The sequence below is a fragment of the Vigna umbellata genome, chromosome 3 (genome assembly GCF_029865625.1).
Source record: "Vigna umbellata cultivar VRB3 chromosome 3, Vumbellata_1.0, whole genome shotgun sequence".
Taxonomy (NCBI): Eukaryota; Viridiplantae; Streptophyta; class Magnoliopsida; order Fabales; family Fabaceae; genus Vigna; species Vigna umbellata.
Window position 1 is genome coordinate 13,920,421 of NC_142167.1, and position 71,704 is coordinate 13,992,124.

General features: G+C 31.8%; 5 protein-coding genes, 1 long non-coding RNA gene and 1 pseudogene across 7 annotated transcripts; 2 read left to right on the forward strand and 5 right to left on the reverse strand.

The window, feature by feature from the left end:
* Positions 1 to 17,774: 17,774 nt before the first annotated feature.
* LOC124839718 (borneol dehydrogenase, mitochondrial-like) lies at positions 17,775 to 18,898 on the reverse strand. Its single transcript, XM_088108677.1, has 2 exons — positions 18,773 to 18,898; positions 17,775 to 18,673 (listed from the first exon to the last, which is right to left on the reverse strand). Exons 1-2 carry the CDS (start codon positions 18,811 to 18,813, stop codon positions 17,902 to 17,904), a joined length of 813 nt encoding a protein of 270 aa, XP_087964803.1. The 5' UTR covers positions 18,814 to 18,898; the 3' UTR covers positions 17,775 to 17,901.
* Positions 18,727 to 24,669, forward strand: LOC148201689 (uncharacterized). Its single transcript, XR_015784776.1, has 2 exons — positions 18,727 to 18,865; positions 24,190 to 24,669. It is a non-coding gene; the product is annotated as an uncharacterized LOC148201689 (long non-coding RNA).
* Positions 24,670 to 25,117: 448 nt separating this feature from the next.
* LOC124839711 (borneol dehydrogenase, mitochondrial-like) lies at positions 25,118 to 26,294 on the reverse strand. The gene is made up of 2 exons (XM_047315617.2): positions 26,207 to 26,294; positions 25,118 to 26,107 (listed from the first exon to the last, which is right to left on the reverse strand). The coding sequence occupies exons 1-2, from the start codon at positions 26,245 to 26,247 to the stop codon at positions 25,336 to 25,338; spliced, it is 813 nt and encodes a 270-aa protein (XP_047171573.2). The 5' UTR covers positions 26,248 to 26,294; the 3' UTR covers positions 25,118 to 25,335.
* A 6,490-nt stretch (positions 26,295 to 32,784) lies between these two features.
* LOC124839712 (borneol dehydrogenase, mitochondrial-like) lies at positions 32,785 to 33,766 on the reverse strand. Its single transcript, XM_047315618.2, has 2 exons — positions 33,656 to 33,766; positions 32,785 to 33,556 (listed from the first exon to the last, which is right to left on the reverse strand). The coding sequence occupies exons 1-2, from the start codon at positions 33,694 to 33,696 to the stop codon at positions 32,785 to 32,787; spliced, it is 813 nt and encodes a 270-aa protein (XP_047171574.1). The 5' UTR covers positions 33,697 to 33,766.
* Positions 33,767 to 36,841: 3,075 nt separating this feature from the next.
* LOC124839717 (BES1/BZR1 homolog protein 2 pseudogene) lies at positions 36,842 to 37,859 on the forward strand (annotated as a pseudogene).
* Positions 37,860 to 51,688: 13,829 nt separating this feature from the next.
* Positions 51,689 to 52,867, reverse strand: LOC124839710 (borneol dehydrogenase, mitochondrial-like). Of its 2 annotated transcripts, none has more exons than XM_047315615.2 (2): positions 52,724 to 52,867; positions 51,689 to 52,588 (listed from the first exon to the last, which is right to left on the reverse strand). In XM_047315615.2, the coding sequence occupies exons 1-2, from the start codon at positions 52,819 to 52,821 to the stop codon at positions 51,817 to 51,819; spliced, it is 870 nt and encodes a 289-aa protein (XP_047171571.1). In that variant the 5' UTR covers positions 52,822 to 52,867; the 3' UTR covers positions 51,689 to 51,816. The 2 variants fall into 2 exon arrangements, with proteins under 2 accessions (XP_047171571.1, XP_087964368.1); XM_088108242.1 differs by having other exon boundaries at positions 51,689 to 52,624; positions 52,724 to 52,822.
* Positions 52,868 to 63,819: 10,952 nt separating this feature from the next.
* On the reverse strand, positions 63,820 to 64,991 carry LOC124839716 (borneol dehydrogenase, mitochondrial-like). Its single transcript, XM_088109909.1, has 2 exons — positions 64,896 to 64,991; positions 63,820 to 64,761 (listed from the first exon to the last, which is right to left on the reverse strand). The coding sequence occupies exons 1-2, from the start codon at positions 64,931 to 64,933 to the stop codon at positions 63,996 to 63,998; spliced, it is 804 nt and encodes a 267-aa protein (XP_087966035.1). The 5' UTR covers positions 64,934 to 64,991; the 3' UTR covers positions 63,820 to 63,995.
* Between the last annotated feature and the right edge of the window lie 6,713 nt (positions 64,992 to 71,704).

The window sequence follows — 71,704 nt, forward strand, 5'->3', positions numbered from 1 at the left end:
CTGCTTACTTCTTTTGCATTTCATCCATCTACCTCCACATTCTTCACATCATTTCTCTCAAATCCATTTGATCCTTCAAAGCTTTCTTCAGCATAATGTTACTTGCTTTATTTCTAGTGGTTACCATGTGGATTTCAGAAATTTTTCTCAATCCTAGAGTGGATTCCAAAATATTTTAGGTGTAGAGTCGAATGTCTACTTGGAATAATTTCTTTATCGTATACTTTAATGCAACCCCTCCATGTTAGGATGATATGTTCACTAACTGATTGGGGTTTCTTTCCAAAGATGTTCGAATACTAATATCACTTAAGTTCGATCACTAAAATATGATATATATATATATATATATATATATATATATATATATATATATATATATATATATATATATATATAATCATAGTCTAAACAACAATATTTTTACTTGTATTTATAGTTTTATTTTAAATTTAATTATCTACATATTTTTAAACTAATTAAATTCGTGATCGATAATATTTTTTATACTTTGACAATCGGTCATGCTGTCGCTGTTGCTGTTGCAGTAGAAGAATTTGAAATAGTAATTTGATTACATACTTTTTCGCAAGAAAAAAAAACTAAGAATTAGGGGTTTGTTTCGAAAAATTAAAAGTTTTCTTATAATCATAAAAGTAACTTAACAAATTTAACTCTTTCAAAATAAACAAACATACAAAATATAAAAGAAAAAATACACTGTATTGTATGAGAACTTAAAATAAACCCTACAACATCTAGAAAAGCTTTAACAACTCACCAACCAATCTATTTTTAAGATTGTGGTGTTACAGAACATTCCAAACAAAACAAAACAAAAAAAATAGTGAACAGTGAAGTGATGAGTATGTATACTGCACCAATTTCCATTATTTAGAAGAAGGAGTTGTATTTTATGTGTCCCACTAAGGACAAAGTGCACAGTTAGACGTAAAAGATATGATTGTGGAAGAGCAGAATGCAGGACCATTCTCAGCTTTAAACAGGACACTGAACACCTGCTAAATACAGTTTTATCATTAATAGCAATAACAGAACCTGTCCTTCACTACCTCTTCAGATTCAAAATAAATTATATGAACTTAATTTTAAATTTAATTCAATTTTACAAAAATCCATTTACACTTTTTACTTATATTTCATATTTTAAATTGATCGTATTTTAATTAATAATAAACTTATTCTAACTAAAATTTGTGTGAATATTATAAATTAAATTAGACCTTTTATGTTGTTCATGAAATTTTAGCTTGTAAGAAACTAATTTGAACATAAAATAATTTTAGCTTGAGATCTGATTTTTGCCATATTCTTTTTTTGAATTTGTCTTCTAAACATTTTATCCTTTTTTATTCATTTTTTTAAAAGTTGAAAAACCTAATTAGAATTAGACAATCGAATTCCTGGTGGGTGTATGCTGTTCGGCGGCATTATTCAAGTTGAAAATTTGGTTTTCTGAGAATTATTTGGTATGTGGCAGTATTTTTTATAGTTGAGAATTTATTGTTGAATGTTGAATTTTAACTGATTTTTTAGTCTTAGTATTTTGTTTCACATTTTAAATCTTAATTTTTTGTTTAGATTAATGAGAGGTGAAGAAAAGTAAGAATAAAAGAATTAAGAGTAAATTTCTTTAAATTGAGAGAAAACACGAGAGAAAAATTTAAAATAAATTTGATTGATGGGAAAAAAAAATTAATTTTATATTAATATATTTAAAAAGTACATTTTTAAATATTTTAAAAAAATAATTTGATGTAAAAAAATATATTTTCAAAAATATAAATTAAAGTTAAAATCAAATTCAAATTAAGAATCTCAATTGTTACAAAATTTCAATGAATAGAAAGTTATATTTCATAATAAAAATGTACTGAAATAAATGATAAAAGTTAAAGTAAATTTATTATTTTAATTATTTAATTATTTTAATATAAAACATATATTAACGTATCAATTTAGGTTTCTTTCCATAATTAATTATGGATTTGGTGATAAAATAGTTTTCAAAACATTTTTAATATAGAATTTAAAGAACAGTGTTTATTTCAGTTTCGTACATTTTAGCTAGGGGTTTAATGTTTCGGTAGGTTTTTTTTTCGTCTAGAATGTCTCGTACTTATTTGGTATCTCAATTGGATCCTTATTTTTGTAAAATTGAAACAAATAGAGATTTGAGATTTGCTGGTCTAACACGGTTTAGGAGGTCCTGACATGACATGCTGACAGTATACTTTTAATTGACGTGGCAGTAAAGGTATGTGTCGGAACAATCGGAACCGTTATAGAGTCGCGCAGTGGAATAAAATATAGATAGCGGAAAGCGTGTAACGATCACAACACAAGTTAAAATAGTTGGTTTCAAAAATTGATTTTCTTAGCGAACTTTTATCGAACAGTTGATGAGCTAAGAGTTTAGGGATCAAGAAAATCAACACAGAATTTTTATCCTGGTTCGAATAAAAAAATTCTACATCCAGTCGTTAATCACTATGAATAGTGATTAACTTTTTTTTTACTAAAATATGGTTTGCAGATTACAATCAGATAATCAAAATAAGCAAAGAATAGAAAACACCTTCCTTCCACAAACGAACGGAAGAACCTGCTCAGCCAACTTGAAGAGAACCACTCCAACCTTTGACACACAAAACACGAGCTTCTCCTATTCACAAGACCAGGCAAGAGCACTCTATCACTTTGAGAACTTCCTTAGACAAACTGTATTCTCAAAATGACATAGATCCTTTTCACTCACAGAGAGCTTCCCTTAGGCACAAAGCTCTAATACTCTCAATTGAAAAGTTTTTTCTAAGAGCTGTGAAGACCTCTATTTATAAGCCTAGTTTCGTGCATGGTCAAAAACTGAAAAGACATCTCCCAACTGCCACTGATAGTCGATTATCATAAGTTATAATCGATTATTTGTGTCCGTTATGGGGTTTTCAAAATGGTGATAATCGATTATCCTGAGCAATAATCGATTATTCTAGAGACTTGGACAGAATTAAATGAAACAGTGATAATCAATTATTCTGTGTAATAATCGATTATTTGCGCAAGCAACTCTCTTCTAAACTGGCTCGTGATAATCGATTATCCCTCTTGATAATCGATTATTTGTGCAATGACGCACTACATATGAAAACTTCTAAGAGTTTTTACATCATTACATTTTATCATATACATTTGTTTCTACAAAATGCGTTTAACAAAGATGCATTTAGAGTCTTCAATTCTTCAGATTTTATCATCATCAAAACTTTACAGTAGCTTTCAAGATACCAATGCTCCTCATTGGTAACAGTATGGTGGGTGGTCGGCCTGGTGTTGACCACTAAGTCTGGTGGTCGGTCGGCCTGGTGGGTGGTCGGCCTGGTGGTACGCTTGAACGAATGTCAGTGTTTGTGTTTTATTGACTTCGTTTCTGAATACCGTACTGTCTCTTAACACCACCAGGTCGACCATCCAGTAGGCTGACTGACCACCAGACCGTGTGGCCGACCACCGGGCTGACAATCTTGTCGACCACCCACCAGGCCGACAACCTTGCCGACCACTCTCCAGAACGACCATCCACCAGGCCGACCACCAAGCCAACTGACCATCAAGTTTTATTGTCACGTCAATTAAAAGTATACTGTCAATATGCCATGTAAGAGTCTCCTAAACAATATTGATCCAATTTAATAACAAGCCTATTTATTTTAATTTAAAAAATAAGATTTATTTTAATTTAAAAAATAAGAACTCAACTGAAAAGTATAGTTCGATTCTGGATGGTGAAACATTAAAGTTTAGGATATTTGAATTTTCTCCGCTTTTGTTACCAGCCCTGTATGAAAAAAAAAGGGTTAAATATGTTTTTAGTCCCTAAACTATTGGTCGTTTCTGGTTTTCGTCCCTCTTTCAAAGTAAGGTACAATTTGGTCCTCATTCTTTTCGAAACGTTCGTTTTAGTCCTCGAAAACTAAACACCGTTTAAAAATTTGGTCATCATTTAGCAACAAATGAGGACTAAAACCAAAATTCCGAGGACTAAAACGAACGTTTTGAAAAGAATGAGGACCAAATTGTACCTTACTTTGAAAGAGGGACAAAAACCAGAAACAACCAATAGTTTAGGGACTAAAAACATATTTAAAAAAAAAAAACAGGGCTTAAAAGTGAATTCTCAGCATGAACATTAAATATGTCTGTCTAGATAAATAATGAAGAGTTTTCGAGATGGGTTTATAGGCGAAACAGATTGAAATTATTCGCAAAATCTTTGGAAATTTTGTTTTTAATCACTCTCTCAGCTCCGTATGATAGATGGATCAGATGAAAAATTCTTTGTTGAAACACAGTACTGTGAGTCGAAGTCCTAGGTTTCATAAAACAAGTTAATAAAATGTTTTAAGTTGAGTGTACCACTAATATTGAAAGATATTTTGCATAGAAAAAAAAAATTAATAGAAAGCATTAATTATGTGCTGTATTATTCTGCAGCTTAGCGAAAGCACTGGTGGGAGGCTAGTATCCTCTGCCAGTACTTTTGGCTTAACTCGTTATCATCACTGAATAGTTGATCCCTCCATTGCAGGTCTTCTGCCACTTCACGTGCCAACATCACTTTATACAAAATATTACAATTTTATTTTTATAACTAAAATTAATATATTATTATTACTATTATTTTTATTATTATTATTATTATTATTATTATTATTATTATTACTATTATTTTTATTATTATTATTATTATTATTATTATTATTATTATTATTAAACTTTATGACTCCGACTTTCTTAAAACTTTCGTATTTTTGCGATTTCATTTATCAATCTTCATTTTTCCATTTTCATCTTTCACCATTCTTATATCAACACAAACACAATACATAGATGTAATTTGGTAAAAATATTCACAGCTACGATAAATAACCTTTTACTAAATATCTTCTCTTTTATCCATCTCTCAAATAAATCCTTTAAGAGTGTTTATGAATGCATCTCTTTGTTTTTTTTTTCACCTCCAAAATTTCAAATCTATCATTTTCCATTAATAATCAACTTCTTAAAACTTTAATCGACTTTTAAGAATCAGGTTTCTTACCTTTTTTCTTTTTTAATTTTGATTTACTTTTTTTCATTTAATAATAATAATAACATATTTTATTATTACTATTGTTAAATAAAAAAAGTAAACTAAAATGAAAAATATTTTAAAAAAAACCTTTAACCGGTTAAGTTTTTTTAATTTAATTTTTAATTTAAGTTTTATTAATAATAATAATATTAATATTAATATTAATAATATTAATATTAATAATAATAATATTAATAATAATATTATTAAATAAAAAAAGTAAAATAAAATAAATAAAAAACCTTAGAAAATCGATTAAGAAATTTTTTAATTGATTTTCAAAATTCAATTAAAATTTCTAAAATTCTTATAATAAATTTTCGAAAACTTTGTTAATGAAAAATATAGAATTGAAATTTTACAGGTGTAGAAAGAAACCAAAGAGGTGCAAAAAGAAACATTCACTCTTTAAATATCCACACACGTGTTAAAGGGAACAAGTTAATCCATCGTCTTTACATTTCTCTTATCAGCAAATCCGTGGAAGGGAACAAAAGCCTAAAGTTATTTGTTCAGAAACATTGTCTAAGTAAAAAATCATATGCACCCAGTAAAATTTTGAATCAAGATTCAATTTAATGGTGAGCAGATAACTGCAATCGACTAAATAAAATTATCACGTTCAATCATTATAATTATCGATGATTATAGAAAAGAAAAACTCAAGAAAAATAACACATGGTAGACAATTTAAACAAAATGTATTTTCACGTGGAACAAAATGCACTGTTTGACTTATGTTAACTTAGAACAATAATAAATTAATCTTGAGTTGAATTATTTTATTATGTTTAAATTTTAATAATCGATATTTTTATTTGAATTAATATGAACAAAATATTGTTAGACGAGTGAAATTGTTCCAAGAAAAAAACAATGAATAAAATGAAGTTATGTATATTGGTCATTAACTAGAATATAATAGAAGTTACTTGATGCTTAAAGTTTCGTTTGAGTTTGGTTTTATATTTAAATTTACCAACATGTCTTAGATATTAAAATACTATATTTAATATTGCGTCTTTTAAGATTTTGTATTAAAGGAGATATCAGATATTTTGTAGGAACAATTAGAAGTGATAAAGTTTTATAGTTTATCTCATTTAAATTCTCAACAATTGTATAAAAGTTAGGTTTGTCTTGACGATCATATGGACGGTAAGTTTTCAAATTCTAAATTTGAACATGAACTTAAAATTCGTTTATGTTTTAAATTTTAAAACATTTTAATTCTTAAATTTAAATTCTAAATTTGAACACAGTTAAAACTAGTTTATGTTTCAAACTGTGAAATATTTTAATTTTAAACTTAAAAAATAATAAATATAATTATTTTAATTAAATGATCAACTTTTTTATGTGTAAAATGATGTTTTAGAATGACGTTTATATTGAAATGTGTTAAATAATGTAATAATAAAATTAAAATGTCATTTAACATGTAAAGAAATGGTATGTAGATAGATTATAACGACAAGAAAAATTGATATTAACAACGGTTGAAATCTGTATGCAATGGTTAAAATTTGTCGATAAATCAAAATGACCAACAATAAAAAAATCTATTGTGAAATTTTCATCGATAAATTTTTCTATGAAATTTCTATTTTTGTGATAATTATCAACGTATTGTAGTCCCCAAATAACTACCACTTCAACCAGTTTAAATTTCATCTCCCAAACCCAAAAAATAAAAAAAATGAAACGTATAGATATTGAACCCGACATATTCAACTTCATCTCCAATTACAAAAAAATCTAAAAATTTATTTCGGAGACAGAAATCACAAGGAACCATTACTCAAAGAGGAAGAAACTTCATGTTGAAGATGTTCGCAGCTTCGTTCTCAACATAACAACACAATGTTACAATATTTGTTTTCACGATTCTCAAATATGAGAGAGAAACAAGAAAGGAAGAAATGGTGTCGTCAATGCCTGTAATGATCGCAATTGTTGATGCTGTTAATTTAAAAATAATAAGAATAGACAAGGCAACAATAATATCAGAGAGATCGTGAGACATCTGCAACAGTGTGAGCAGGGGCTCTCTAGAAAACTTAAATGCGAATGCTACATAAGAAAAAGAAGGAGATCTAGTGATGTTGGTGACATGTCTAATCTCTGACATGGTGAGCTCGATCAATGGGAAGCAGCGATGAGGCCTTAGTTCCAGTTTTTTTTCTTCTTAACTTATTGCTACTAAAAACATGATTTACCTTAAGTAATAAATAAACAAATAATTATTTGTACTTCTTCTAACTTTTTAATATTTATTAGTTATTTGATGCAGTAAGTTAAAAAAGAAAAATCTTTCATTTGATACTTTACGCTGTGTTCACTTCAGTGGATAACATTGTTCAAGAGCAAAGGCGATGATTGATCTGCGAGCGAATTCGTGTTCGTTTCAGTGAATACAAGACGATGAAATTGGACGGATTTGTGGGATATGCACCTTTTTATTACCCCGTTAATATGCTCGGATTTGTAGTGATGTTGATTGAAATCTCAACTTTGTCCTCTATTATTTGTAAAATATCACGTAAAAATGCAAGCGTAAAATATCACGTAAAAATGCAAGTAATTTGATTCCAGAGGGTGAAAATGATGACCAAGAATGGAGGTTTGGTCTATAGTGATTCAAGGTTGATGGCTATTGCTGTATTAAAGATGAAGAGCCGTTGAAGATTAAGAAGGTGAATAATAGAGCTTGAAGAAGGAGTTGAAGAAAAGTTGTATTTGGTTTTGATGGTGTTTGTGCAAGTCAACCCTTACCGCAACTTCAACCAATCGGTCAATGAAGTGTTCACCCAAGTGAACCCTTGTCAATCAAACACTAAGACAATCAAGGAGAAGTTATGGAAATAACCCATGTCGTCTCACAAGTCGTCGATCAAGGAAAAGTCTGAAAAAGAACCACTATCAAAATACTCACCTTGAAAATGGTTGAAGTCCATCTAATCAATGTACAACATGGCACACGATTAATGGTTAAGGACGAGTTCCAACTAAGGAACCCCTCCTGAACAGCCAAACCCCTTTTCAAATCATTTAATGTTTGAACTTGGGGAGCTTTAATTTTCCATGCCCATCTGGTCAACCTTGGACAACCAACCATCAACCAAACTGTTTAACACGAAGATTGATCTCATCCTTGGCTAAGAACCGATGATCGACCACATTTGGATGACCCAAAAACCAATCACATCCCTGGTTGAACACCCATGGACGACTACATTTGACCGACTACTCTTGACCAATCACATTTGGTTGACTATTCTTGGCTAACCACATTTGATTGAGTTCTCTAGGCTGACCACACTTGATCGACCACTTTAGACTTAGCACCTATGGTCGTCCATTCTCACTAAAAAAAATGTTATTTTACAGAAATTATTTTCTAGAGATTATAAAAACAATCAACAAATTAATATTAATTAAATTAGTTAAAAAAAATAAGGGTTAAATATGTTTTTCGTCCCTTAAGTATCACACGATTTTGGTTTTAGTCCCTACTCGAAACTTTGATGGTTTTTAGTCCTCATAGTTTTGAAACTTTTACTATTAGTCCTTAAGATTGGACGCATTAACTTTTAGTAGATGTGGCTAACGACCAGTCCACATGTGATGCCACCTTCCCTGACTACTTTTAATTGACGTGACAGTAAAGGTGTGGTGGTCGGTCGGTCTGGTGGGTGATCGGTTACAATGTCTGGTGGTTGATTGGTCTGGTGGGTATTGGACAAAGACCGAACGATTATGGTGACGTGTGGAGTGGACTATGATACGCATACTGTAATTTTGAAGATGAAGACTTTACCATCAATCCAACACTTGGAGAATATGTTAAACAAAGTGGTAACAAAAGAAGACCTAATTTGCAGGAGAATAATGATTGGAAATATTCGATATATGTACAATTGATAATACATGTTGGTGGGAAGAGATGTTGTGGAACATTAATTACTTATAATCACAAATAATCATCTAAATGTTATTAGGAAGCAAGAGGTACCAGAATCTTATAAAGAGTTACTAACAAGTGATGAGTAAGTTGGTAGGATCTACTGGATAGGGTAAGGAATTGAGGGAAGTATAAGTACAATACAAATTTTGTGCTGCAAGGAAAATAAACCCAAAAACAGGGGAACTAACAAATGTGAGTTTGACAGTTTTAACTCATGCAAATTTGGACTACCATTTAACAATCCCGAAAAGTTAATACACTCAGATTAAAAAGTTATATTCATTCTTTTAAAGTTCAATGACCAAAATATATTCAAGTGAAGCATACAAAATTAATGTTTTAAACAAATTATATATTCATTCATTTTTAAAATTTAAACTCTTCAAGTTTTTGACATAAACAAATTCTAATTTCACTTCTAAGTTTAAAAACTATAAATATATTTAACTCTATAATAAATTATATTAAAGACAAAATATAATGATACACTAAAATAAAAAAGTCACATGTTTAAAAATAAAGAAAATAAAAGTTTGGTATCTTTTATATATATATATATATATATATATATATATATATATATATATATATATATATATATATATATATATATATATATATATATATAAATAAAATATATTACAATAATTTATTTTAATATTACAATAACATTTACCAGTACTTGAAGTTGAAAATAAAATAAAGTAGTTGACATTTATTGCATGAGGTTGTAATCAAAAGACAAATATATTAGGTTTAATTAGCGTTTCTTACATTTAAATATTTTGATTGATTTTGGTTTCTTTTTTATTAAGTTGTAATATTGGTTAAATAGAATTAATGTGATCCTCTTTTGAAGGGCTATTATCTATCAGTTTAATAAAAGATTTAATTAATAAGTTAGTTGTTCTGTTTAGGCCTATTATGAGTAATCCAAAAATCAATTTTTACATCAAGTATAGAACCGATGTAGATCTGAGTTATGTAATATGATTGAGATATTTTACACTGTTTATTAAATAACTGATTTAATATTTTGTTGATTTAAATAAACCGATAGGAACAATGGTCGTCGTGAGAAGAGAAATGGTGGTGTGACTTGGAGTTCACTACAACAAGTGGAAAACAAATGGAGATGCACGAGGGTCGCTTCTTGGAGCAATCAGGGATGTGCAACGGACACGGATGGTCTCTACTTGTAATCTGATTCGCATGAGATAACTATATCTATTATCCGCCCTGCTATTTGTTGAATATTCATATAAAAAATCTGCATATTTTTTTCAACAACAACACGCAGATATATTCGTTTTCAACCTACAAATATTTTAAAAAATTATTTTATAAATTTTTAAATAAAATCCAAATTACATTACAAAAAAATACAAACAATATTTAAAATATATATTCAAGTAAAGTTAATAGATAAGTAAATTCAAACTAATACAAATTAGTAGTCAAACATATATTCAAATACAAGTAATTTTAAAAATATTTTTTTTTTTAAAATAACACTCCAAGATTTATGTTTCTTTTTCTATATCTTCAGTTTGATCATTTAATTCTTGAAATAAAACAACTAACATCATCATAAATTATTTCTCTACAATATTATATTAAGCTTCATATTATCCACTTTCAATTTTAAAGAACCTGAAAAAGAAAAATAAATTCAATTGCCATAGTCAATCATTTGAATGGATATAAATATGTATGATGATGCCAAGATATAAGTGACTGATTCAAACATACATAAAGCACAATTAATGTTCCACCTTGTTTTTACCTCTAAGGTTTAATGAAAGAAATTAAATTATCCGTGGAGGACCAACTTAGAAAAATAAAATGCCATGCAACCAAGACCATTAAAAACACTGCTACAGAACAATCGAAAAATAAATTCTAGATAGACTCACATTCTCCTTTACATAAAAAACATACACCATAATCTTCCAGCTTCCAATTAGGAATATGCAGCAGATATAACCTATTGCAACATGTCTTCCAATCTTGGAATATTACCTATTGATGCATGCACGAACCAATTGAAATTTTGCCAAACAGAAGAAACAATTACACACCAAGCTTCAATCTATCTTCAAAATGAATTTTTAAAATCTTTGAAATACATATTGTAGAGCACCAAAGATCATTCCAAAAAATCATTTCATCACCCTTTCCCACTATCCAAAATGTGTATTCTAGCGCAACATCATAAAAGTCTTTTATTTCTAACCAGATTGAAGTGGATTGAAAATAAGTAATTTTTTCATATTTATGACTAAAAAACGACATACGCAAGTACTGTCCAAGTCTACTACTATAGACAAATTCACAAGCAAACCCAAGAAGATAAGACATTTTTGTTTTGTACATACTCTCTTTTGTCAATTGCATGCACTTCCTTTATTGTTTTCATTTCTCAAAAAAGTGTTAAAGTTTTTGCCCTTCCCTTCTTCTGTTCTGTCACTTAATCCTATTTATTTTTTCTCTTGTGTCCTTCCCTACTTCTGTTTTGTCACTCAATCCTATTTCACCTTGAAGCAATCATGGTCTGCCTAAACCCTAAAAAACCTGTTACCAAACATGCTCTAGGTCTATGTCGACAACCACAAGCCAAGTTTGTTAAATTTCCAAAAGCCATAATAGAACTCACTCTGATAAACTAATATCGTTAAGTGTCCAAGGCAAGAAGATATTAGAAAAAACAAATAGAGGTAATTGGAAGAGATTTAAAGTACTATTCTTGATCAGCAAAGTGTGTATCCGACATTGAACACCGATGAGACATCCTCTGGTTCGTAAATCCAACATCGATTGTGGCATAAAGCTCGTTCTAGTCATAAATCCAACATTGTCCGATGGTTGCACAAAGGGCATAACATGTGCATGACAAGGTTGTTGCATAGACGCATAAAGAAGCAAAGAAGCAAACCAATAAAACCTAATCTAAACCTAAGGACAAAAATGTAATTTCAACTTTTTTAGTGGATAATGGATACCGACGAATAAGGATAATGTAATACCCAAACTCGACCTGTTTATAAGCGGGTATTAAAATACCCGCTACCCGCAAATCACGGTTATTAAATACCCGCGGATACCAATTATCTGTCACAGATTTCATCCGCGGGTATCCGCGGGTCCAATCTTTTTATCTTTTCTAAGAGCAACATAGAGTGTAGTGACCAATTTATTGCGTCTATGGATGCATTTGCCTTAATATATGCACATTAACATGAATCATTTAGCGGAAAGGAAAGGGCAAAGCAGATTCATTTAGCCAAAACCTAACAAACACAGCAAACCAAAATCACATTCATTCAATTAAAATCCAAAATAAAATAAAAAACGCATAATTCTCAACTTAACCAAAGCGGATTAGGGTTCAGGTGGGATTTTGTTAAAACTCCGTTAGGCTTGAATAAAAATAGCATCAACAACCTAGGGTAGTGGGAAGGGGAACACGAGTGGTTCTACAACTATTACGAAGAGGGGAATGTGAGCTCCGATGTTGGAGGAAGTGCCACGAGCTCATTGTGCGGAGGAGATTAAAGTGTGCTTGGTTCAAAATCAGCATGGACAATAGGAAAAGTGAGAAAAAGGAGAAGAATATATGTGAGGAAAGGGTCGTTCAGGAGATTAAATTTATGTTTGTGGATTCTGTTAGAGGAGAAGGAAAGAAAAATTTTGCAGTTGGAAAGCTCTGAGAAGCGAAATGAATGAGAGCAGAAAAGATGAAGCGCTAGAGTGTGGGAAAATAGTTTTGGCAAGAAAAAAAGATATTACATTGATTCCTTGCACAACTAATGTAATATGGTATTCAAAAATGCCATCATGTTTTTCTTCGTATAAATTAGGTTTAAACCCTCCGTTGGTCATCATTTTTTTATGGTAATCTCAGTTACGTCCTCATGTTTTCAACTCTCTCAATTGGGTCATATTTTTTGTAAAATTGAGGCAATTTTGCCATAACCGTTAAATTGTAACAAACGGCGTTAGTTGGTGCTGACGTGTTGCATAATTAATACGTTGATGTTAAAATATTTTATTACGTGGAATTTTTATTTAATTTGAGAGATTATGACATGGCAACCTTTGATCGTTCTCTTCTTCTTCGTTTTGATCTTTTATCTTGTGAGTGAAAAACCTGTTTGCATAGGTGGAAAGCAATGGCTGGTATCTATGCCTTATCAGAAGCAAGCTCCTCCTCCCAAATGAATCAGGTGACCATCCAAGAAAGCCCCATCTCCCAATTAAGGGACAGCCCCAAAATGGGGATTTCAACGTAGGATTATTGTTAAGGTAGCCATGGATACGCTATCTTTTTAATTGATCTGGGAAAGGAAATTGATCTGCGATAAGGTTTCTTTTAGGAATTAACTTTATTAATTAAATTTGAAATCCTAATTGAATAATTAGGATGAAAACCTAAATTGAATTCCTAGTTAGAATCTTTCCCAACCTTGGTTTCCCTCCCCCTCTGCCTTCCCTAATGGAGTTCTGCACACTTCCAATTAGGGTTCTTTCTCTCGCTGACTGTCAATTTGAATTGGTTTCGAACCACGAGTTCACTACCTTGCAGATTTTGATTGGTTGCGAGTTTCCAATTCTCGTTTTTGGTGTGCTGAACTGTGAGCATTGTTTTTGAATTGGGGGATTTTCGTGTTTCGGTTGGGTTGGGTGTGCGGATGCATTATGCTACGTGTTTTGTAGATGGATTGTGTGGAATTTCGAAATGGTTGAGAGTTTCAGTTGTTCTATTGTAAATGGTGGAGTTTTTTTTTTCTGTTTGGGTGATTTTTCTTATGTGTATGCTTTCTTTATTAACTGCTGCAGGGGTTTCGAGATGTGTATCTGCAACTGAATCGAGAAGAATGACATTTTTTTGGTCTGTGATTGTGTTGTAGATGGTGGGTGGCGCCGGTGGAGCAACAATGGGGGAGGAAGCAGAGGGGGAGGGAGGAGAAGATCTGGTTCTAGTCAAAACATCACCACGTGGCCTTTCAAATCACCATTGTTTATTTAATTAAAACACTCCACGTAAATGATCAACACATTCTCTCTCCACCACGTGTCTTTAATTTAACGTCGTCTGAGACCAGTTAACGGTTAGGGTAAAATGTGTTTATTTTTACAAAAAATATGATCCAATTAAGACAGATGAAAAAATGATGACCAAACTGAGATTTTGATATAAAAATGAGGACAAAGGGAGGATTTAAACCTATAAATTATGCTCCAACTAATGTCATATATTATTGTTATATATACATTTTGTACTAATGATTATTTTTATTTTTATATTTTTTTTACTCTGATTAATATTTAAATAGAGATAATATGGTTCTTTTCTTAAAATCAATGTTAAAATAAGAGGTAAGCATGTGTGAGTTTAAACTTTTTTCTCTCTCTAACTCTTTCTTATTTGATGACTGAATTCTACTTAAACTATCTTTTTAATATACACTAATAAAAATGCAATATTTAGTGGTTATTTGGTAAAGCCTCTAACTCAATCACCATTACAGATGACAAAATTATTTGTATTTGTGAGTATCCACAAATAAAATTCGCAAATAGTTAGTATCTTGCTGATATTTATTACTCGCAGGTAGTTGATATTTTGATACCCACTTATAAATGAGCTGGGTACAAGTATTATACTATTTGTATCCATAGATATCTATTACTCACAAAAAATTAAAATTAAAATTAATTTATCTTTTATTAGGTTAAATTTAATTAAAATTAAATTTTAATTTACATTTTTTTTGTAATTTTATTTATATTTTATTTTAAAATTTTATAAAATATATTATTTTAAATATTCACGGATATCTATGGTACCTACGAGTTTTAAGTGGGTATTTTTTAAACGAGTATCTGACAGATAACAAGACGACTAACGAGTGTACTTTTTTTTGTTGTAGGTGAACATTATCCGTGTTTGATAAAACCTGTTGTCATCCATAATCACCATCTTCATAACAGGAGGCTCTCACTCGAATATATCTTCAGGTTGGCCTCATCCTTAGACACAGAGGCACCAACACCAAAAATAATTAACCACCCTTTTTATAAAGTAAAGTTATTTTATCTAAAATAATTCATGTTCTACTCTTAAATAGACAAGGGATATTGTTACAGTCAATTATCATGCATTCAAGATATTGTTTATTTTGGAATATGTATTTCATTATTGTTTTATCTTTAAAATGTGTATGAGAAGATAAAAGGAAGAAGAAATATTTAAAATATCTTAGGCCACTTGTGATAGGAATAGTTGATATGATTAATAAAAAATTATATTTTGTTTGAATTGCATAAATTGATTTTTAGTATTAGCTACCAAAATTTTAATTACTTAATATTATTGATATTAAATTAGTTTTTAATTTATTTTGATCTTTAAATCTTAGAACTTGAAGTAACTCTCTCGTGCGCCAAAGCTCTCTCTATTGCTGAGCGATGCGAATTTGCTCGTTTCCACATGCATGCGTCTTATGCCTTATTTATAGCCTTTTACCTTCCATTGTAAATAGAGATCTTTTTACATCTTTTTTCTTTGCATCCCTTTCTTTTCTATCTTCAATATATAAGAACCATTCTAGTTCATCATCTCTGTAAGTTTACTCTCTCCTACCTTTCTCCATTGAAGCAATTTGGTTTTCTGGAAACACGAAATCAAGATTTTTTTTCAAGAAGAATTGTTATGCATTTCAGATTTACAAACAGAAGCAACTAAATTGAAGCAAGGAGACTATAGTGTGAGTGAGTATGTCACCAAGCCTCGGACTATCTGGGAGGAATTGGAGAATTTTTTACCAAACATTGGATGTACCTGCGAAGTCAAATGCTCATGCAGAGCATCAGAGACTAATGTGCAGCAAAAATCAGAGGAAGCTATGCAGTTTTTAAGACGTCTAAATGAATCTTACAGCAATGTCAGGTCATATATGAAATTAAACATAATCTCATCTCAATATCAAACTTAATTACAGATTCCTCCTTGCAAATTATATTCTCTAATTTGGGGTGCTTTATTCAGGATTCAAAGACCAGGGAGATGACTGGTTCAATAAGACATCAAGTTGGTTTGTGCCTGTTTTCTGCTCATGATCATGTTGTTAATTATGTTGGAAATTTGTGGCACAAATGACTTGGCCATCTTTCTTATACGAGATTAGGAACTTTAATATCTAAACATAGTTTTATAGAGTTGAAAGACATGTACTGTGATGTTTGTCACATGCTAAACAAAAGAAGTTATCTTTTTCGAACAATGAATCTCGTGCTAATAAAATGTTCAAGCTTATTCATGTTGATATTTAGGAACCACCTCCCAACCCTTCTTTGCATGGACATAGATATTTAATGACAATTGTGGATGGGTATAGTAAGTATACAAGGATTTATCTTATGTCAAACAAGTCTGAAACCTAAAACCACATTATACGTTTTGCTTTATATGTTGAAACTGAGTTTGAAACTAAGTTACTAGAACTGTTAATGGGTGTGAATTTAACATGACTAGTTTCTTTAACTCTAAAGGCATAGTACATTAAACTACTTGTGTTGAGACCCTTGAAAAAAAAATGGGATAGCTAAAAGAAAGCATCAACATATTTTTGTCGTATATTTCAATTCATTTTTAAAATTTTAAAACTAAATTATATGAAAATTTAGAACATGAATAATCAAATTTAAAAAATAAAAATATATTTAAAATTAAAACAAATTAATAAAGAACCATCTCTAATTACATAGAAAAAGAAAGAGTTACCTAAATAAGAATTTCTTATATTTTATTTAACATATTTATATATTGTTAAGCTATAGGATTGATGTAGTCTAATTGATGTCTCCCGACAGTTCTTCTCCTGACATGGTTTTTACAAGGGGCTTTCATGAATCAAACACACATAATACATGCATCATAATAGCTAAAATCTTTTTTTTGTCATCCACTGATTTTAATATTAAAATACCTTTTGTATATATTATAATACATGTGAGACTCCTCAAACTAAACAACACTTGAATTTAGAAAAAATCGATTTCAAACCAACCAGTTAATGTAGAGACTGCTTGGAGTTTGACCAATTGACATGAATACCATTCCCGAAACAATATTCATAAAAGTTTTTAGAAAGAAACATTTTGAATATCCTCAGGTTATATATCAAGTTGGTCAAGTTGATTCCCCGAAGAGACAAGTCGCTTGCGTATTTTATACAATTAATTCCATTCATATACAGGGCCAATCACCACCGACATCTTAATCCAGTTTCCTTATTTCCAAGGAATGCGATCGCAATAAAAGAATTTGTGACATTATTTTTTGATAATGATATTTTAACTGAAAAGATTTTTATATTGGACATTATCTTTTATTATCTTTTCTTTCCCTACTTTCTTTTAGAAATGTAAAAAATCAATTTGGTTAACACATTTTACTCCTGTTAATATTAAAACATTATCATTTTCCCACTTTTCCTTTAGAAATATAAAAAACCATTTTTGATAGGTGCATTTCACTGTTATAAATTTCAAAATATTATTGACGGATGTCAAATAACTTTTTTTTATTGTTTTCTTTTCTATTGTAAAAGTGATTACCATGTGCTATATTAGTCAAAGGACACAAACATATTCATCATAAGAGGACAAAGCAGTTACCCTCAATCTCTTTCTGCACCATTACAACCACACGTTAACGAAGAAGGCTGGTGAATGTTATTCAACACAGTGATTCAAACAATCAAAACCACAAAAAGAGCTACACTTGTGACTCAAACGCACACATACCAGCATTCACCACAGTGAAGCCTCCATCCACAACGAGATCATGACCACTAACATACCTCGACTCATCACTCCCCAAGTAAACCACAGCTTCAGCCACATCTTCGGGTTTCAGAGTAACACCTTTCAGATTCGAATAAAGTGCAGCAATCCCCTCATCATCAGTGTTCAGAAACTTCCTACTCATCGGCGTTGGAACTGCGTAAGGAGACACACAATTCACGCGTATTCCCAAGGGTCCAAGCTCCACTGCAGCGTTTCGCACCAGCCCCAGAACGCCATGCTTCGAGCACGTGTAAGCGTGCGAAGCCATGCCACCTATGCTACCACACACGCTTGAGGTGGCGATTATGCTGCCACGTCGAGAAGGGGCCATTACCCTCGCCGCATGCTTCATTCCGAGGAAGACGCCGACCAAGTTGACGTTAATAACTTCCTGGAAATCGGACATTTTGTTGTGCATAATGCTGGGGTTCCACACTCCTATGATCCCTGCATTGTTGTGCATGATGTCTAGTTTCCCGAACCTAGAAACGGCAGTGTCCACGGCACGTTCCATGTGATCCTCTTTTGTGACGTCGCAGTGGACGTAGATGGAGGAGTCTATTTCCTTGGAAACAGAGTGACCTAATTCGTCTTGGATATCAGCGATGACTACTTTGGCTCCATGCTTCGCCATCAGTCTCGCCGTACACTCCCCTATGCCACTTGCTCCACCTGTGATCAACGCCACCTTCCCTTCTAATCTGTTTTCCAATCAAATCACAGTTACGATGGATATATGTTTTCACTATAACAAAAAGGAAAATGGTGAAGAGATGTTGGGATGGTTTGGGTTGAGATACCTTCTGGCAACTGCAGAGGAGACTAGTGAAAAACTTCCCATTATTCTCGCAGTTCTTTGCTTTTCAACCACACAGCTTCTTCAATGAGATGTGGTACGTTTTTCTTTCTTCCATTCATATTTATACAAAAGAGATTCATGATATTTAAATTATTTTGTAATCAAATTTTCATCACTTTTTAAATATTGTGTTGAAATAAAATAATTAAAATATTTTATTTTTCAATTTTTTAAATAAAGTAATTGAATTTGCCTCTTAAGATAATTTTCCATTTTAAAAATACGTATTTTGAAATTGAAGTTTACAAAATAATATTACTTATATTTAAATATTAAAATATTGAACAATTTAAGTTTCTCGTACAATGTGTCTAGAGAGTGAGTAGCTTAGACTTAGTCTAAGGAACGACTAGGTCCTCTCTACACACTAGTGCAGAACGGGCTATAGACGTCCGTTCTGTGGGCTTTTTGACGTCCGATCTTCAACGGACGTCTATGTGGGTGACGTCTATGTAAACGTCCGTTGTGTCAGGCCGGACGTTTATACAAACGTCCGTTGTGTCAGGCCGGACGTCTATATAAACGTCCGCTATGTCAGGCTGGACGTTTATATAGACGTCCGTTGTGTCAGGTCGGACGTATATATAGACATCCATATAGACGTCCGGCACCTCGACCCTTAACGTCTACTTGGCTGTATTGTTAGTGGTAGGGGCTGGGGGGTTGGAGGTCCGTTTGTGCACTGCCGGAACGGCCTAAGAATGTAGCCCAGAAACAGTCAAAGGGAGGGAAATTGAGGAGGGAACGACATAAAACGTAGCCCAAAAACAGTCAAAGAATCCGCCCAAGAACACGCAAGAGACTGCAAAAAAAGTACCGAAAACGATTTTTAATCGGTTCAAATCAAAGGTATTTCATCACAGAGCAATGTAATCGGATTGAAAGTTAATTTAAACGGTCCAAAAAAGAGAAAACGCACCTGGAAAATCAATGGAGCAGAGAGCGTTCGCGGGGAGAAGACGAGCGTAACTGCTCGCGGGTTCGCATTTAGAATATTAATACTGTTATAGACGTCCGCCCCCTCCCAAGACGGACGTCTATAATATTATAAACGTCCGCGCCCCCCTAGGACGGACGTTGAAGTGGCTGACACATGGAGAGTTGAAACGTTTAGTGTTCAGCCTAGTGAACGTCCGCGCCCTCCCAGGACGGACGTCTATAATATTATAAACGTCCGCGCCCCCCCAGGACGGACGTTCAAGTGGCTGACACATGGGGAGTTGAAACGTTCAGTGTTCAGCCTAGTGAACGTTCGCCCCCTCCCAGGACGGACGTCTATAATATTATAAACGTCCGCGTCCTCCCAAGACGGACGTTCAAATGGCTGACACATGGAGAGTTGAAACGTTCAGTGTTCAGCCTAATGAAAGTCCGCGCCCTCCCAGGACGGACGTCTATAATATTATAAACGTCCGCGCCCCCCCAGGACGGACGTTCAAGTGGCTGACACATTGGCAATTGAAACGTTCAGTGTTCAGCCTAGTGAACGTCCGTCCTGGGAGGACGGACGTCTATAATATTATAAACGTCCGCGCCCTCCTAGGACGGACGTTCAAGTGGCTGACACATGGGGAGTTGAAACGTTCAGTGTGCAGCCTAGTGAACTCCGCGCCCTCCCAGGACGGACGTCTATAATATTATAAACGTCCGTCTCGCCCCAGGACGGACGTTCTAACGGCTGACCATGGGGACTGAAACGTTCACTTGTTCAGCCTACTAGACGTCCTTCCCCCCAGACGGACGTTAATAATATTATAAACGTCTGTCTTGCCTCAGGATGGACGTTCTAAGGGCTGACCAGGGGGACTGAAACATTCACTTGTTCAGCCTACTAGACGTCCGTCCCCACCAGACGGACGTTCATAATATTATAAACGTCCGTCTCGCCCCCGGACGGACGTTCTAAGGGTTGACATGGGAGCCTAGTAGACGTCCGTCCCACTCCCACGGACGTTTATAATATTATAAACGTCCGGCTCGACCAAGGACGGACGTCTCGAGTTTTACTTATTTACGAATATGCCACCGGTCAATTATATACGTTGGGGCTTTTGTGGACGGACGTCTATGGGGGGACGTTAAAAGCCAATTCTGCACTAGTGACATGAATTAGAGAAAAAAAATATCCACAATGATTAAAACGCTCATAAAATAAAAGTCTTAACAACTTCCAAACGTAATAAAAGCACAAAAATAGTCAAGTTAATTCAAAAATTAAATTGAATCGACTCTGGACGAAAATTAAATTAAGATGACATAAGTTGATAATTTGGTCAAGTTGGTTCGGACGAAAATTGAATTAAGATTATATAAATTGATAATTTAGTTAAGTTGGTTTGGTTGAAGAATCGAGTCAACATATACTAGGAAGAAATTCCAATACAGTCAGCTTAATCCCAAATATGAGCTAAATTGTACAATATAAAGATTTAAATTCAATTAATGCAGGTTAAAGGTTGAGCCGATTCAGGTTAAAAGTTGAGCTGAATAATCCAAATTCATAGGTCAAGCAAAGTGGACCTGACTAAATGTCAAGTCGAGTTGGCCTGACCAAAGCTTCAACCAAGTTGTGATGGATGAGCCTAAGGTTGAACCAAACCGCAACAAGTTATAGGTTGAGCTTAAACAATACGAACCAAAGAGGTTGAAGGTTAAGCTGAGTTAGCCCGATTCAAAATTTAAGTATGTCAAAAGTTAAGTTGAGTCAACCCAACCAAAGGTCGAGTCGGTCTAAACTGAAGCATGACCTAAATTAGTCCGGCCAAAGAATTGAGTCAATTTGGCTTGACCTAAATGTTGACTTGAGTTAGTATGAACAAAGGTCGATCCAAAAGATCAACTCGAGTTAGTTTGATCGAAAAGTTGAGAAGAGTTGGTCCGAGTAAAATGTCGAACCGAGTTGATCCAAGTCAGACAGATCAAGCCAAAGGTCGCGACTATTTATGAAATTGACACTTCTAATATAGAGAAAGTGAATTATTTTTGTTGTAACGTGGCTGAACGAGTGTGGCATATGCGACGGGTGGATGTAAGAGTAATACATCATAACCAAGCAAAAGGATCATTTTCAACAATTATAACTTAATATCAAAGGAAATAGAAACTTAATATCAATTTTGTCTATCCTTAATTTGGAGACCGACATAGTAGGTAGAGACATCATGGTAAGGTTCGGAAGCTGTAAATTGAAATAATGAAGTGATTATAATCCTGAAAGGTTCTGCAAACTGTAAAATGAAATGAAACTGGTAGTTGTGATGGACCTAGATTTGGAACGTGGTGTAGGCACACGGGAATATTCCTAGTGTTCTACCTATCACTGTCATTCTCAACTACACCTAATCTTGGTAAAATTGGGTAAAATCTTTGTACCAGAAACAACAACAATGGATATAAGACATGTTGGTGAGAAGAGATGTTGTGGAACATTATTTACTTATAATCACAAATAACCATCCAAATGTTATTAGGAAGCAAGAGGTACCAGAATCATATCAAGAGTTACTAATAAGATGAGTAAGTTGGCAGGATCTACTGGATAGGGTAAGGAATAAACCCAAAAGCAGGGGAACTAGCAAAATGAAAACTAAAAAGTAGAATAAATAAAATCACATGAATGTCTAATTGGAGCGTTTGAAAAAAAAATGGTGTGACTGGTGAATGTTTGTTATTTGTTTTATTCTATTATAAAATGTTTGCTATTTGGTATTCTAGTGCACCTTTAATTATTTAATCACCATTTTAATTCTGTATTTTATATAATTGTATATTCATATATAGTTCCCAATCACCACCAACCCTTAATCCAGATTCGTTAAACTTTTGTATTAATGGATTCATTTATATTTTTTTACTCAAATCAGTTTGATTAATATTTAAATAAAGATAATATGATTCCTTTATTGAAATCAATGTTAACATATCTAAGAAGTAAGCATATGAGTCCAAACTCTCTACTCCCTTTCTATCTCTTCTTTTATGATTCAATTCCGCTGAAACAGTCCCTTTCAGATACAATAATAAAAATCATATCTAGTACGAATGACAATGCATTTTCGATATGCGGATATTTATTAGATTAAATTTAATTAAAATTATATTTTAATTTATATTTTATTTTGTAATTTAGTTATATTTTATTTTAAAATTTTATAAATCTATATTTTTTTAAATATTTGTGAATATTTCTTGATATCCGTGAACTTTAAAATATTTTTGAGTATTTTTTAAATGGATATCTAACGAGTAAAAATAAGTAACAAGAGTAAAAATAAGTAACAAGTAAATTTTTTGGTTGTGTTAGACATTATTCGTACCTAATCCAACACTCCAAAGTCTCTTCAAGTTGGCCCTATCTTTCGTGAAAGAGACACCCACTCCAAAAATGATTGAACACTTTTTTATAAGTTAAAGTTACTTTTATCTAAAACAGTTCATGTTCCACTCACAAAAATAGATGAGTGATATTGTTTCGGTAGATTAGCATGCATCCAAAATATTGTTTACTTTGAAACATGTCTTCTATGTGTTCTGTTACAATTTTATCTTTAAAATGCGTATGAAAGAATGGAAGAAAAAACAAATATTTAAAGTGCCTTGGTCACTTAATGCTAGGAATAGTTTATACGATTAATAAGAAATTATATTTTGTTTGAATTGTCTAAATTAACTTTTAGTATTAGTTACCAAAATATTACCTACTTAATATTATTGATTTTAAATTAGTTTTTAATTTATTTTGATCTTTAAATCTTAGAACTTGAAGTACCTCTCTCGTGCGCCAAAGCTCTCTCTGTTGCCGAGCGATGCGCATTTGCTTGCTTCCACATGCATGCGTCTTATGCCTTATTTATAGCCTTTTACCTTCCATTGTAAATAGAGATCTTTTTACATCTTTTTTCTTTGCATCCCTTTCTTTTCTATCTTCAATATATGAGAATCACTCTTTCATCATCTGTAAGTTTGCTTTCTCCTACCTTTCTCCATTGAAGCAATTTGGGTTTTCAGGAAACTTGAATTTCATAAACTTGATATCATATAAGTAATTAGATGGTATCTCAGCTCTTCAATTGAAGAGCTGTGCTGCATTCTCTCTGATTTTGTTCTTTATTCCTTCTTTAGCTTTTCTTTCATTTCTTTTGTTTCTTGTTAGTTAGTGCTTATTTTCCAGTTTGCTCATCATGGTAAAGAGAAGTTACACAGTTAACAACTGATAGTCATCTTTATCTACAACCGAGTCAAAGTCCTACCGTAGCTCTTGTTTCATTAGTTCTGGACTTAAACAATTATCAATCATGGAGTAAGTCTATCCTTACTGCATTGAGTGCGAAAAACAAGTCTCAATTCGTTAATGTACAGGCCAAGAAACCAGAAAAGAGCAGTTCTTTCTACAATGCATAGCAAAGGTGTAACGACATGGTGGTGTCATGGATTGCGAACTCCGTGTCACCATAAATTAGGTAACGCATTCTTTGAATGGAGGGTGTGAAAGAAATTTGGATCGACCTGAAATCAAGATTTTTTTCAAGAAGATTTGTTATGCATTTCAGATTTACAAACAGAAGCAACTAAATTGAAGCAAGGAGACTATAGTGTGAGTGAGTATTTCACCAAGCCTCGGACTATCTGGGAGGAATTGGAGAATTTTTTACCAAACATTGGATGTACCTGCGAAGTCAAATGCTCATGCAGAGCATCAGAGACTAATGTGCAGCGAAAATCAGAGGACCAAGCTATACAGTTTTTAAGACGTCTAAACGAATCTTACAGCAATGTCAGGTCATATATGAAATTAAACATAATCTCATCTCAATTTAATTTCAGATTCCTCCTTGCAAACTATATTCTCTAATTATGGAAAAGATACTTTTGTTAGGTAATTTTCTTAAATGAATTTATTTTTATGAAAAATTCAACCAAAGGAGAACCAAAAGTGGAAAGAAAAAATATCAAATTGCACAAATATAGTAATATTATTGATGATGATGCCAGAGAAACACAAATAAGTCCATGTGTATTTTGGATATTTTATTGGCTTTTACTTGGCTAAGGATCCAAACGTGAAGCATCTAACCATATATCTCTATTTAATTTTTCTCTCGAAGTTTGTTTTTTTTTTGGACGATTAGATTGAAAGTAAGAATGATCAATGAATTCATTTTTGTCATGTTTTTGGAATGATTAGTTTGAAAATAAATTCATTTTTGTCATGTTATGATTTTGACGGAGAAGCTGTATTAATTAAATATATATAATTTTTTTAAATTGTTTGTTTAAATTGTTCATGAAGACATAAAATGAGTATTTATATATGTAAAAGAACTCTTTGTTGTGGAAGTGATCGACATGTGCTACAGCAGTAAAAGGATACAAACATATTCACCATAAGGGGACAAAGCAATTACCCTTAATCACTTTCTGCACCATTACAAGCACAGCTTAACGAAGTAGGCTGGTGAATGTTATTCAACACAGTGATTCAAACAATCAAAACCACAAAAAGAGCTACACTTGTGACTCAAACGCACACAAACCAGCATTCACCACAGTGAAGCCTCCATCCACAACGAGATCATGACCACTAACATACCTCGACTCATCACTCCCCAAGTAAACCACAGCTTCAGCCACATCTTCGGGTTTCACAGTAACACCTTTCAGATTCGAATAAAGTGCAGCAATCCCCTCATCATCAGTGTTCAGAAACTTCTTACTCATCGCCGTCGGAACTCCGTAAGGAGACACACAGTTCACACGTATTCCCAAGGGTCCAAGCTCCACTGCAGCGTTTCGCACCAGCCCCACAACGCCATGCTTCGAGCACGTGTAAGCGTGCGAAGCCGCGCCACCTATGCGTCCACACACGCTTGCGGTGGCGATTATGCTGCCACGTCGAGAAGGGGCCATTACCCTCGCCGCATGCTTCATTCCGAGGAAGACGCCGACCAAGTTGACGTTAATCACTTCCTGGAAATCGGACACTTTGTTGTGAATAATGCTGGGGTTCCACACTTCTATGGTCCCTGCATTGTTGTGCATGATGTCTAGTTTCCCGAACCTAGAAACGGCTGTGTTCACTGCATGTTCCACGTCTTCCTCTTTTGTGACGTCGCAGTGGACGTAGATGGAGGAGTCTATGTCCTTGGAAACAGAGTGACCTAATTCGTCTTGGATATCAGCGATGACTACTTTGGCTCCATGCTTCGCCATCAGTCTCGCCGTACACTCCCCTATGCCACTTGCTCCGCCTGTGATCAACGCCACCTTCCCTTCTAATCTGTTTTCCAATCAAATCACAGTTACGATGGATATATGTTTTCACTATAACAAAAAGGAAAATGGTGAAGAGATGTTGGGATGGTTTGGGTTGAGATACCTTCTGGCTACTGCAGAGGACACTAGTGAAACACTTCCCATTATTCTCGCAGTTTGTTTTTCAACCACACAGCTTCTTCGGTGAGGTGTGGTACGTTTTTCTTTCTTCCACTTCTCCTATTTATACAAAAGAGATTCATGATATTTAAATTATTTGTAATTAAATTTTCATCATTTTTAAATATTGTGTTTAGATAAAATAATTAAAATAATTTATATTTCAAATTTTGTTAAATAAAGTAATTGAATTTGCCTCTTAAGATAAATTTTCATTATAAAAAAATATATATTTTGAAATTAAAATTTACAAAATAATATTAGTTTTATTTAAATATTAAAATATTGAACAATTTAAGTTTATCATTACGTATAATGTGTACAGAGAGTAGAAGTCTCGTGTCACTTAGACTTACTCTTTAGGAAAGACATGGTTTTGCTCTTAAAAGAAAAGTCTCACAAATTGAAAGGTAACAAAAGCAAAAATAGTCAGTGAAGTCAAAGAATGAATCGAGTGTCAGGTTGACGATTGAATTGCAATCATCCAGTCCAATAATCGAATTAAGTTGGTATGGTCGACAAATCAAACTAACATATACTAGAAAGAAGATCCAAGTAGAATCAGTTTAAAAAATTAAGTTGAGCCGATGCAAGTTAAATACTAAGGTGATCTAGGTTATGAGTTGAGTCATTTACACTGTGTTCACTTAAAGGTGAAACGTTGTTTATAAAGAAAAGAGGGTGATGATTTGCGAGACACAAATTGTTCGTTTCCGCTGATTTGCGAGTAAAGAAATGCGATGATTTGCGAGATGAGGTTCTTTTTTTCATCTCGCTATCAAGAGGAGATTTGCGCTAATTCCCTCGCAAATAATTATTGACGAAATGGACAATTTCTCCTATGATGATGACCTTGGTTGAGGCAGTAAGAGCATTTTTTTTTACTTATCTGGAGTGGATTGATCCATTTTTTAGTAAGAGCATTTTTTTGACTTATATATCATTGCATGTCATAGCAATATACACATTTCGCCAATAGTTATTTATTAATCTTACCAATTTGTAATCCAATCAATAATTAATATATTACTATTAATATTTCTTACTAATATTTCATATCAATTTTCGTTTATGTTTTTATTAAATTTTTCTGCATTCATTAAATCATAACGACAATTTCTTTTTTCGTATAACACAAACAACACAACAAATATGTAAACTGACAACAAAAATTTCATTCACCAACCGAACACTCTGGCAATCGATTACAATCTTGTGGTAATCGATTACCAGGAAGTTTTTTCCCTTGCACCTCCTGGTAATCGATTACTACTACAGTGTAATCGATTACTAGTGTCATTTCTGCCTACAAAGGTGAAGTTGTGCAGGGGGAGCACGACTTTAACACGTTGTAATCGATTACAACATCATGAAGTCGTTTTTGGGGTGCACGACTTCAACACTGGTCAAATGAACAGTGTGAAGTCGTGCAGGGGGCACGACTTCTTCATTAGAAGTCATTCTGACCCCTAACGATTTGGTCAAAATTTGCCTATTTTTGTAATATGGCAGGCAAATTTGACTAGTTTGGTACAAAAGCCAGACTAAGGTAAGAAGGTTTTGTTGAGTAAAATTAGGGTTTTGTTGAGTTGAATGAAGAAAATATGAGAAAGGGGTAGTGTGGGTACAATGTAAGAGTATAATCTACGTGATTTGGTCTGAGAAAGGCTTTATACAGATATAAAGCGTAATGAAGATAGATAATTATGCATGGCAGAGAGTTTTCATGCAATGTGTTGGTGAGGAAAATAAGAAAAATGTGAAGAATGTTTGTGCTTGAAGAGTTTACGGAGAGAGTTTGTAGAGGAGAAAAGTTGGAGTAATAATAGTTCATGCATGGGTTGTTAGATTTTGTAGTGTGCTGTTAAAGAAAAAGTGAAAGTGTATGATATTTGCATGGATAAAAAGATGTGATTTCAGTGCTGAGGAAGAGGGAGAAAGAAGATTTCACGGGAGAATTTACTGAAAGGAACACATTGTGGTCTTTGCATGGGATTAATGTTTTTCTAGCTTAAGTTAAGTTGGGTAGTGTTTAGTTAAGTGAATAAAAGAAGAAATTATGACACTTTATGAAACCAAAAAGATAAGGAAAACTTTCTTTTAACAACTTTTTTTGACAATTTTTTGACAATTGTTTATGTGGTAGCTTCTGATTGGTCTGTTTCAAATACACGGACCAATACAACAGTGACACATAATCCATTGTCAAAAAGTTGTTAAAATATCATGGTCCAAAAGATAAATTGTATCTGTACAACAAAACTTCATCCAAAGAAAGAGATAAAAAGAAGGACATGATATTTTAACAACTATTTTTAACAACTTTTTGACAACAGATGATGTGTCACTATTTTATTGGTCTGTATATTTGAAACGGACCAATCACATGCTACCACATAAATTGTTGTTAAAAATTTGTCAAAAAAAGTTGTTAAAGAGACATTTTCCAAAAAGAAATAGAGAAAATTTCGAGTTAAAATACTCAATATGACACAATAAATAATTGATGAATTCATTTTACTAAATTCATTTTACTTCAAAATTATTGAATCTCACTTCCATAACAAATAAATTCATTTTACTAAATTATAATTTTTTTACTTTTTAAAAATTAATTTTAATCATTATTTTTAATTTTTTACTATTTATAAACATTTTTACAATTAAATATAACATTAGCAATTATCATTTTATATTACTTTAATAAATATGGGCATTTTGATAATCTTCAATTTCTACCAATTAAACAAATTTTTTAAAACTGTCACATCAATCAAATGCTACAATAATTCTCACAAACTTTACCTCTAAATCCACTCTCAATTACCTCCAAATCCACTAAAGTAAACACAAAAAAATTTACTCTCAAATCCACTTAAATTCATTCAATCATTCTCCCCCAAATCATCTCCCCTAATCACCCCCAAGTGAATACAACATTAATTCAAAGGTTAAGATAAGTCAGTACTAAATATCAATTTGAGTTGGCCCGATCAAAGATTTAACCAAACTATTATGGATGAGTTTAAGGTTGAATTGAGTTAATCTAAGTTGTAGGTCGAGACAATAAAGACCAAAGGAACCAAAGGGGCCAAAGGTCAAGCTGAGTTTGCCCGCTTCAAAAATTAAGTTTGTTATTTTAAGCTTTTTAAGTCTGTTTTAGAACAAACTTAGATTCGGCAGACTTAAATTTTAAATTTGTTATGAAATAATAGACTTAAATTTTAAATATGTTATTAAGCAACGTACTTAAATTTTAAATATGTTATGAATGAATAGACTTACATCATAAGATTCATCTTTCTTATATTAAAGTTCCATCCACAATAATGATCAAATTGGAATATAATACAACATAAATAGATCTTCACAATCAATAATTATTCCAATTCAATTCATCTTCACAACCAAACAAATACAATAAAAATTCAATGATATTTTTTTAAACAACATAATACAAAAAAAAAATAGGGGTAGAGAAATTAAAGTCACCAGAAATGCTCATAAAATCCTAAAACTCTAAAAATTCTCAACCCTAAAAATCACTAACAGACGGCGACAATGGCAACGGTAATGCAAAAGGCGATGTCGAAAGTGGCAAGATGCGACAACAACAACGACAGCGTGAGATTCTACGAGAGGCAATGTGGCGGCCAGATCGAGAGGCGACGAGGCGACTTGCAAGATACAACGCGATGGTCTACAAGAGGCGACGCGAAGGCCTGTGAGAGACAACACAGCGACTACGACACGCCTGCCCTTCGACGCAGAGACGGGGAGATCTCGCCCAAAAATAAAGGTGGACAACACTTTCCATCGGACTTGGATGCAAAAGCGTTGGAGTTGGACATGGAGAAGAATAGAGAGAAGAAAAAAATTCTAAAGGTTGAAAAAAAGTAAAGAAAGGAGTCTTCTGTTTTGAACAGAAGAAGAAAGTGAACATAGTAAAGAAAAAGTTTTCATTTAGGTTAATCCTAGATTTAGATCTAATAACAAATTAACATATACAAAATTAAAGTCTTATTGTATTAGAAAATACTTATAATATTTATTTAAGTATGTTAAGAAACTCAACGGATACAAAAATTTAAGTCTAAATGTATTCCAACATACTTAAAACCAAAATTTATGTTTATTATGATATTAACAAATTTAAAGCATGCACTTTTATTTAGTAAAATGTCATCGCACATTTATTAAATTTTTTTTTTTTGAAACAGACTTAAATTGAGAGAGGCTGATTTTGTACTAATGATTACTTATCACAAATAACCATCCTATTGTTATTAGGAATCAAGAGGTACCATAATCATATAAAGAATTACTAATAAGTGATGAGTAAGTTGGTAGGATCTACTGGATAGGGTAAGGAATTGAGGGAAATTTAGGTGCAATACAAATTTTGTGCTGCAAGTAAGGAAAATAAACCCAAAAGTAGGGGAACTAGCAAAGATTAATAATACACAAAGCTGCATAATTGAAAAATAAATGAATAGTAAAAAGTAGAATAAATAAAATCACATGAATGTATAATTGGATTGTTTGAAAAAGAAAAATGAATGGTGTGTGACTGGTGAATGTTTGCTATTTTCTTTTATTCTATTATAAAATGTCCAATTATTTTAAAATCATTCAAACACGACGTTAAATAACGTATTTGGTATTCTAGTATGCATCATTAATTATTTACTCACCATTTTAATTCTGTATTTTATATAATTTCATATTCATATATAGGCCTCAATCACCACCAAGCTCTTAATCCAGATTCGTTAAATATCGCTAAAATCCCTGGCTAGTGCAAGTGCGTGCTAGCATAGAAAAAGAGAAAAGTTTGGGAGTTGGTGGAGCTGTGTTATGCAACCTATTTGAGAATATGGGGGTGGATGTTTCAAAAGTTATACAAAAGGACAAGTAATGCAACTACGAAAAAGAAAAGTATATGATAATAGTGCTTTTGATATAGGATATAATAAAATATTAAATATATTTTTATTTCTTAAACTTCAACTCAGAATTAGAATTTATTTTTAGTTTTGATATAATATATAATAAATCTCAAATTTTAGTATAAGATATAATAAAATTCCAATTTGATAATAATATGTTTGATATAAGATATAATGAAATCTTAAAGTTTGGTATATTTTAGTCTCTCAATGAATTAATATAGTATTTTTAGTTGTTTTAAATTTTGTTGATGTGTCAAACACATCTCACGTTAATTTTTGAGTTATATACACTGTTTTACACATTTCAATTCAAATGCGAGGCTGAACTCATTTAACAAATCTAAAAAATTAATGTCGTTAAATTAAAAAATCATATTCATTATTTTAAAGTGACCAAAATGTATTAAATTGAAGCCCAAGAAACTAAACTAATATTGTTGAATTAAACAAACTATATATTCATTCATTTTAAAGTTTAAGAATTAAAATGCATTAAAGTTTTGGATACAGACGAATTCCAATTTCAGGTCGAAGTTTAGGAACTAAAATAGTATTCAACCCTATAATAAATTATATAAAAACATAGTGATAGAGAACTATCTTTTGAAGAACATATATGAAAAGAAATTGAGTAAAAGCATTTGCAATTCAAAGGATCTGCGGCGAGGTTAAAGATCAAAACATGGTTTCTTAATTCTTATGGGAACTTAAAGAACATGAAGATCATGATTATAGTTGAAGAATAATTTATAAAATTAAATAAATTGTAATTTTACATTAATTTTACATAATATTAAATTCATTAGTTTGTGCTTACTGAATGAGCGGGCCTCGTTAGACAAAAGTTTGGGTGTGTAATTTTCGTTTTTTGTTATATGTGTTTTGGATTTTGAGCTTTATTTTAGGATTTCTAGGTTTCTTTAAATTTATGTGCCTATATATAAAGGTACAAAAAGCTGATGTAAACATTTTTTTAGTCATATTATAAACATTTGCATTCTTTGAAAGAGAATTCTCTTGATTGTTAAATTAAAACTCTAATTATTGTCAAAGATTAACATCTTTATCACAAATCTTCACTTAACTTATCGATATGCTAGATTGTAATGTTTTCATTTTGTCTTATTTCACATTCTCTCTGATTTATTTCTATTATGTCTATTGGGAATTCAAATTCAGAAACGATCATGTTCTTTTCTATATAGGATAATATGAGATAGTATATAATGATGTCTTATTATAATAACATGTATTAGTACTTTAAGTTAAAAATAAAATAAAGTAAATTATATGTATTGGTATAATAATAGCCCATACGAATGTATTTTTGAATATAATAAGTTTAATTAATAATTTAGTTCTTATATTAAAATATTTTGATTGATTTTGGTTCATTTAATTTTATTTATTGAGTCGGAATATTTGTGAAATAGAATATATGGATCGCTAGTTAAATTAACTTTACCTTCAATCATTTTATCTCCATTACAACCATGGGTTAACGAACTAGGTTGATGACTGTTATTCAACACAGCAATGCAAACAACAAAAACCAAAAGAAAGAAAAAACCTACACCGGTTGCCCAAACGAGCACAAACCAGCATTCATCACACTGAACCCTCCATCCACAACAAGGTCATGACCACTAACATACTTCGACTCATCACTCGCCAAGTAAACCACAGCTTCAGCCACATCTTGGGGTTTCAGAGTAACACCTTTCAGATTCGAATAAAGTGCAGCAATCCCCTCATCATCAGTTTTCAGAAACTTCTTACTCATCGCCGTTGGAACTGCGTAAGGAGACACACAATTCACGCGTATTCCCAAGGGTCCAAGCTCCACTGCAGCGTTTCGCACCAGCCCCAGAACGCCATGCTTCGAGCACGTGTAAGCGTGCGAAGCCATGCCACCTATGCTACCACACACGCTTGAGGTGGCGATTATGCTGCCACGTCGAGAAGGGGCCATTACCCTCGCCGCATGCTTCATTCCGAGGAAGACGCCGACCAAGTTGACGTTAATCACTTCCTGGAAATCGGACATTTTGTTGTGCACAATGCTGGGGTTCCACACTCCCATGATCCCTGCATTGTTTTGCATGATGTCTAGTTTCCCGAACCTAGAAACGGCTGTGTTCACTGCATGTTCCACGTGTTCCTCTTTTGTGACGTCGCAGTGGACGTAGATGGAGGAGTCTATTTCCTTGGAAACAGAGTGACCTAATTCGTCTTGGATATCAGCGATGACTACTTTGGCTCCATGCTTCGCCATCAGTCTCGCCGTACACTCCCCTATGCCACTTGCTCCACCTGTGATCAACGCCACCTTCCCTTCTAATCTGTTTTCCAATCAAATCACAGTTACGATGGATAATTGCATTTTAAATTAGAAACAAGAAAATGGTGACGGGTTTTTGGGTTGGTTTGAGTTGAGATACCTTCTGGCAACTGAAGAAGAGACTGGTGAAAAACTTCCCATGACTCTTGTATCTGATGCTGAAGCTCTCTCTCACTGGTTTTTCTCAGATTTGAAAGGTTGCATGTTCCAGCGCCAGACGAAGACGAAGAGAGTGGCTTTACCTATTGCCTTTTATAATGACACTGACAATAAGTAATGTTATGATATGACGACAATGCTCAAAATGACATCACGTTAAAGAATATGTCAAATTGAAACAAAATGGTAAATAAAAACACATCAACTACTTCTAATTAAATTTTCAATTTGCTAATAAATTTAGATTGAAAGATGAGAGTGGAAATGAATGAATTTAAAAAGAAATGTAAGTAAAATTGTTTAGATAAAAGGAAAAAGTAATCTAAAATAAAAGAAATTAAGAAAAAAGTTTATAAATTATAAGTGATATAATTGGTTTGATTGATAAAATAAATTTTTAAAAATTATTATAAATGGATTTAATTAAATAATAAATTATAATTTTATTATTATTATTTAAGAATTTTAATTTACTTTTATTACTATTTTAATTTTATTATTATTATCATTCATGTTTAAAATCATAAATAATTTATTAACTTGAACACATAACATTATTTCTTACCTTTCCTTGCAAATCAGGTGAAAAGAAAGTCTGACACACAAGTTCATCTCATCTTTGCTATTTTATTAGTTTCTTATTCATTTTTATTTTTTTTAACTTTCCTTGTGATGTTTCTGTTTGCGACAATGCACCTGATACAAACACATTTTTATTGTACATCTTAGTAACTTTCTTTTGTTTATGATTTCTTAATGGCTATTAATAATTAAAAGTTTTCAACTTTATCGTCGTTTTTACAACTTTTAGTGCATTGCAACTAAGGGATTGCAAATAAGGAATATTGTTTCGGTTTGTTTTGGGTTTATAACAGCGATTTTGTAACCGAGGTATATTCAGACGAGATAAAAAGTCAAGTTTTTTTGTATCGCTTCATAAAACCCGAAACAATAAAACAAATAAAAAAATTAAAAACTTAGACATTGGTTCTAGTTTGAATTGAGGTCGTAGACCCTTAAAATTAATTAATTAAAAGATTTATTGTTTCAGTTGGTTCCAGAACTAAGGTAACAGACCCTTTTTTGTCTCAGTTTTTACCAGAACCGTAATCTAAAGTATATTTTTATTTTAAAAAAATTATTGTTTCTGTATCACATAAACCATATGAAAAAATCTTAGAAACACAAACAAACGCAAAAAGCATTGTTTTCTATTTATGGGGAATTGTTTTTTTGTTTTTTTCAAACTTTAAAAAAATATTTAACATAGTTACATTTTGAATTTTGAGCTGAAAATTTTTGTGAGAGAATTTCATGATTTTTGGGTTCTTTATACAAATTTTCATTTCATTTCTAGTTCGTTTGAGCATACTTTAATTTTTACATATACCTATATTTTGATGTGTATGTTGTATGAAGAATAATCAACCAAACGAAAACTTGAAAAACCCAAAATGAAACTAACCCTGAAGGTGAGTTTGGGGCTGAAACGAAACAAAATGAACATCCTAAAGCGTTTATTCGATGAGCTGAAGAACAGTTGTGCACAAAATCAATCGGTCAAAACGAAAAAAAAATCATACCTAAGCACTTAATCAACGTAAAATGAAAGAAAAAAAGCAAGAAAAGTTGAAGAGGATGGCTTCGAAAATGGAAGAAATAGAGCAGCGGCGCACATCACAAACAGAAAAGCTGATGTTTGAAAATGCATCTGTTCGCAAAATTTAACCATAAACAGATGATATTACCTTGGTTATTTTTTTAACTGAGGCAATAAGGGTCTATGACCTCGGTTTTATAAAGAATCGATGCCTAAACTCTCTCAAAAAATATTCAATTATTTTATGTCTCGGTTCTCTAAACAACCAAAGTTGTAGACTTTTGCAATAATTACAAAAATGTCATCGCGCCAGTTTTAGACATCGGTTCTTTTTTTAACCGACACATATACCTTTGCGAAAAATTACAAAAATGTCATCACGCCAATTTTAGGTATCGGTTCTTTTCGAACCGAGGCATATACCTTTACGAAAAATTACAAAAATGTCACCGCGCCATTTTTTTCTTCAGTTCCAACTAAACTAGTGTCAAATGCATGAGTTAAAATCTTTTTTTTACTAGTGGTGGTTATTAAACAGAACCTCTAGTAACTCAATCACCATCTTCATAACCTGAGGTTGTGACTCGATCATCTCTCACATTTGCCCCCATCGTTTCTGAGAGAGACACCAATACCAAAAATAATTAAACATCTTTTTATAGACTAAAGCTATTTTTATCTAAATTAGTTCTTGTTTTGTTCTCAAATAAATCAACTATATTACTTATGGCCAATCAACATATATCTATCATGATTTAATCTTTAAAAGGCATACGAGAGAATAAAAGGATTCAGAAAAGTTTAAACTATCTTAGTGTCAGTCTAGTTGCGATAGATAAACTAGCGACGATCTTGACCGTAGGAGACTGACACTGCAATTTATCCTGGAGACAAGCTTACATGGACAAATTGGTCAATGAATACTCTTTTTATCATTTGAAAGCTATAAGAAGAAGATGAAGGAAGGGTTGCAAACCTCTGAACACAAGATTGGGCAAGAAATATGTTATTCTTTTCATTTACGAAAAAAATTGTCAATAAATCAGTCAATAATCACTAGTACAGTAAGAGGAAACGACAACGATTATTTTTGCCTATAGACAGCGGTTCCCGAACCGAGGCATATCCAGGCGAGGCAAAAAGTCAACTACTTTTTGCCTCGGGTGCGAACCAAGGCATAAAAGGAGAGGATTTGGCCTCGGTTCAACCTTAACCGAAGCAGTAGAGTTTTTTATTTTTTTTAAAAAAAAAATTCGTAGGACTTAATGCCTCGGTTCCCCGTGAACCGAGGCAGTATGTCCCACTCTACTGCCTCGGTTGTAGCTTGAACCGAGGCAGTAGAGTCCTTCTTTAATTTCATCTGCTCCATCATCCTGGAAGCACAGTAAATTTCAAAAATAAGTTGTTGATAAGAATACAAAAAAAAACACGAAGGACGAACTTAGGCAAACTAAAATAGCTGCATGTCCGAGGTCCAAAGGGTGAGGTTATCACGAAGCAGTTGCATGATCAAAGTGCTATCCTTGTATGATTCCTCTCCCAGTGTATCCAATTCAGCAATCGCTTCATCAAAAGCCTAGTGCATATCAAAAGGATAAAGATTCTAGCATTAGTTTGAAATATGCCATCAAAACAGAACATCTCAGTGTGATCGTGGAAGAAGATGGCACTACCTACAAAAAGGTAAACCTCGGTAATCACTCGTCTCATCACATCACAGGCTCAGATCTACAATCACTCTTTCTCCACGATAATGGATAATTAATTATTACCATTTATGTTGACACAGGGATGCAAGAGACCAACAGGAAGTGAGATTGGAGGCACTCCACCCAACACAAGTGTGTGTTCCTCGATTCAGCCAAGTCCACAATCTTCGTCATTCCCGAGTCCAGTGCCTTCCTACCACGCTAGTCCAACCTCTTCCTCCTTCCCCATCCCCACTTGCATTGACACAAACCCCTCTTCCTTTCTCATCCCATTCATCCGTAACATAACTTCAATTCCCGCCAACCTTCCCCCTCTCAGGATATCCAACAACGTCCCTGTCACCCCACCTCTTTCCTCTCCCCGAACCTCCAAGCGCAAGGCTGACTTCGATTTCCTCTCCAACGCTTCCTTCAGCCACCCTCTTTTCGCCACCTCCGCCCCCTCTAGTCCCTCGTGCCGCCGCCACGTTGCGACTTCCACCATCCTCGAGTGCGACGAGTCCGACACTTCCACCATCGACTCTACCTCCAGTCGTTGGGTTAGTTTTCACTATCAGACCCCCGTCGGTCCCCCTTCCCCTACTTTCAACCTCATGAAACCCGCTATGCACCAGATTGCTCCTCAGGAGGGCGTACAGTGGGGTTTCGTTGCAGAGATAGGCAGAGGAGTCTCCGATTTTGAATTCGAGAATGGTAGAGTAAAGCCTTGGGAGGGTGAGAGAATACACGAGGTGGGAATGGATGATTTGGACCTTACTCTTGAATTCGGAAAATTACAAGCCATAAACACAAGTTTGGATAATAAATTGAATAGATTTGAATCAAGAAATCAGTAAAAAAAAAAGAAATGGAAAGGGAAAAAAAGGTTGAACCTGATGTTGGAGACCTGATTTTGGAACCTGTGGTAATCGCCCTTCATCTTGAGGTAGAAGACCTTAGAATCGCTGGAGGAAGCCAAGGGAATAAGGCGAGAGTTGAGGAGCTTGAGAATACCGTCGCAGATGTTGGAGAGCTCGGACTCGATCTTAGATCGGTAGTTGCGGATGACGGTGACGTGATCCTCGTTGTCGCGGCTCTCTTCCTTCTGCTCGATCGAGGAGATGATGCGCCACGAGACACGGCGCGCTCCGATCACGTTCTTGTAGGCTACAAAGAGGAGATTCCTCTCTTCAACGTTGAGTTCCTCATTGTCTGCGGCAGCGGACACCTTCTCATATAAACTAACCGGCAGCGAAGTGGAGAGCAATGCGCCAAAGATATGAAGGCAGCGGCGAAGGGAGGAGGCGGCGTAGGGAGCATAAACGCAGAAACGTCGTTGGAGGCAGCGAGATACACAACCCTCACCGCGACAAAAAAGAAGGCACCGTGGTCGTTGGAGGCAGCGGTGGGAGCAGCAGTGGAGAGAGCACCGACTTCGTTGGAGGCAGTGTGATGCACCACCCTCAGCGCGATTAAATGGAGGCACCGTCTGAAGTGGTTGGAGGCAGCAAAGGAGGAAGCAACATAGTTGTGGAGGCAGCAACGCAGGGGAAACACGCGAAGAAGGAAAACAATGGCATATGTTTTTACTGCCCTAAACCAGGCCTACTAAATCGGTTCCCTAAAACCCGAGGCAATATCCAGTCTACTACCTCGGTTGTGCTGCCACCCGATGCCTAATCCCTTAAAAAATGTTTATTAAAAAAGCATACGCCTCGGTTAGGGGAAACTGAGGCAGTATGGGAATATCGCAGAGTTATATGCTTCGGTTCACTTAGATACCGAGGCAGTTACTGTTTTAGGCACTAGTTAGTGGAGAACCGAGACGTATACATTGGCTTTTATTACAAAACTGCCACCGTCTTTTTATACGCTTTGGTTTGTACAAAACCGAAGCGTATATGGTGCGTTAGAAACTCCTTTTTTTACTAATGAATAAGTTATATCACTACTGATAGACTTTATCAATAGATTAATCTATCGATAAAACATATATCATTTATCGACAAATTTTTCTATCGGTAAATAAAATTTTAATTACCATCAAATTTATCGATAGATTTTTTTTGTCGATAAATGAAATTTTAATTATCGACTGTTGACAAATTTTTCTATCAATAATTTAAATTTTATTTATATTAATAATTTGTGTACAAATGTTGGAGTTGGTTTTAAAATAACAATATAATAAATTCAAATGTAAAATTTTAAAATATATTTTTAATAATTTAAAATAAATATATTTAAAATTTAAAAACAAAATATAAATAAAGTTTATTGTATAATATTAATTTAAATAAAACTTAATCTTTTGTTAAAAATATTAATAAAGATATCAATTTTAATAAAAATATCATTATATCAATTATAATATTTATATTAAGGTTTTAATCCTAATTTCAAAAGACATGAAATTGTTGGAGTTTAGAAAATAAAACTGATACAAAATTCAAATAAAAGAATTAAATTAAGATTTTTTATCTTAAACTTGTTCAAACAATGACACATGTGATACTATGGCAGTCATATCATACATTTTTTTAAACAAAATAAAAAAATTAAAAGTAAAATTCATAAGGTGACACATGAAATATGAATTAATGCCATTAAATATTGTTCTAAAAAAAACTAAATTGCATAAAATAAAAAACTTAAAAAAATGATTGACAACAATTAAAATCTACTAATCCAGGTATCGAAATAACGACAAAGTGATCGCTTAAAAAAAATCACTATATCAAATCGTGTGTGACAAGTCACAATCTTATAATATGACAATAAACAAGATTTTTAACGATAAATAAATAAAAATTTAAAAATAGCACTGCCAAAAGTTAAAAAGAAAATTAAAATATAATAAAATTGTGCTATGAAATTTGACTTTAGGTGAGATAAAGAAAGTCCCTATCAAATCGTGTGACAAGTCACAATCCTATAAAAAAAACATGAAAAGTATGACATTAAACAATATTTTGAACGACAAATAAAAGAAATTAAAAATAGCACTGCCAAAAGTTAAAAACAAAATTAAAAGATAATAAACTTTTGCGATGAAATTTGACTTAGGTTTTATAAAGAAAAGTTTAAAGTAAAAATCGTATTTTGAGAAAGGATCTTTTAATTTTAAAGTCGTGTTTCTCAATACGAAATAATGTTCTTAAAATCTATCCATAGATATTTTATACATAGCTACACCATTCCTTACAATTTGTTAGAAAATTATCATTTTGATTTATAATTAAGATATAAGCATTCAGCTGTCAAAACGAATCACCTGACCCGATTCGACCCGGTTCACCATAGGTTGGTCACTTAGTGAGTCAACCCAACCCGACTCATTTATTAACGAGTCAGAAAAGTTTGAACTTGGTCCGATTCACCACAGATTGATGGGTAAACGGGTTGGCTCACTGACTCACTTAATTACAATTTTCTTTTAAATAAAAAAATTACAAACTTTCTATAATTCAAATGTAAACAAATTTTATTCTTAAATTTCACTCCCGCTAATTTTTAAAATAAAGAATTTAATAATTTTTTTAAGCAAAAACAAAATAATAAATATTCTTTTATAAAACTAAAATTAAATTTTAATAAAATAAAATGGGTTTTACTCCCTACACCACCCCACTTTGCTCCCTGCACCACCATGTTTTTTTAAAATTCCAAAACTATCCTTTATATTTTAAAATATCCTACACTCCCACCCCTTTTCTTCAACGGATGTTAACATCCGTTGAAGAAAAAATTCTTCCACGGACGTGCTACATCCGTTAACGGATGTGGCGACGTTGCCTTTTTTGTTTTTTAGTTTTTAGTTTTTTATTTTTTTTGTTTTAAATTAATATATAAATACTATTTAATTATTTTAAAATTATTACTTAATTATTTATAAATTAATTTTATTTTATTTAATAAAATAATTATTATTAATTTTAATTTATGTATTATTATTTAAATAATAATTAAAAAATTTATTATAAATATATTAAAACGGATGTGGCGACATCCGTTGCTTTTTTTGTTTTCTAGTTTAGTTTTTTTTACTTTTTTTGTTTTAAATTAATATATAAATATAATTTAATTATTTTAAAATTATTACTTAATTATTTATAAATTAATTTTATTTTATTTAATAAAATAATTATTATTACTTTTAATTTATGTATTATTATTTAAATAATAATTAAAAAATTTGTTATAAACATATTAAAACGGATGTGCCACATCCGTTAACGGATGTACGGATGTGGCACATCCGTTAACGGATGTGGCGACATCCGTTGCTTTTTTTTGTTTTTTAGTTTTTAGTTTTTTAATTTTTTATATTTTAAATTAATATATAAATATTATTTAATTTTTTAAAAATTATTATTTAATTATTTATAAATTAATTTTATTTTATTTAATAAAATAATAATTATTATTTTAATTTATATATTATTATTTAAATAATAAATAAAAGACTTTTTAAAAATATATTAAACGGATGTGACACATCCGTTAACGGATGTGGCCATATCCGTTGAAGTTTTTTTTTTTAAATAAAAATAATAAACTAAAATATAAAATATGTAAATGGATGTTACGGATGTCAACATCCGTTGAAGGTGAAACGGATGTTGACATCCGTTTTATAGAAGGGCAAATAACGTATGGGCAGGTGCAGGGAGCGGTTGGCGGTGGTGAAGGGAACAACTCTCAAATAAAATTGGGTGTTGCTCCCTCCACCCCCACACATCTCTTCCTCCACCTCCCCTTTACTATTTTGCCCCTTCCTCCACCTTTCCTTTACTATTTTGCCCCTCAGTAAAATTTTATTTTTAAAATTGTTGTTTTTTAATTTTATTCATTTATAACATATTTCACTGATAACCTACGTAGTTTCTTGTATGAGTAAAATATTTTTCTACAAAGCTTGGTGATCGTGAAAAGAATTATCAAACAATCTTCTTCTTGTTCTCGGTGCAGTACGTGGTGCAGTGCGTTTATGGTGTAGTGTCCTTGTCGTGGTTCCTCTCCAGGTACGTAGTCATAATCCTTCCAATAATCCTAAACCCTAAATCCTTCCCATACTTCCAATAATCCTTTTAATATCCAAGCCTATAATCCTTGCATGAGCCGCAAAACGTAGTAAAATAAAAACGAAACGTAAAAGGAACACTGCCTATGGACGGATGACATCCTTCAACGGATGTCAACATCCGTTTAAGGAAAAACGGATGTCGACATCCGTTTAAGGCAAAACGAATGTCGACATCCGTTTTGCCTTCAACGGATGTTGACATCCGTTTTGCCTTCAACGGATGTTGACATCCGTTGAAGGATGTCATCCGTCCAGAGGCAGTGTTCCTTTTACGTTTCGTTTTTATTTTATTTGTTTATTTTATTTACAGTAATTTATATTTAAATTTATAATTTTAAATGTTATATATGGTTAGTTTTTAAACGTAATAATTTTGTTAAAATATGAATTTGTTAAAATATGAATTTGTTATAGGTGGAGAAGAAGCTTAACGGAAGAGAGAAAGGTAAACGAAAATGGAAGAGAGGAAGAGGTGCAGAGGGAAGTAAATCAGAAGTTTTAAATAAATTAAAATATTAAAATAATAAAAATAAAAAATTTTAACTTTTGAGGATATAATTGTCATTTTAGAAGGATATAATTGGCATTTTAGAAAATTGGGGAGGTGGAGGAAGAGACGTGTGGGGGTGGAGGGAGTAACACCCAATAAAATTAGGTAGGTGGGTTGGTGGGCCAACCCGATCCACTACGGGTTCAATCTACATGAATCAGATTTAAATGAGTCGGATTGAAATCTGACTCGCATAAAAGAAAATACAATTTTTTAAAACCTAACCTGACTCAACTTGTTTTGAGGCAGATTGACTCTTTGTCATGACTATTTTAACAACTCAGAGCACGGTAACGTAATATGGCATCATTAGACGTTACTTATTTATAACTATTGGATACTAATAATAATTATGTAACCTTTTACAAATAAAAGTTAAAGAATTAAGAAAATGGTTTTATTGAAAAAAGCTTGGCCTACCCATCGCTACTTACAGGTGGGAAGTCAAAAGATGAATGTGTGATGATTTATTGAATACAGCTCATTCATAATGTACATAAGAAAAAGTCAAAAGTATCCCCAATGTATTTTCTTGATATATTTTAGGTTTAATGTCTCAATAGGTCCCTATTTTTGTTCAGAATTTGAAATAGGTCCCTTTATTTTTTGGCGTCTCAATTTGGTCCTTATTTTTGTTAATTTGATGCAAATAAATCATTTCCGTCAATTTCATCAAACGGCGTTAATGAATGTGTGACGTGGCCTGAGGACAGTATTGACACGTGTAAGGCCACGTCACACATTTATTAACGTCGTTTGATGAAATTGACGGAAAGGATTTATTTGCATCAAATTAACAAAAATAAGGACCTAATTGAGACGTCAAAAAATAAAGGGACCTATTTCAAATTCTGAACAAAAATAGGGATCTATTGAGACATTAAACCTATATTTTATTTAAACAATCACTTAAATATATTTTTTTCTCCATGTAATTTTTCTTGTTTTGGTCATTTGATATCTGATTTTTTATTTACTTTATATTCCATTATTATTACTATTACTATTAATATAACTTTGACAGCTATTGGATCTTAATAAATTTATTAAAATAATATATATTGTTAAGATGATTTGCTGTATTTGAGCTATTTTTATTTTTAAATATCAATTTTATTGTTTTTAAAAGTTGTTTTAAAAGACTGAAGTGGAAAATATATTTAAATTGTTTTTATTGCTAAGTTATGTGAACTTATTACATATATAAGAACAATACTTTAATAAACTATTAAAAAATTGTGATCATATATTTTCAATAAAAGCAATCAAAGCATTGCTATGGTTTTATTCTCACAAAATCCGATGGACAACTTTTATAATACTATTTATAAAAAATTACGGAACTTATTATCATCTTTATTTTATTAAGAAGTCTTTTCACATTTTAATTTAATCTCAAACTAGTTATATTTTTATTTATATTAAAAATATTATTTAAAAAGTCTTAAAAAATAAATATTACAGTATCATTCCATACTTTTCATTAGAATATATTATATATTTTAATTTCTAGAATTTCAAACACCAAACATTACCTTTAAATGTTTTAACAACGATACCCAATTTTTTAAGCAATAGTATATTATTATTCTTATACTTTTCACTGAAATGTAATACATATAATTTTAATTTTTCATAATTTTTCATAATTTTAAACATCAAACTTTACATTCAAATATTTCAACAATGATAACCAATTTTTAATGAAATCAATTATAACTTTAAATTTAAATAAAAAAAGTTAATTAATTAGAGACTAACTTAAATTATATGATACTTTTATTATTATTTTGAAAAAGTAATGACATGAAAATATCTTAATAACTATTACTAAGAAAATATAATTGTATCAAAACCCTAAAAATTTAAATAGTACGGTGAAATTTCTATAAAAAAATTATTTTATATATCACTTAAATAATTAAAAAACTTAGAAATAAAATATAAAATAAAGAATTTTAAGAGCTAAGAAAAAAGTTTGTTGAAATATATTTTAGAAAGAAAATTCTGAAAATATACAAATTTTAACAACATATTTAAATCATACAAATTTTAACAATATATTTAAATCATGATCAGTTATTTCTTTTCGTACTATAGTGTGAATTGCCACGGAGTAGTGTGAAAAGGGAAAATCTAAGGTATCTAAATTTATAATTAAAATTGAAAAGATTTTTATGCACGATGCTCTCATTATTTGCGTGGCATTTGAGATAGGATATTCTTAATATAAAGTAATTGAAAAAATGGTACACTATTTTAACATCTAGTGAAAAATTATTAAAATGTGTCGGCCAAAACACAATTAAAAGAGATATATGGCTTCAGTGGTTTCGAGTGGGTAAAGCACAAACATATAATATAAACCAGAAATAAAATATTATAATCAATATATGTAACATTTTTCTTTCTTTCGATATTAATATTTATTAGATTTTAATTTATTTGAAATAAAAGCGTTTTTAAAAGGATATATAATATAATTTTGCCTTGTAAATTCAAATATATATAGTTTGGACATACGGTATTATATATATATATATATATATATATATATATATATATATATATATATATATATATATATATATATATATATATATATATATATTGGGTTTGCTAACACGCACGCACATCTATTTTTCAGTTGGTATATTTTAGTAATGTGTATCGGATTTTAGTAGACAAAAATATTCTTATATATTATGAATTCTAAGTTTTAAGATTAAGGATATTTTAATAATATTCATTGTCAAAATTTAAAAAAAAAAACCCAATTCTCAACTGAAAAAAATAACACTTAAACAATCTTACATAAAAAGATTTTATAATGAGTTTTCATTTTATAATTTTTGTCTTATCTAATTTTATATAATTTTCACAAGCATAGACGAATTGGTAATTGACCTGGAAAAAATCAGAAATACTCGCAGTTAAACAATTCCTTACAAAAAATAATTTTGTAATGAGTTTTCATTTTATAATTTTTGTCTTATCTAATTTTTACAAGCATAATAAGATAAAAGGAATTGATAATTGGCCTGAAAAAAAAAATCAGAAACATTTGTTGTTAAACAATTTCTTACAAAAAATGATTTTATAATGAGTTTTCATTTTATAATTTTTGTGCGTATATAATTTTATCTAATTTTCACAAGCATAATGAGATCCAAAAGAATTGGTAATTGGCCGGGAGTGTCTTTTTAGAGATGATGATTCAACATATGTAGATGATGAAATTAGACAGGTTAGTGAAGATGGTGAAATTGAAGAGATCTTGAATAAATCTTTGCCTGAAGGTGAATATGTCAATGACTCAACTCTTTACATAGACAAATTGTTTAACGATAAGTGTTTCTGATTTTTTTTTTTCAATTAGGACAGTAGAGATGACAGAGAAAAAGTTGGAGTGAGAGAAATGAAAGAAAAAAATGTTGAGATGAAAGAGAGAGGTAAATAAGGGTTTAGAGGGTTTCTGTTTTTTTTAGTTTTAAGAATGAAAATTATTAAAATACCCTTAACCTTAAAACTTAGAATTTATGATATATAAAAGAGTATTTTTATCTACTAAAACATTTAATGTTTTTTTTACTTTTTGATAAATAGAGAGTTGTATCTTCATTTCAAAACATACCAAAATCAATATTCTTTTATTTTCCTTTCTTCTTAATTTCATTATTTCTTCTTCTTTTATAATATTTTGAGTTATTTTATACCTTTTTAGATATTTTTCTAATTCTGAAATTTAGAAATTTTGAAAAACATACACATCTCAAAAAATTTTGTTTTGTTATATATATATATATATATATATATATATATATATATATATATATATATATATATATAAAAGCTATAAATCTGAACAAATAATTTTTAAAGTTTTTATTAATAAAATGATATTAATATCCCCTAATAGTATAAGGGATATATTATAAACTGATTGTTTTCATCTTCTCACTTTCATTTCCTTCTTGTAATTCAATTCATTAGCCTTTTATTGTATTGTTTTATTGTATAAGTGTTTTTTTTATGAGAAGGAAAGGGCTATATGATAATTTTTTCTTAATTACAATCATTTATTTGTTACACCAACCCAACTTAAATTAAAATTATAATTATATTTCATTTAACATTAACTAAGTCAATAGTAAATTAAATAAATTTTAAAATAAAAACATATTAATGCAGCTTCACCAATTATAAACTATTGTAATCACAGATAATTTTTAAAAAGAAAAATAGTAATGATTTAACAAATGACTTAATAACATTGCCTAGAGTGACTTTCAAAAATCAACATCGATGAATTGATATGATTTGAGAATCCATTGCACATGTAACACAAATCTAGCATTATTAACTGATTAGTCAGCATCAACTTTTGAGCGACTCTAGATATTTATTTTCTTGTACTAATCAAACATCTTTTAGCAAAGTAACACGTGGAAATTCAATACGTTAGAATTTAGATTACTTTTTATTTGAGTAACAAGTCAATGTCGGTTTGCCATCCTTTTATTTGCTCGCATTTTAAAGGTTATGTATGATGCATAGTTACCCTAACACAAAGTCTTGATAAGTTGCAAGATTATTCTAGAAATCAATTGATCACATTATCATTTATGTTAGCAATTCATAAAAATAATTAGTGTGATTTTAGAATTAATTAAGCCGATTCTATTCATGTCTAATATGAAATAAATTTTATTATTAATATCTATCAACATCAACTTAATCGACATTAATCTAATATTAATATAAATATTTATTTATTAAAAAAGTAAAATCTAATATTAATATAAATATTTATTTATTAAAAAATAAAACATAGTTAAAGTCGACCTAAAATTAGTTAAATAGACTAATCAACGTATAAATCATCTAAAAGGATTATATTTTTTAAATATTTAAAAAAATATTTTGCATGATACTAAAGTTAAGTTTACTACAATAGTCTCAAAATTTAACTTATCAATATTTGAAAATTAGTTTAACGTTTTCTTATGGTGTAGATGAAGATATGCTATTGACTAGGGGTAAAAGTGAATATGGATTTAAATGTTACGCTAAGAAAAACTATTATATTTTCAAATAATATCTGTGAAGAAAGAAAAACGTACATAGAGATGTGACTTTATATGAACTGAAAGGATGAATGTGAAATCACAATTGCGTACAAAATCATTTTTGTTCTCAAATGATCACTCACGTGATTATGTTTTCGTGAATAGTAGAAATAATGGAAAGAAGACTCGCAATGTTCATGAACTTAGCCTAACTTTTGCAATTTGAAAAGTCCACGCATCTAAATTTGTTCTCTAGCTTAATAGAGCATCTTCAAACCTCAATCACATATTTTACCACATAGGTTTACATTGATCCTACACAAACATATATATTTTATGTTTACACAATAATGTTTGCTATTACATGTAATTAATAGCTTTGGTGAAAAAAGAACTTGATTAAGTAGGATCTAACATGATATAAAATAGATTTAATTACTTAAATAGTCTCTAGTTTCATAGTAGAGTGTTTCTTAATCCTCACTTTTAAAAAAAATATCAATTTCGCCCATAATTGATTTAATGTGCAAAAATCAAGTTCATTCCATTAATTATCAAGTAAGTGTGTTATCAGTGTGGTGATGTAACAAAATATTGCGGCAATGTGGAAAAACATGCTTAAACATATACTAAATAAAAAAAGAAAAGGGGCAAATCATCTTTTTTGTTTAACTAAGAGACCACCAAGAGCATCTCCTTCATGCACCACCATTATCTTCTTCGTTCAACCATCCAATACTTGCAATAATTCATAAATTTCAATCACCTTCATCACGAATCAAAGAATCAGAAAATTACCAAATCTCTTCACTAGAAAACTTAAACCGAGAATCCTTTCACCATCACTGTGACGACGGTCATCGCGAAACCTCCATGCCACCACCACAGAAATCCATATCGAACTCAAACCCATCATGAACCACCAAATCTCGCTACCACGAAGAAACCCTAAATCGCAAACTCCTTTGTGCTTCCTCACGCATCAACCATGTTTGTCTTCTCCACCAGATCGCAACATCATCTTTGCACCTGTAAACCTAGAGAAGACAACAAAATCTAATCGAACCACCAATCAAAACCTCAAAATCCCAAATAAAAAAACTAAAAACCTAAATCCCCAAATCGCCATGGTACCCTAATCGTGAATTTCTTTATTCTTCCCACAGTTTGAACCTTCAACGAGTCATCTCCATCTCTAGCCTACAAAACTAGAAGACCCAGGAACTCAAAACACCATTCATTTGGGATTGGAGTTCTAAAAATCATTAGAAATCATAATCCCAAATTTCCACATTAAAAAGACGTACTGAGTTACAAGTTGGAAATGTGTTTTGTCACATCTCTATTCTCCTTTGCCATCTCACCACATTGTTAACACCGTTACTTGAAAATTAATGGAATGAACTTGATTAATACACATTAAACCAATTATGGATGAAGTTAATACATTTTATAAAATGAAAACTAAATAAACTCTCTACTCTAAAACTAAGTACTATCAGAATAATTAAACCTATAAAATGAAATATTAACATAAGTCCGAACACAAGTTAATAAATAAATAGAAGTAATAACCTTTTGTGTGGCACCAATAGATACTACAAAATATATTTTTATTAATATAAATATATGTTTAGTTTATGTTAAGAAAAGGTTAAAATTCTTATTTTTTTCACTGTTTCAATTATTCAATTTGGTATTCGATTAAGTCCTTTCAATTATATTAACTTAATGTTGTATCTGTACCTGTTACATGCTGCTTCATAGTATTTTTAATTTTTCTTTCAATTTTTTAAGATTTTATTTTGCCGTGTTGGCCACCTGGTATTGTTATAATGTTACTTGGTAACGTCGATGTCAGTACAACACGTCAGCATCACAGTCTTCTATTTATTTCAATATCTATATTTGAAATTTTAACTCAATTAAATATTATTTTTCTAAATGAAAAAAAATTAGATTCAAAATGAACCAAATTAATAATCAATCTAATCACAACTTACATATACATGTTAAATTAATTTTTTAAAATTTATACATCAAATAACTTCACATAAATTTTAAAATTAATTTTATTTTTTAATTTAAATTAAGAAATCTATTTTTTTCAAAAATCTCCTTTAGCTTAACTCGTGACAAAAATATCTTAAAAAAATAAAGTGACATATGACTTTACATAGACAACCTTAATGCCAATTTAACACAAATAACTTAATTAAATTGTTTTAACAAAAATTAAGACTTAATTAAACATAAAAAAGAATACTAAATTAAATAATTAAAACAAAAAATTAGGTCCAATTAAAAAGTTTAGCTTTAATAAAAAAAATAATATCAATGAAAGAGGAGGTCAAGTCCACTCTAAACTTTGCAAAAATCTAGCCAACTCTAAGTAATAAAAATAAATAAAAAAGATAAAATCATTAATGAATGAGTGGGTCAAGACCACTCTAAACAAACATGAAATATTAATATAAACGTCGGTATAGTAGATAAGTGTAGAAAATAGATTAAAAAAAAGAAAATGAATTATAGAGTGTGTGAAATCCGATTATAAATCGTATGCATTGAAACAAATACAAACTGTGGATTAATTTTGATTTGATAATTCAAAATTTGAACCATAAATTTACAATACAAAGTCTTAAAAAGTGGTATATAAGGACTTCAAGTGAAATAAGAGTGAGTGAAATGTAAACGATAGAATGTCTGAAATCATATTAATCCGAGATGGTAAGTTATATATATTACCGTATAGGAATGGAACAAATACAAATCATGGATTAATTTTGATTTAATGGTTAAAATTTTGAACCATAAATTTACAAAACAAGTTTTTAAAAAGTGGTATATAAGGACTTCAAACAAATTAAGAATGAGCGAAATGCGAATGAGATGCAAACGGGGAGATTTCTTCATTTCTGCTGAAGAAAAGAATGATAATTTCATAAGTAACATTGCAAAGAATACGCTTAAAGTTTTGCATGGTATGACAAGCTAAAGAAAAATGTTTTTTTAATAAATTTTTTTTTGGACAATTTTTTTACAATAGCTTACATGGTAGTTCGTGATTAATCCGTTTCAAATTTATGTGATTTATGTGTTAGAGTTAAGCCTAGTGTTAGTTAATTAGTTGGTCAGGACAACTGTTGATTAACTGTCCTTTAGAGTTGTTTTTTACTCTATAAATTATGGACCTCTGTACTTGTAAATATTGGATTTTGAGATCAATGTGAATAATAGGTTTGAGTTTTACTCTTTCTTTCTCTGGTCACCTCCTTGACCGTTCGGTGCAAAGGGCTTGGTCGTTCGGTGTTGTTCGTGTTCTTGTTGGGTCGTTCTTGGTCGTCTATGCTATAGTGTTCTGCTGGTGTGTCCATAGCGTTCGGTGTTGTTCGTGTTCTTGCTGTGTTGTTCTCGGTCGTCTATGCTACAGTGTTCTGCTGGTGTGTCCATAGCGTTCGGTGTTGTTCGTGTTCTTGCTGGGTTGTTCTCGGTCGTCTATGCTACAGTGTTTTACTGGTGTGTCCATAGGTGTTGAAGCATTACCGCTCGATCCAAACCCTCATTCTTCTTATGTTCCAACAATATGGACCAATAAAATAGTGACATATAGTTTATTGTAAAAAAAGTTGTAGATAAATGGTTACGGAAAATATGTCATTGGTTGAAAATAATTCAAATGGTAAGGTTCTTAGGAATTCATTTTCTTAGGAAAAATATTTTTTTAACAACTTTTTTTGACAACGTTTTTATAACAACCTACGTGGTAGCTTGTGATTGGTCCGTTTCAAATATACAGACTAATAAAATAGTAACACATAATCTTTTGTCAAAAAATTGTTAAAAAAATTATTAAAACATCATAATCCTTTTCTTAGTACTTCGGGTTGAAGATGATATTAGTTCCTTAAGTAAATTTTACTCATACAAAAAAATAATAATTTTCATCGTAACCTATCTTCATTTTTTGCACATAAATGAGCAAAATGGCTAGATTATAGAGTGAGGATTACAATACCACTTCACATATATATACTGGAAGCTGCAGTTTCTGAACTGATGGCCAAGCCAAAACAAGAAGAACTATTTAAAGATACAACATATGTTTACACAGATTTCTCAAACATAGGAAATCCTACATTTGAATTGGTCAATCCTCCGTCTAACACAAGATTGAGAGCACTGACATACTTAGACTCATCACCTGCCAAGTAAAGAGCAGCTTCAGCCACATCGTTAGGCACAAGATAAGAACCTTTTAGGTTGGAATAAGCCTCACGAACTCCTTCTTCATCAAGATTGAAATACTTGCTTAACAACGGTGTGGCAACCGCAAAAGGAGACACGCAGTTCACCCGAATACCAAATTGTCCAAGCTCCACCGCAGTGTTTTTCATCAGTCCCACAAGACCATGCTTTGAACTGGTGTAGGCATGTGTAGCACCTCCACCTATGCATCCTGCAACACTAGCTGTGTTAATTATGCAACCCCTTTTAGCAGGAATCATCACTCTCGCAGCGTGCTTTGTTCCCAGAAATGGACCAACCAAGTTCACACTTATCACTCTCTCAAAATCAGATTTTGTGTTGTCCAGTATGCTTCTTTTGAACTCCTCACCTGTACCAGCGTTATTAAACATGATGTCCAGCTTCCCGTACTTGGAAACTGCTCTGTCCACGCACTTTTCAACGTCTTCTTCCTTTGTCACATCACAATGAACATATATAGCTGATTCCAACTCATTGCAGAGAGAAAGACCCAAATCGTCTTGAATATCAGCTATCACCACATGAGCTCCATGCTTAGAGAAGAGTCTTGCAGTGGCCTCACCTATTCCGCTGGCACCACCAGTTATAATCGCCACTTTTCCATCAAGCCTGCATGTCATGTTATGTTATCAAGCTAGTCATTCTCTGTCAATTTTCGGAAAATTAAGGTTGTAGATTAATTACACATTACACCTTTGGAGAAAAAAAACATATATATTACAATATTTGTGGGTGTTTGATTACCTTTTAACAGCAGCTGAGACCACAGAACCATTGGCCATGAGTAAGCTTTTGGGATATATATAAAACCTGGAAAAAGTGTGAAGCAAGAGTGCTTTCATCTGAAGTAGCTCCGGTCATACATATACTACCTCCATGCAAGAATAAAACAAAAATATTTATTTCTGTTTAAACAAATTATCGATTTTGATATTACTTTTATATCACTGATAGAAAATCATTTTCTCACTTTTTTTTTTATATTTCATTAATAATTATATATCCTTTTAAATATAGATATATTACAATATCATAATCATTATCTATAGATGCCCGTAAATCTTCCTACTAAAATATTGAAAATGTAAAATAGACGACAACACAAAAGATTACAATACACCTATACAGCAGTATAATACATTATGATAATCTCTTAGATTATTTAATAAGTGACTTAATTTATGTATTAAATTTAACAAACTATTATTCTCCCCGTACATAAGGAGATAAAAGGTTTAATTTGGGGTAAAAGTGAAAATGGGTATGGAAAAGAGGCTGGTTCAAATCTCCTAATTAACAAAATAAAGAAAAAAACAACATATTTACTATTATCGTTTCTCAACTTAAAAAAACTTTAAATAAATCAACTCTCTAATATAATCGAATTTGTAATTTAAACGTTTAATTTTTTTTATAAATTAAACATTATGATTAGTTCCTTAATTTGATTTTGTTATTTTACTTTGAACTTGTATAATATGATTTGGAGGGTAGAAATCATGTGTTTAGTCATTTTTATTATTTATATTAATAGTATACATCATTAATACAAGATACCAAACATATTTATTCCTTTGATAAAAATAATTAAAAGATAAAAATGAACTTTATAAATATTTTAAAGAACTAAGAAGCATATGTAATATTAAAAATACAATATAATAATAAATATGTTTTTAGAAAATTAAACTAAAATTGTATCTTTATATATATTTAATTTGAAAAATAATATTGTATTTTTTTTCAAGCTCAGTTTATATTACAATTAAATTAGAGAAGCATTTTCTAAAAGATTATCTTTTTATATCTTTAAAAGTACAATATTACTTTTTTCAAGCTCATTTTAGAGGAACATGTACATACAGGATGTCACTTACATTAAAGGGTGAATGCTTGCGTACAAAACTCAACTACACAATAGTATATAATATCTAAAAACAATAATAATAAAATTTTAAAACTCAAATTATAAAAAGAAAAACTAAAATAATTAATATAAAAACAAGTAATTTATATAATTTTTAATTTCTTAAACCTTAAAATTCTTTAACATGGTTTTATGCATTCCCACATGTGACACCTCACTCCCCAATTGGTCCATTCATTATTAGATAAGATAAGAAGTTTCAATCAATTATCAACTTATGGATTTTAATGAGAAGTCCCAACAACACAGCATCTGCTTCTCACCTCACAAAATGAGAAAAATAATAGTGTCGGATTTAAATGCAAGATTTCTTTCAAAAATAGAGAAAAGATAAAGTATGCTTAAAAACATATTATTCTTTTCGCAATAAAAATCGTTTTCTTAACCTCTACTTATCCATCATAATAATTAAAAAAAATATTTTTATATTTAAAAAATTGATTTTTCTAAAAAAAGTGTATCATTTATTTTTTATAGGAAAAGTATATATAAAGTGGTGAGTATCTTCTTTCATGAAAAACATGACAAGTAAATTAGTGTGCAAATAATTCAAACGACAGTTTGCTGTAATGCATAGTCGCCCTATAAATTTAGGGTGGTGCAAACTCTAAAGTTGTCTGGCTAGGATCAACAATGGTCTTATATACAATAAATATATATACATATATATATATACATATACATATATATATATATATATATATATATATATATATATATATATATATATATGTGTGTGTTGTCCTTTGGTTGTATTGCAAAATATTTTTCGAAAGATAAGATTTCGTGTGGAATTTTTCTGTTGCATCCTTCTTACGAAAGAAGTGGATTTACGTGGCTGCAATCTTTTCGTGGTCAAAATCACTCTTGCAAGGCTCGGGATTTACTCACCGTGAAAAGGGTTTCTTAAGGTACGAGATTTTTCGGTTGGTTTTGGGCTTTGGGTCAACTTCGGTTGTTTTTCTTCTCTATAAATAGAGCCACGACTTTCATTTTAGGAATCATCAAAAATCGAGTGTTCTCTTTCTCTCACACTATTGAGCTTTCTCTCATTCTTTTGCATAGATTTTTCCTTAGTTTATTTTCAGTTCCTTTTCTTCTCTTATTTTGGGTTTCATTGTTTCTCTTTTTAGAGATTCTTGTTAGTTCTGAGATCCTCAGAGATTTATCAGAAGTTCCTATTATATCCTGGGGGCTTGCGCAATACACCGCGGATAAGTCCTTAAGGATAGTGATCTACACGCCTCAGGAAGTCTTTTGTTCGTGATTTTTATTCTATTATTGTCAGCTTCTACAACAATCTTAAGAACTTATGGCTGACAACAACAACTCAATCCCGGAGAATCAGAATATCGTTTCCGAAACTCAGACGGTCTTCGCGAAACCTTTCTCGGATGTATCAAAAATTGAAGTCTTCTCTGGTCAGAATTTCCGGCGCTGGCAAGAACGCGTGTCAACCCTCTTAGACATGTATAGAGTCGCTTTTGCCCTTTCTTCTTCAAAACCCAACTCCACTCTCCCTCCAAATTCAAAACAAGTTGAAGACTGGGTTCATGCAAACAAGGTATGTCGTCATACTTTACTTAGTGCACTCTCTAACGATTTGTTTGATGTCTACTATTCTTATAAGGAAGCGAAAGACATTTGGGATTCATTGATTCTCAAATACACTACTGAAGATATAGTCAGACAAAGATTCATCATTGGGAATTACTATCGCTGGGAAATGGTTGAAGACAAGGACATAAAGTCACAAATTAATGAGTACCACAAGCTACTCGAAGATATCAAAGCGGAGAACGTTCTTCTACCATATGAATTTGTTTCAGAGCTTCTAATCGAGAAACTGCCGCCTTCCTAGACCGATTACATGCAACAACTAAAACACAAGCACAAGCAAATGTCACTTTTAGAGCTGATCACTCACATAATAATTGAAGATACCAATAGGAAAGAATGTGCTGCTGCGAGGGCCAAAGCTTTGTCTGCAAAAGCAAACATGGTAGAAGACAAACCTGCTCCAAAAAGGTACGAACACAAACCTGATCACAATAAGAAAAATAATTTTCGAAAATATCGCCCCAACGCATCTAACCCCACCATTAAGAAGAAAGGAAATTGCTTCGTATGTGGGAAATCGGGCCATCATGCACCGTAGTGCAGGCGCAGAGTAAGAAACGACAATCCTCCTAAGGCCAATATAGCCGAAGGAGATGACATTATTGCTGCAGTCGTTTCTCAAGTAAATCTAATGACCAATGTGAGCAAGTGGGTGGTACACTGTGGTGCTACCAGGCATATCTGTGCAAACATAAGTGCTTTTACCTCTTACACTAGTGTAAGGGATGGAGAAGAACATATCTACCTCGGTGATTCTAGGACCACTCATGTTCTGGGAAAAGGGAAATTTCTTCTCAAACTCACATCTGGAAAGACTTTGGCCTTGAGTGATGTGCTACATGTGCCATCAATCAGAGTTAATTTAATCTCTGTAGCACTACTGGGAAAAGTGGGGGTTAAAGTGTCATTCGAGTCTGACAAGATTGTAATGACAAAAAATAATGTTTTGTGGGGAAGGGATATTTTAGGGTTTTATGTCATGGTTTATTCGAGTACACACATGGAGGAAGCACCACACACGCACTGCACCACTCCACGCACTGTACCACGAGAGCAACACTGCACCACCACGAGAGGAAGACTGTTTGATAATTCTTTCCACCACCACCAACCTTTCCAACTTGTAGTATCTCACAGCAGACCAAAGAAAGAGAGGAACAAGTATAATGTTAAAATGAAAGAAAAGTATTTTACTCATACACGGTACTACAATAGGTTATTAGTGAAATAGGTTATGAAAAGGTAAAATTAAAAAATAATAACTCTAAAAATAAAATTTTACTGAGGAGCAAAATAGTAAAGGAGAGGTGGAGGGAGAAAAGTGTGGTGGTGGAGGGAGCAGCACCCTTATATTTATCTTTTAGGGATTAGATTTTACTATAAAAGAACAAAACAAAAAGTCCCAAATGAGCCTTAAGTTTGAGCCGTCAATGGGCCAAAAACAATATTTCTGTGAATAAGAGGTCACGTGCTTCGTGCACCTGCATATTTTCTCCCTCACGCCATAGGCTCAGTGAAAAGACATTTTTGCCAACTAAAAATATAAACAAAACTTTATTTTTCTTCTCTCTCCATTTCTCCTTTCCATAACAACTGCTTGTCCTTTCTATTCCATAGCAGCCATTTCTCCTTCCTATTCCATAATAGAAATCGCATTATTAATCTTTTCCCAGCATCACATTCTTTTGAAAGCACAATTCAAAAAAATAACGATATTTTAATAATATTTTTTTAGTAATATTTTAACACTATTTATATATCATGATTAATTTATATTAATATTTATGATTATTATTGATTGTAATACACATAAATAATATTAAAACTTTATCAAAAAATATTGTCAAAATTCGAAAAATACCTTTTATAATCTATAATCCGAAACATATTAAATTATTTAAATACTAGATTTCTCTATTAAAAAACAACCAAAACAGAGCATAGGATTGTATAGGGTGTGGCTGCGGCTACAGGGAGGAAAGAAAATTATATAGAAGACAGAAGAAAAATAGGGTTATGATTATTTTTTCAATAAAGGCAAAAATGTCTTTTCATAATGCCTTGTGCAGAGAGAAAGTATGGGGTGCAGGAAGCACCTGCCGAAGAAGGGTAATACGGGGAACATGATCGAGATGCGAATCATGCTGGGAATTTTTTTCATGCACTAAGGTCTGTTTCCTATCCTCCTATCCTTCCCCATAGTAATGCGAAAAGTCGTTGTTCTTCATGAGTGCCACAGAATTTTCACTCCTATTTTCCATAGCATTTTTCTTAAATTTCAATAAAAAAATATATATATAATTTTTATTACCACTTTAATTTTATTGGTGGTTAACCTTTAGTAATATAATTTCCTTTATATTATTTTATTTGTCATAATTTACGTAAAACTAAATATATTTTAATTTTTGAATTTTGACACAATTAGAATTCCTTCGTATTCAAAATTTTGATATATTAAAAATTAATAAATATAATACTTTTAATTCAATTTCGTTAAAAGAAATTATGTGCCAAATATCAGACCTCGGAAAAACGCACTCAAACTCTCCCGTGAGTCAATTAAAACGCACCCAAAACCCTCTGCGCGGACGCCAGGTGTCAAGCATTTAGGATTTTGAAATCAGATAGTGGAAGGCAGGTGTCGGCAGGAGAGCGGACGGTCGTTTGGACGTGGGAAGAAAATGATTGTTTCAGAAACTTCCGTTCCACTCTCCTCTGCATGCACCCTCTTTCCAAAAATCTGATATTTCATTTTCTCCTTCTTCTCTCTAGAAAACTATCCCTTCTCTCTACTATAACTCACCTTTTCTCTGCTCCGATCACCGTTCAGGCACCGTAGGAGCATTCTTGGCGTCCCAAGCCTCCTCATGAACCGAACAAGTTTCAAGTTTGAGCGGGTAAGTGTATCTGTCCTTGGTCGTTCGTCTTTTGTTACATGCAAAACCAAGTTCTGGTTGCAAGCAGGGGTGTAGTCTAAGTTATTTTGATTTTCATGTTGTCTGGTTTAGTTGGAAGAGTTAAGTGATCGTTGAGGGTAGAAAGATTGTAGTCGGACGAACAAAAAACCTACTCTTAGGAAGTCCAATCGCGTATTCAGGTAAGGAAAGCTTATCTAATTTAATTGTATGTTGTTGTACGTTCGTTGATAATGAATGCATGTTGATGAATGGTTGAATGTATGTATCAAGTATGAATATTGATATGGTAGTTGATGTGGAATATGATTTCTTGGTATGATATGGATTGTATGAAGAAATCAAACTGATTATGATTAGAATTTTATAAAGTTATGAAGCTATGTATTGAGAAACGAATTGAATATAAATGAAATCTGAATATGTATTCCCCATGATAGTGTACGTTCGTCATTGAAAGGTCCTTGACTGTTCGGTGGTTCTGTTAAATTTGTTTGAAATGGAATTCTTTCATTTGGGAAGAATTCTAGTTGAAGACGAGCGTCTTTTTGTAATAGTGCTATGTTTGAGCGTTCGGCCAAACGTAGATGTACCTGAGTGTTATGTGAGGAACTGAAAATCTTGTAAATATGTAGAGGTATAGTTAGTTATTCTTCAACCTGGTTTCCAAAGTGTCTTATCATATTTATTATTCTTAATGTTTCTGTTATAAGTTTAAATTAGTGATAGGTCTCAACCCAAGCTCTTGTAATGAGTGGCGCTCGGTCTTATACCGAACGCTCGTACTTGTTTTAATTTATCAAACTTGATGAAACGGCGTTCGTCCAAATTCAGTAAAAAAAAAATTCCTTTTACCGTGTTCGGTCATTGACTGACATTCGGTTTATGTATATGTGTTATTCAAAATATGGTTCTTTAACGTCTTGATGTGTCTATAATCATTGGATCCGGCCTAGAGCCTCCGTACTTGATTTATTCTTTGAGTATTGGCTTGAACTTACGAGAGTCAGTTCATTCAACTGATTTACGTGGTAAATAACGTTCGTCATATATGGTATACTATTGTACTCGGTTTATTCTTAAATCTAAAAGTAACTATCTCGGTCTTATTCTATTCTGGGACGGGAGATTTATCGGTTTCGTTCCTATCGTTCGTCCTCGTTATGAAGAGGGCTGAACGTTCGGTATTTTATGTTCTTAGAAATGATGATGAAAATGACACTAAAGTGAAAGATTATAAAGGATGAAGAGTATATGAGATAAATTAAAGGTTGTGAATTTGGAACGAGCGTTCCGGGGAGGAACGACTCTTGAATGAATATTGGAATTGGTAAAGTATGAATGTGGAAATGCTTAGCTGGCGGTTCATCCTGATGTTCCGTGAGTACTCGTCCTCACGTAGAAGAGGGTAGTTCATGTGTGGGAACGGTAGGAGGTCCTAGTCCTTAGGGGTACTTTGGACGGAACGGACTAACCTCGGGTAGCAGCTGATGAGAGAATTCCAGTTACTACATCACCCGGGTGCACGAACGTCGTAGCTACACAGAATTCATACAGTCCGGACAGTCAGTCTAGTAGTAGGTCTTGATTGAATCGTATATTGTAATGTATTTGATGTGTTTGAATATGAGAAATGTATGTTATTACTTGAATTAAATTACATAAGCTTACCCTGTGTTTTATTGTGTTGTCTCGTCCTTGTACGTCCGTCTTGTCATTGCAATGATCATTCGGGTGGATGTGAGCAGATGGAGACGCGCTGTTGGAGGATGCGCTGGAAGAAGAAAATTTGATAGAAGTGGAAGTGAAGACCGAGCCATAGGAACGTTCGACTAGTTTATAGTACTTTTGTTGTGAGGTGATTGTTCGGTCACCTCCTCCCTTTTGTTCTATGTGACCGTTCGGTATTTAGTTTTTGTAAACCGTTCGGTCATGTTTCCTTTTATCTGGAACAAATTAAGTTTGTAACTTGTGTAAGGCCGTTCGGCCGTAATCGTTCGTTGTTTAGTTTAAGACTGAACTGATTTATTATTAACTGTAATCAATTCTATTATATAGTTTTATTACTGTATTTTTGGGATGTTACACCAAACATGTTTTTATGTAAATGAAACCAAAACAACTCAAATAATAACATAAAATACAGTTGACATGAAAAAAATATTAATATAATTGTGTTAAAAGGAACTATATTTATTTATTTTTTAAATTTGAAGACTAAAAGTAACTAAATTTAAAACATGATGAATTTTAATTTAACTATTATTTTTAATGACTAAAAATATATTTAATCCATTTGTATATTATTCTAATATCTTTATTTTAATTGTGTCAAATAAGGTCATGTTACAACTGTCAACTTTGATATCTTGGTTTTTCATATATTTGAAAGTCCATTAATCATTTGTCATCCATACAAAAGTTTATTAAAAAAATAAATAAAATAAAAGAATACAAAATATGAAAAATACACTTTATGAAACATAGATAAACTATGTTTATTATGAAAAAAAAAATATACAAAAGGTAAAATATTAAACTACTTATATTTTTTTTATAAATAAAAGTTAAATTAATTAACTTAGTTCTCTTTATGAAAAATATTATAAACTATAAATTTATATATGCGTGTAAATGCAAAATCATAACAAACTAAAGAAAATCACTCTCTAACTAAAACTTATAAAAGTTCTTCCTTTCTAAATCATAAATCGCTCTATAAGCTTTAAATAAAAATATACACCTCCAAAAAATCTGAAAAACTATTTACATCTTCATTCCAATTTTATTTAGAATACAAATACATGATCAAACAATATCAATCCATAAACGACCATTAGTATTTTATCTTATGCCAATTACCAAATGAATTAATTTTGTTATGAACAAGTTTTTCATGGCGTACTAGGTAACTCGTTTTCATTTTTGTGTGAAAGGAAGGTCGGATTTTCAACTACTTCACAACCATTTATTTGTTTAAAAAAATATCAAATACTTTTGTACATGTCATTGTTTTTAAATTTTACATATATTTATAGATTTTCCTTCTTAGTGCAACCTTTCACTGGTGCAAAATCCATATTTTGAATAGCCTATTACGCTCATAATTTTTTTTAGAAACTATATCCCTCAATTATCCTAAAGAAATATACTGTCTCGGTTACTCAGGAAACCGAGACAGAAAATGCTGAGAGCCGCCTCTATTGCCTCGGTTATCTGACGAACCGAGGCATAAAACCTTATGTAAGGTGACAACTTTTCACCTCGTAGATCTTCCTCTTCTAACTTGCCTTCACCCACTCATTCGCGTAATCGAACACAACCCCTTCCAAAACCCTAACCACTCCCTCAAGTCCAATCCTGCGCCCGAACTACAACGGATTTCCTTTCGGTGTCGCCTTCAGATTCTCCTGCACCAAATTCAACGCCGTTCTTCCACGGTCATCCGCCACCTCAGGATCAGCACCCAGATCCAGTAGCACCTTCACAACACCAGGCCGCACGTACCCCGCCGCCATGTGCAGTGCAGCGAGACCGCCTCTGCGGTCGCGGTGGTCCAGGTTCACGCACGGTTCCGAGCCAAGTCCGGCTACGAAGAGAAGCGTGGTACGACCTTCGGCGTCCACGGCCGTCGACATCGCGGTCGTCGCCGGATTCGATGAGGTTCCTCAGCGCGGGCTCATCGGCCTTCTTCGCGGCAGTCCACCACGTGGTTTCGTACTCGGCGACGACGTTTGGCTATGATGTCTGCCGGAACCCAGACGGCTCGTGGCTCGGAAGTTGAAGAGTGAGCCTAGGAAGCTTCTAGAGCGCGGAGGAGATCGACGCGTTCGAATTTTTCCAAGGTGGGGATGGGAATGGAGTAGGGTCTGCGAGCGTCCTCCATTTTGGACGAAGAAAAGGATTTGATGGCGTTGGAAAGGGGTTTTTGGGTGAGGGAGTTGAGAATGTGAGGTTTTGGTTTTGGTCAGATTATTGGAAGACGAGGAACAGTTGTGCACACGAGCCTGCGGAGCATTCAGCACTCGCTGTAAATACCACTGCTCATCCACATCACATATCAAATTGACGAGGTCGTTAATTTACTCACCAATTTTTGTTGTTGATTTGATGAGGTATAGAAAAAAGGCCTTTGAACTCGTCAAACTTGTTGTTTGTATATTGGAGATAGAAATTCTTTCTCAATTTTGATGTTTTGGGCAGGTTTGATCAAATAAAGATGAAACTTTGGTTTGTTAAATTGGGTATGGTTTTGGTGCTGCCATATTATATTTGTTTTAGCTGATTGGTGCAAGTTCATTGTTGGTTGGAATTGTTGTAGGTTTAGTGTTTCACGTTAGTAACTAGCATAGTTGGTTGTGAGCTGCTGGAATTTTGGATTGCCGTTAGCAGTTAGAAGATTTGGCTCAGTTGAATGATTGATTCTTTGGTGTGATGCATGCAGTTTTATTGGCAGTACTAAGTGCTTGAGCAAGCCACTGAAAAATAGTTTTTGTGTTGTCAAATTTCTTCTAAGTTTTCTATTTTGTTTTAACTAAGTGTTTTTTTTATGCCAAATATTGTCTTTGTACATTGCATTGCCAAGAAATTGGTGTTTAGTTGATAAATATCAAGTCATGGAATGATTTTATTAGAAACTGATGGAGGAAATGTTTTATAAGAAGCTAACCTAGGAAAATGGTTATGGTGCAGTGATATTTGGGGTCGGTTAAGTCTAAGCCAAGATTTTCGAAGTTAATATGCAAGATTTTCGAAGCCACTTTAATGATTTAAAGTTTTAAGTGATGGGATGTAAAAATTATTGTTTTTAATTTCTAAATTTGTTTTCTTCTACTTTTTAAATTTATGTCGAATATTCACTTCTTGTCTACCTTCAATAATGTCCTTTGCTTCCGTTCATTTGTTTTTTCTTTTTTTATGCATTTAAATAATTAAGTATATGTTGTGGCTGCTGTTGGATTTCAACAAATCATAAACTAATCTAAGATACAGCCTCGGTTGCGAAAAGTCTTTAAAAAAAAGAGGCAAATTCTACTGACTCGGTTCCATAACCGCTGCTGCTATCGTTTTCTATCACTGCACTAATGTTTTTCTTTGTAAAACCCGAACACTTTGGTAAAAGTTTTCCATCATTTTATTACTTTAGGTATATTTAGTCCAGTTGACAACCTAATGAAAATGGCCATAATCATTAATTTATCCAACTGATATTTTTTCATTCCCTTCATCTCCTGTCAGCAATAGTTTTCTCCACGTCGTACATAACAACAAACTTCATAACATTAATAGCTAAAGTTTTGCATGGTTTGACATGCTAAACTATAGGATGAATATAGTTACAGCGAATCTGTCATTGGTTGATAAATGGTTACAGAATATATATATATATATATAACAAATTTTCGTCGTAACACATCTTTATCTTTTGCACACGAATGAGCACAATGGCTAGATTAGAGTGAGGATTATAATATCCACCAATCTATTGCCTTCTTTCTTCACATAGCCAAGTTAACACCAACAATATAACTATTTAAAGACCAAAATATTTTTACATCTCAAACATAGGAAATCCTACATTTGAATTGATCAAACCTCCGTCTATCACAAGATTATGAGAACTAACATACTTAGACTCATCACCTGCTAAGTAAAGAACAGCTTCTGCCACATCGTTAGGCACAGGATACCAACCTTTTAGGTTCATATAAGTCTTACGAACTCCTTCTTCATCAAGATTGAAATATTTGTTCAACAACGGTGTCACAATTGCAAAAGGGGACACGCAGTTCACCCGAATGCCGAATTGTCCAAGCTCCACCGCAGTGTTTTTCGTTAGTCCCACTAGGGCATGCTTTGAACTGGTGTAGGCATGTGTAGCACCTCCACCTATGCATCCTGCAACACTAGCTGTGTTAATTATGCAACCCCTTTTAGCAGGAATCATCACTCTTGCAGCGTGCTTCGTTCCCAGAAATGGACCAACCAAGTTCACACTTATCACTCTCTCAAAATCAGATTTTGTGTTGTCCAGTATGCTTCTTTTGAACTCGTCACCTGTACCAGCGTTATTAAACATGATGTCCAGCTTCCCGTACTTGGAAACTGCTCTGTCCACGCACTTTTCAACGTCTTCTTCCTTTGTCACATCACAATGAACATATACAGCAGATTCCAACTCATTGCAGAGAGAAAGACCCAAATCGTCTTGAATATCAGCTATCACCACATGAGCTCCATGCTTAGAGAAAAGTCTTGCAGTGGCCTCACCTATCCCGCTGGCACCACCAGTTATAATCGCCACTTTTCCATCAAGCCTGCATGTCATTGTATGTTATCAAGCTAATCATTATCTGTCAATTTTCGGAAAATTAAGGTTGTAGATTAATTACACATTACGACTTTGGAGAAAAAAACATATATATTACAATATTTGTGGGTGTTTGATTACCTTTTAACAGCAGCTGAGACCACAGAACCATTGGCCATGAGTGAGCTTTTGGGATATATATAAAACCTGGAAAAGGTGTTCAATTCAATTGTTCTTTTGAGCGTGAACCAAGTATATTTTCATCTGAAGTTGCTTTGGTCTTATATAGAGGAACATCCCATGCAAGAGACGTACGTAGGGAGATATAAGATGTACGTAGGGGTCAAATCTTCCTAACAAAAACCATCATAATTTGTAATACGTCATATATGATGTATATCATTCTAAGATATAAATTATATATTTATTTTTATGATAAAAAATAAATTAAAAGATAACAATGAAATTTAAAAAATAAAAAAGGAAATATAACATTAAAAGTACAATATAAATAAATACTTTTGTAGAAAATTAAACTAAAATTGTATATTATTTTATATATTTAACTTTAAAAATAATTTATTAAGTACTCATATGCTAAAAATTAAATTTTTTTTAACTCATTGTAAAGAGGACGTAGTAGATAGAGAATGTCACTTTACATGGTCCTACTTTGATGACTCTCATAATATAAAATCATTCACAAATTCTCAACTGCTTAGTGGCGTGTTTAGCCAAAAAAATAGAAGACAAATGAGAAATGCATTAAGTCCCTGTGTTCCATTAGTAGTAGAACTATCATAGCTTCGTTAGGGAGAAAGTACGGATGTGACCTGATGTTGATGTGATAAAAATTTAATAACAGTTACTTGTAGATGAATAATATAGAAATATTTATAGTTGAAATTTTATTTAAAATTATATATATATATATATATATATATATATATATATATATATATATATATATATACTCACAATTAAGTAAAGAGAGAATATAAAAATAGTAATTATAGTAACATGTTAAATATAATTTTTAAAATAATTTATGATTCAATTAATAGAACTGAAAAATATGTATAAAAAAATTGCTGATAAAGAAAGGTAGATATTTAATAAATGAGAAATAAAAGGGTCGGATTTAAATGAAGGATTTCTTTCAAACAGAAAAAGAATTACGTTTAAAACTATTATTTGTTTTTCATAATAAAATCGTTTTTCTGACCACTACTTATCCATAATTATAATTTAAAAAAATGATTTTTATAAATAAAAAATGGATTGTATTACTCTCATGAAATACTTTCTAAAGAACGTGAATTGTATATTTATTTTTACTACACAACAAATATATGAGTAATTTATATAGTTTCTATTATAAGTTTTTTTTTTCTTTTTTAGTGATAGTGAGTGTGATGAGTCCCTAAACCCTTAACATATTCTAAAGATGTACGAAAGTACTTAGAGAAATTAAGTATAATTAGAAGACAAATTTTTGCACTTTTTTTCTCTTAGTTTGTTTTTAAATAAATTATAGGCTCATGTTTGTATTTTTTATTTTGTAGATTTTTTAGTAACACATTCTCTTTTAAAATTCTCACCGGAATGAAAGGTGTAGGAGAAACTCAGTTCAAGGAAGTGTATTTATCACTCCTTTCGATTTGTTATGGAGACACCTTAAAGTGGAAAAGATAATATCTTAAGTAAGACTAGTATGCACGTATACAAGAGAGATAATGCATAAGATTTTGAGAATGTTCTCCATAGAACCAATCATTAATCTTTGAGAAAGATATTTTTTTTTCTTTTTGGTTATAGTCCCTACACTTTGTATTATCACTTGGAGGTCCCTCTCTTAGCTTATTTTAGAAAAGACCTCTCCTCCACTTTTTAGAGTGTGTTATCTCTTAGTCTCAATCAATTTATCAATCAATTAATTTCTTCTATCTTCCATTTTCTCCAATGAAATTACTCTTTCCATCTCCAATGACATAAGAAAATAAAAACATTCATAACAAAGTTATTTTCCTTTTTATATTGAAAGGTGTAGATGAAGGAAGCTTTATTTTTGCAATCAAATTCGAAACATCGGCTACGCTAGAATATGGCTTATAGTTATAATATACTTTCAAGTACATTGTTCAAATACAAACAATATAAATGTTTAAAGACAACATTCTTAACTAGACTACTTAATCATAAGAAATCAATCCTTTGAATTTTAAAAGATTGTGTATTCTTTAAGAAGTCAAGTACAAGTCTTTCAACGATAATTTTATTATGTGTGTTTATTAGAATCAAACTCAAATAAAAGAGTAAACAAAAATTAATCTGAAAAATCAATAATTGATTAAAATTGAAGATTTGTTTTTATCGATTTGAACTTTTTTTTTAGAATCAGACAGTTTAATTTGATTTACGATTTGATAATTCAGAACCAATCCAAGTTGAATTGAATCAAAATTCATTATTTAAACATTATTATATTATTTATTATTTTAATCATATAACAGATATCTGTGTATGAAAAAAAAATGTAATGCATCTAACTTAATTCATGATTACAAATATGTGATAAAAGAATAACACAATATTTTTTTACTTATAAATGAGATGGAGGATGGAATGTTACATTATTAAAGTGCTAAAGTAAAATAAAAAATTATTGGAAAGAACAAAATAGAAGAACACATCTTCACGTTTATTTTTTGAATTTCTAATAGTAGTACAAGAGGTTTGTCATATTTATGAGAGGTAAATCATATAGGTTATTTAATATGTATGCTATAATGTAAGAATACAATCAAACACAATTGTTATTTGTTTTATCCTTTGTTGATAAAACATAGTGTCTTCATGTTTTATTATAGTTCCTTTACCGATAGAAAAAGAAATAAAATTAGTAATGTACCGGTAAGGATCAGACGTCAGATAGATCGGACGTTCACAGTAGACCAAACACGCTGCTCTTCGGTTCATCATCGAATGGTCGGCACACCAAGCCAGACGCCCGTATGACCGCGATCGCCCGTGCGTCCGAGATTGCGCAACCTGGCCCTCGTCATCCGGATAAACGATGAGAACGGTCGGTCATACCCCCTCCTAACCATGCCGCCTATAGGAATTGGCCGGCTCAAAAGCCAAACTTCGAGAGACCGGCCAGTCGCACTGCTAATTAACCAGGATTAAGGTAAGTTGAGGTTAAAAGCTATTGGCTGAATTTTGGTCGTGATTAACTCTTCACTAATCCCAAGCCCATGGCGAAAACTATAAATACAGATTCAGGGTGAGTGGTAGATAGGTTGCATTTACTGAACATTTATTACTATTTGATAGAAAAACGTCATTGCTCTCAACTGACTTTGGCATCGGAGAATCTTTTGCAAGTCTTCCACCCGCGCGCTAAGGAGAAAATTGAGGAGTGAGTACGGAGGACCGGATGCACAGAGTACGAACATAGGAGGATGTAGAGACATTTGATGACACAACCCCTCACATCCGAAACAAGTAATATGTATAAACAGATTATTCAATATTATACACAATGTTAAAGAGAACAAATATTTAATTATGGTGAGGTGGAAAATGAAATTACTTATCATGCTACAACATTAAGTTTATCGTGTAAAAAATATCACATCTAATAGATAGCTAATTTGGAAAATCATCATGTTTCACATCTTCTTTAAAAATATCACATCTAATAGATAGCTAATTTCAAAGGTTAAACATCTCTTAACGAATTGAAATGCTAGAAATCTTAGAGGACACGCAAATAAAAGGAAATGTGATCAAGTATCATTTTAATTGAGAAATCAAATATTTGAACTACTTATATATATATATATATATATATATATATATATATATATATATATATATATATATATAATCAATACCTTTGTAATTTTACATTAATCATTCATGACCTATTTTTCTAATAATACGTAACTTACCTGTGGACTTGTGTATGAAGAACAACCTATCTGATTATAATTATTATTGCTGTCGTTGGTCCAAGGCCACTAGGAAATTGATTGGAGATTTATTTATACAAAATATCTTTTACGCATATCTTCAAAATGAACCACAATTAATGAGTAAAGGCAAAATCAAATTTTCTTTTATTCCAGTAGAAATTGTACTGGTATTTTCACTAAAAAAATTACAATACTTTTATCAATTGTTTTTATCTTCCACCAATATCTATAAATTTCATATCTCTCTTCTTTCGATTTGCTTCTCATTTCTTAGTTTATTGTAAAAAATAATTAAAAAATAGAATGAATTGTTCAATGACAAATGTCAAAACAGTATGGATAGTCAATTGGTCAAATTGTCATTTGGAGATTATAATTCCGTGGAGAAGAGTGATATATAGAATACCATTAGGAAACGTGATCGTGATAAGACTTCTGCTGCAATTATTTTTCATGCAACAGAGTTTGTTTTACTTACCCCATTGTAATACGTAAAGTCATTACTCTGAAATCTCACGAATTCATTGTTCTTCATTGAGTGCCACTGAGAATCTTCACTCCTATTTTCCATCGCATCTTTTTATATTCACTCCAATTAAAAATACTTTTTGTTAGCACTTAGTTTTAGCGGTTGTAATTAATAAACCATTAAAAAATTAGGAATTATTATGATTCCAATTTTCTCAAATAACATTATTATGGTTAATCATGATATTCTTAATGTATTATCTGTTTTAGAGACTCAAATTACATTATAGTTTTATTTATAGAAGGTGTTTTGGAGAGTAAAAGGAGTATTTCAACTATATTAAGTCTCGATTTTTATGTAATATGTAATATCATTAAGATTAATCAGTCTTATTTGAGTTATTGTCTTTTTTGAAACTTTGCTTCGTTATAGTTTTATCTTTAATAATTTGTTCACTTGAGTGGATTTGGGGATAGTGATTTTGTTTATTTGAGTGAATTTTGAGGTATATGAGAATGGATTTGAAAGTAAAGTTTGTCAGAATTAATATAGGATTTAATTGATGTGACAGATTAACAAAATTTACTTCCAAATCGACTATCACTTACCTCCAAATTCATTCAAATAAAAAACAAAAAAATTACTTTCAAATTCTCTCAAATCCCTTCAATCACTCTCCCCCAAATCCATTCGAGTGAACAAAGCCTAAAATATACCACACATGATAGGAGAAGAAAACAATATTTAAATTGTATTAGATCTCGACTCTGATATAAAATTATTAGATATGATATGAATAAGAATGAATAAGTGACTGTGTTTTGCTTGGACAAGGCATACAAGACAATCTGAGATCAAGAATCATAAGTTTCATAGTATCAATGATACAATTCCGATAACACTTATATAGAAAAATTGAAAGAATCATGCCTTTGGTTGGTTGGGCTTGTGTCTAGAAGATTTATAAAACGCCCAATTAGAATATTACATTTGATCGGGTTCTAATCATCAAAGGCAACTCTTTCTCTACTTTCATATATTAATTTTTTCATGTGTTCTTATATAAACAAAGCCTTTTCATTTTACTTTTTTTTTTATTTGTAGAATTCGAAAATAAGAAAAAAATGACTTCTAGAAAACTTAACATTTAGATTATAATTTTGCTAATATGACAAATGTATTATTACTTCTACTATCAATTTTTAAAATAATTATACATACATTTTTCATGAAGAAAAATTATTTCAAAAGTTATTTTTAATTACTTTGAAAATTAATTAAGAATCTTTATTGAAATAAATACAATAAATTACTTTTGCTTTATCTATTGTAGCTAAATCAATCTATAATTACATACGTATGCATGACATAAATCATGAGATAGATGTGTAGTATGAAATTTTATTTTAACATACCTAATTTCATTAGGTCCTTTTAAACCTTTATGAGATTAAATCACAATAAAGAGCCTATTTAAAGTTTATGTTTGTAGAAAATATCATATACGTGTATGTCACGAAAACATTCAACCTTACAAACTCTACTAAAATAGAAAATAATTATAGAGAACTTGCGCAATACACCGTGGATAAGTCCTTAAGGACAGTAAATCTACACGTCTCAAGAAATATTGTTCGTGATTATGTAAGCTTTTATAGAACATTATAAACTAATCCTTTAGTAAACAAATCAATACAATCATAGAGTTTGTATTAATATGTTCTATAAACTGAAGTTTACTGTTAACTCTTTCTTCAACAACCAAGAACTTATGTTTATATATTTAGACTTTGTTAAGTTTTTGTTGTTATTTGAAACTATAACTATTCAATGGGTCGAGTCAAGTCGATCAAGGACAAAGTCGAGTTATGTCAGCCCAAGTTAAAGGTTGAGTTGAGTCAATCCATGTTGGTGGACGATCTAAATCGACCCCTTATTTATGGACGAATCGAGCCGGTCTGTGTTGAAGTCGAGCCGAGTATAAGCCCGGATCGAAGTCTAACAGAGTCAACACAAGCCAAAGGTCGAAGTGAGTTGACTTGGCCTGAAGGTCGAGCCAGGTCAACTTGAGTCCAAGGTCAAGTTGAGTTGACTCAAACCGAAAGTCAAGCAAAGTTGATACTATGGTGAAGGTTGAACCTAGTCAACCAATTTGAATCTTAGTGAGTCGATCCAGATCGTAAGTCAAAACGAATCACGTTGAATTGAAGGTCGAGTTAACTCAACTCGAGCTCAAGAGTATAGTTGAGTTTGCTTTAAAATAGAAATTAATTGTCTTATTGGAATAAGAAAATTAAAATTTATGATTATTTTTCATCTCTACAAATTATTTAAGAAATGAAATGAATGTAATTATAAATAAATCGAATATTATGCATTTCAATTTATATAAATTGGACTCAAATTATATGTAACTTTTCATCAGTGAATCCTCTTTGATCCACAAAAATAAAATAAAAAAAAATACAAAAAATCTCATTTCTAAATATTAATAATAGTTT

Coding starts and splice junctions, on each gene's coding strand:
- LOC124839716 (XM_088109909.1), bottom strand. CDS start 64,933: ATGGCCAATGGTTCTGTGGTCTCAGCTGCTGTTAAAAG. Junction 64,762..64,895: donor GTCTCAGCTGCTGTTAAAAG/GTAATCAAACAC, acceptor AATGACATGCAG/GCTTGATGGAAAAGTGGCGA.
- LOC124839710 (XM_047315615.2), bottom strand. CDS start 52,821: ATGAAAGCACTCTTGCTTCACACTTTTTCCAGGTTTTATATATATCCC. Junction 52,589..52,723: donor GTCTCAGCTGCTGTTAAAAG/GTAATCAAACAC, acceptor CATGACATGCAG/GCTTGATGGAAAAGTGGCGA.
- LOC124839712 (XM_047315618.2), bottom strand. CDS start 33,696: ATGGGAAGTTTTTCACCAGTCTCTTCTTCAGTTGCCAGAAG. Junction 33,557..33,655: donor TCTTCTTCAGTTGCCAGAAG/GTATCTCAACTC, acceptor ATTGGAAAACAG/ATTAGAAGGGAAGGTGGCGT.
- LOC124839711 (XM_047315617.2), bottom strand. CDS start 26,247: ATGGGAAGTGTTTCACTAGTGTCCTCTGCAGTAGCCAGAAG. Junction 26,108..26,206: donor TCCTCTGCAGTAGCCAGAAG/GTATCTCAACCC, acceptor ATTGGAAAACAG/ATTAGAAGGGAAGGTGGCGT.
- LOC124839718 (XM_088108677.1), bottom strand. CDS start 18,813: ATGGGAAGTTTTTCACTAGTCTCCTCTGCAGTTGCCAGAAG. Junction 18,674..18,772: donor TCCTCTGCAGTTGCCAGAAG/GTATCTCAACCC, acceptor ATTGGAAAACAG/ATTAGAAGGGAAGGTGGCGT.